General features: G+C 28.4%; 2 protein-coding genes and 1 non-coding gene across 3 annotated transcripts; 1 reads left to right on the plus strand and 2 right to left on the minus strand.

The window, feature by feature from the left end:
- Window positions 1-15,323: 15,323 nt before the first annotated feature.
- Window positions 15,324-32,591, minus strand: LOC107443565 (putative polypeptide N-acetylgalactosaminyltransferase 9). The gene is made up of 12 exons (XM_043041373.2): window positions 32,465-32,591; window positions 30,641-31,125; window positions 28,848-29,014; window positions 26,504-26,668; window positions 24,932-25,145; window positions 23,849-23,966; window positions 21,948-22,133; window positions 21,807-21,824; window positions 19,010-19,138; window positions 17,892-18,002; window positions 16,763-16,891; window positions 15,324-15,590 (listed from the first exon to the last, which is right to left on the minus strand). Exons 2-12 carry the CDS (start codon window positions 31,096-31,098, stop codon window positions 15,441-15,443), a joined length of 1,845 nt encoding a protein of 614 aa, XP_042897307.1. The 5' UTR covers window positions 31,099-31,125; window positions 32,465-32,591; the 3' UTR covers window positions 15,324-15,440.
- A 1,753-nt stretch (window positions 32,592-34,344) lies between these two features.
- LOC107440569 (putative polypeptide N-acetylgalactosaminyltransferase 9) lies at window positions 34,345-51,291 on the minus strand. Its single transcript, XM_043041372.2, has 12 exons — window positions 51,046-51,291; window positions 48,744-49,228; window positions 46,413-46,579; window positions 45,429-45,593; window positions 44,851-45,064; window positions 42,670-42,787; window positions 41,155-41,340; window positions 39,785-39,802; window positions 38,958-39,086; window positions 36,395-36,505; window positions 36,060-36,188; window positions 34,345-34,628 (listed from the first exon to the last, which is right to left on the minus strand). Exons 2-12 carry the CDS (start codon window positions 49,169-49,171, stop codon window positions 34,485-34,487), a joined length of 1,809 nt encoding a protein of 602 aa, XP_042897306.1. The 5' UTR covers window positions 49,172-49,228; window positions 51,046-51,291; the 3' UTR covers window positions 34,345-34,484.
- An 18,068-nt stretch (window positions 51,292-69,359) lies between these two features.
- Window positions 69,360-69,431, plus strand: TRNAP-UGG (transfer RNA proline (anticodon UGG)). Its single transcript has one exon. It is a non-coding gene; the product is annotated as a tRNA-Pro (tRNA).
- The last annotated feature ends 2,658 nt before the right edge of the window (window positions 69,432-72,089 follow it).

Below are 72,089 nucleotides of genomic sequence, written 5' to 3' on the forward strand. Positions count from 1 at the left end.
AGAATACAAATTTCCTCAAAAGTATCTGTTCCATAATATTATTTAGGCATCAATATTTTTAGTGAAACAGTTTCGGAAGAAACTCACAGAGTGACCATTTCGTAAAATTGAGGAATTAACTATATCTTTTTGTTTTAAAATACGACCCATCAAAAGTATAAGTCTTAATTTTATATACCGATTAAAGCAATTCAAAACAAATCGAATTGCAATTTAAATTACGAATACAAATTGCAATAGTAAACAAATTAGAACAAAGTGAAAATAGGCAAATGAATGCAAATTCACCATACAGAAAACTACTTGCCAAGCGAAGTAACTAAGCTCAGTGCCATTTTGTCACATTGAGCAAACGGTGTGAAAGTCAGATAAGTTAAAATGGAGAACAATCAAAATGCACTGCAATGACACGTGAATGAGAAAACAGTTTCGTCAAGCAATTGAAAGTTAGCTTGTTGTTAAAATTCTATGATTTTGAAGCAATATGTCTGACATAGTTAGCGAAATAAAATTCAGGGCTTCACGGAATTATGAGTTTTATTTCTGAAAGTGGGTAAGATTAATTGTTTTATAGGAAATTATTTATTTAAGAGAAAATGCAATTTGCTTTATTAAGTAATTTTTATCTAAAGCAGATAATATAGTTGACCTACTTTATGTGTAGAGCATTCCTTTTAATATTTGCAAAGGAAGCTTGAAATGTTTAAGGGTAAGGGAATAACTAATAAAAATATTTTGAAACAAATATTTTGGTTTATAAAAATAATGTAAGATTTAATTTTAAAAAAAAACTTTTCAAAATAATACCCAACATTGCTCCCAGTTTTGTTCTTTGTAAAAATTGCATTACCTATATCCTTCAATTAATCTGGATCCATTAATTTAATTTATTAAAAGACAGCAATAAGCTTAGATGTGAAAGACTTCCTACTAACACTTTTCTTAGAAAACACCAAGTGAAATATCTAACTTTACGACTAAAGCTTGGTTTTTATGACTCTTTTATGGTTTTATTTACTGTCATGCTATAGTTAGAACATACATTATTTGCAGATGTGAAAAAACTTTTTTTTAGTGACAAAAACTTAGTAGCTATAAAATTGATAACAACTGATTACGGCATAAAAAATAGGGGTGTTGTGCTATTGAAATTAATTATTAGATATATAATTAACTACAAAGAAAAGTATATATATATATAAAGATAAACAAAGAAGAAAGAAAATCAAAAAAAATTAATAAGTTTCATTTCGCGCGCGCAAAATATAGAGCTCATAAAATAAGTTTTTAATATATGAGAAAACATGGGAAATAATAAAGATGAAGAAAATAGTAGAAAAATTAGTGCAATGAAACATTTTCAGGAAATATAAATAAAAAAAAAGAATTTACTTAGAAAAATGTATTAAAAAACCAGAATTATTAAGCCTTAATTATTTGTTTATAGATTTAATAAATTGGAAAATACTTTAACATACAAATTTAATAAAAGCATTAAATTACATTTTTCAAGTATATACGCAAGATTCAAAGAATAATTAAACTAAAGGAAAAGAAATATTATCAGTCGAAAAATTTAACGGGAGTGCATTTTTATTTAATTTCGTTATAGTGAACGCTATATTCCAAACAACTAAACAAACTTTTCAAAGATAAGAACTAACTATATTTATGCAACGGCATGAATTAATTTTCTCAAACAGTTTATCTATTGAATGCAGAAAGTAGTTGTGTGTACTTAAAAGCACTTTTTAGGAGAAAAAAAATTATTCGTACAAATTTATGTTTTCTATGCATTATTAAAACGGTTTTACAGCACTGGAACTAATTTAAGAAAAGAAACTTTCGTCAACTTCAAACGCTTTTCTAGACCCTTAATTAAAACAAGTAATTTCACGAAGCTTTTAATTGCAGTATTTTTAACGAACGCAACCTTAAACAAATTTAATAACTTAAAATAACGCGTTTTCGGGAATGTTTTTCAGGGATAACGAGTTTATTTTTATTTTGAAGCATTGCTTTAAACAATTAATTTGACTGATGTCACGTCTTTTGTACAACATATGCTAAAAATGAAAGTACAAGCAAAAAAAATCTTTCTTTCTTTTACTTTCATGTTCAAAAGTCACTTCTTGTGTTAGTCTTAAAGACTAAAGATGAACAATAAAATATTTGCGTAGGTTTTTGCTGTGTACATCAGACATTTGATTTCATAACCAACACGGCATGAAAAATATTCTTTTTAAAAAATTTATATTTCTATGATTCATTTTAACACGAATTTAATAGTTTCATTTAAACTAATAGATGTTTCGTTTGATAAGTATATTTTTATTTATTTTGCATTAGATAATTATTTTCAATGTGCTAAATAAAAATAAAAATTCTTATTAATTTAATGGCGTATACATGACTGGTATGATAATTTAAAATAATTAATTAAGGAGCAGTAATAAAAGGTAAAGTGATTTATTAAAAATCTATAACAAAAGCAAAAATGGGGCTTAATGCATTATATGGAAACAAGAATATAATTTCACTAAATTTAAAAATTTGCTACAAAGTTCATCAAAAGATGACATGGCTAGTAGAGAAGACTCTAAAGAATCGTTTCTAAAGTAGTTGCCAGTTGTATTAACAATGAGACACTTTTTAGCAAATATAACAGGTGCTAAAAAATACATTTTAGTTTCTAGTCAAAATATATTATATTTCAAGTTAGCACTGACCTCTGCGGACGAAATTTATGAAAATTTTTTTTAATATATAACTAAGCTGAATTCCTAAGTGGATCGCTGCTGATAGCACATGTCTATTACCTGTCTTTTTTTTAAAAAATAGATGTCTCAAAACCTCCGTCAATTTTTCGGACAACCGGAAAAAATTAAGTATCGATCGTTTATTAAGGATAGTTACCTAATCTAGTTTTGCTAAGTATTATAGATATATTGCTTTTAAGCCTTTATTCATTAATATACAATTTAATTAAAATAATCATGTAAATAGCTTATCGTTAACAGCTCATTAAAGTCGTATAAGAGAGGTAACACTGCTGACAATAACTATCTGATTCGCTGTACAGAACACAGTAAACAGTATATATTTAGTTTCCTTTACCTTTATGCTTAATTGAATTCAAGTTATACACCGACGTACACGGAGAATAAAATTCTTACTGCATGGTAATGATATTTATGGCAAAAAAAGCATAGTTTTGTAATAAAAACCAATATATTCTCTATTTAAGAATTTCATTTGGTAATATTTCCGCTCTTATGGTTATGGTTTACCAGAAAAATTGGATTTTCAAAATTATAGTTCTTATTGCTACACATTTAATAAAAAATACAAAACTGTTCCCATAGAAACAAAAGCACAGTAAGTTTTACCATATCCTATCAGTTTATTTCTTTTTTCTGAGTGTAAGCATTTGTTTCAGAAAATCTTTAAGCTTTTGTTACACAATATAGGTTTAATTTGTAATTTAAAAACATTTTTATTTTAATAAATCTTATCGAAAAAAATATCTTTTTCTTAAACATATTTCATTTATTTTCCTAACTGTCGAAATTGTGCTTATCGTCTCTTAAATCGTCCTTTTATTCTTATAAATTAGACTTACTTACTGTGCGTGTTATCGTAAATTCAAATTTTATAACAATTAAATAAATTGTCCTAAAATGGTAAATCCTAAATCATTTTATTTATAAGTTTTTAATTTAATTTTTTTACGTCTTCTCAACGGAACAAACCTAGTGTAAGTTATCTATAAACTAAACAACTAAGCAATTTAATATAAAATTTTAACTGGTAGAATCATCACCTTGAATAAAAGTTGTTTTAGTCATTTATTTGGAAACGAATAAACTTGAATACTGTTTTTTTTAAAAAATATCTTTTATTATTTTTCAAGAAATAATAATACATGAAAGGATCAAAAACTACCAATAAGTTAGAATAAAAAGTATTGAAGGTATTTTTTTTATATTTGTTCTGAAACAAACAATTACAAAATCCGACTAATGAATCAACATAGGATAGGCAGTCTTTAAAAAGAATTAAATTCAAAACAATTACTATCCCTACATTCTGCGAATATAATTAGTTATATGCTTTCATGTAAACAAAAGGATTTGCTTAAAGTTTTTCCCAAGATTTCAAGTAATTTTTTATAAGGATAATTGTTTATATGTACGAATACTTCTGTTAGCTTAACATTTTATTTCGCCATAATTTACTCCTTTTTTTGCTTTTAAATGTATATGTAAAAGCTCAAAATAACATATTCCAATTTAATGTTAATATAAGTCTAGATATTATATGTAAAGAAGCAATTTTGTTGTGAATGCCACTTGCCAATCCAGTAATCCTGTTTCATGAAATCAAGCGTATATAAGGCATAGAGTGCGTTTATTGTGCGTGAGGCTATCTATGGCCAAGAATTTAGTTTAAACCACGCACACGTCACAACCCGTTTATAGAGTGGACCCATTCACGCAGCCACTCATTCATCCACAGATCGTAATTTTGACCTGAACCAGAGAATGGTCAATCTCCAATTCAGTACCCCCTTAGGTATGATTTGTCGTAGGTGCATGGTGAACTTTGTGACCCGACTGATTAAACGAGCACCAGACACCATTTCTTAGGAGGGTATCGAGCTCATGACCTTTTTGACTTGAGCCCATCGCCCTACGAACCAGGCTCTCCCCTGCTCTTTTTTTAATCCAAGTTAAGTATATGAGAATTTGCTTAATTTTCCTAAAAACGTATAATTAATATACTCATCAAAAGCAAAACACGTTAAAAATATAATTCAAAATGTTCATTTTGATTAATAAAAGAATGCACAGAACTCTTGCTTCACCACAATAATTTATTTTAAATACGTTTTAGTAAAATGAGCAACTGAATATTATATATAGGCTTAAAATTTTTACTGTGTTATACCGAGTAACTTGATTAAATTCTTATATTATGCTCTAACCATTTCAGTTATTAAAACATGTATAATGAGAACAAGCACATGAGTTTGGGAACATGTCCGAATAAACTCGACAAAGCTGAAAGAGATTGAAACGACGCTAAAAACTGAGTATACATAGCAGCGTTTCAAAATTCTATGCCGCTTCGGAACCCAAAATTATAGAGCATCTCTTGGTGCAACCCCAAGTTCATCAATGAAATTAGTAACTGTGACCAAAAATTAATGTTATTAAATTATAAAATGTTTTGATCATATTTAATGTAAGGAATGAAATTTATTCGGTCATCGTTTTACCAATAATAGACATAGAATTATGAGTTTTACGTCAAACAGTGAAATTTGCTGGCCTGGACTGACATTTAGAGTAGTTCTGAAATTTTTCTTGGTGTTTGCAGAAGCTGAAAACTAATGAAGCAAGTTGAGTTATAGTTTTCGAAAAATAACTGTTATAAACGTGGAGAAAGATAATGAAAGAATATAGTTCCTTATTCTAGAATTTGATATTTTAATTAAAAAAATTTATGAGAATTAATAATGCAATTTTTACAGATGCTTATGATTTTTATAATTTATTCAATATATTGGAAAAAATATTTTTTATGAAAAAAAATGCTAGTTCTTTTTAGTTGCTATTTTAGTATACATTCAAAAATCTCACTAAAATATCAAATAAATGATAGCTTGTCGCTTGGATATAAATGTAATGGCAGGTTTCAAAAATTATTATTGATTTAAAGAATCAAAACTCTCGGGACCCATGTGAGTCTTCTACATAACAACAGGGTCTTATTATACACAACACCAGGGATATAATTTTTATAATTTATTCAATATAGTGTGATTGGAAGAAATATTTTTTCTAAAAAAATGTTGCTAGTTCTTTTTAATCGTTATTTTTCTATTCATTCAAAAAACTTACTACAATATCAAATAAATGAAAGCTTGTTGTTTGGATATAAATATAATGACAGGTTTTAAAAATTATTACTGATTTAAAGAATTAAAACTCTCAGGTCCCATGTGAGTCTCCTACATAACACCGGGGTTATAATTCGTATAATTTATTCAATATAGTGTTATTGGAAGAAATATTTTTTATAAAGAAAAATTCTGCTGATCAAAAGAATGTACATATATGGTTTCAGATTAGCTTCAAAAAAGTTTTATTAAAATACAGAGAGAAAAAGACAAAATATTTATTTAATACCTTTTTCAGACAAGTAAGCAGGTTTCTAGTTATCAAATTTTCAGAAAATATATTTTCTTTCCTTGCGTTTCTCTTAAAGATACTTTCAGATTTTCAATGCATTGTACTTTTTTTCTGGTTAACTACACGGAGAACCCTTTTTTTCTGTTGCATGAAACATTTTAACGAAACTTAGACACTTTTTCATCCCTGATTTCAAATCTGAAATTGGTTTCTCTCTCAAAGCTGCAGTTTTTTAATTACATTTTAGTCGATTTTTGTCTAAATGTGCAAAGTTGAGAACGTCTTATATAACAGGGGTCGCATAAATGTGGAGACTATCTTTTAGGGGAGTTATTGCACATCATTAGAATTAAAATTGCATAGAAACTTTTCTTCAGAAAGGCCATCATATGTTTCTAGAAGAGCTCCCCTATTATTAACTGTTTGCAGTGTTTATGAACTGATTAATTCTGTAGAACTAGATCACAATAGTCGCTCTTATGAGTACTACCACGTAATCCATTAGGATTGGATTCGTTCAGCAAAAACCTGAATGTCTGATTGATTTGCAAATTTGTGATTATGATTTGGATTCTACTCTAATGTTATATTATAATGTTACAATAATGTTTTATTAATGATATAATATTTGGATTTTACTTAGCGGTTTCAGAGCTGAAAAAATCTTAATCTCTAAGTACCGGTAATGTAATTTATATCCAGGTTTTTCTTACTTTATTTCCAAAAAGTTACTGAGTTTCCAGAAGAGACTTTACAGAAACGTTTAATTTTCTGTAATTTTTTATCCGGGCTTTCTTACTTTATTTCCAAAAAAAATTACTGAGTTTCCAGAAGAGACTTTACAGAAACGTTTAATTTTCTGTAATTTTTTATGAAACTCTTGATAAGATTGTCTTTCAAAGATTCTCAAACAAAAATGTAGTATTTTTTTACAATTGAAGTGAAAAGCTTTATTTACAAGTAATGTTGTTTAAGTTTTCACCTATGTCAAATTTTGGTTCATTGAGTACAATTTACTGAAGTTGAAATAAAAAAAAGTTAATATTTTTGTCCTAACACTCACTATCTGTGTGATCTAAATTACCAAAATGTTAGTATTTACGGAATAAATTATTTGAATAATATTTTGCTTCAAAATTCATCATCATTGCATACTGAATCTAATGATAGTTTTTACACTAAAAACAAATAATATTTACAAATATATGCATATATAAGACATTTCCTAAGTCTCTAAACTAAGGATTTTCGTGCTAAATACTTTAGACGGATTCATTAATAAATTTAGAAAAACGCTGGAGTCATACAATTTCTAGATAATATGATATAAACAACGAGATTAACTTTGAGAAGCAAGAAAACAGACAATTTAAGAATATATCCTTAAGTCAAATTATATTTCTAATAACTCTATGAAAAGCATCGAAATTTCACATGCAAAGTCATTAAATAAACTGATCTTTCTTCGAAGCTAATTCAGTTTTAGTAATAAGCCCAAAGTAAATCGGCTAAAATATCAAAATGAAAAGTTGGGTAAACCTGTTGATTATTGGAAGTCAAATCTCTTATGGAATTCCCAAACCACAAACTTCCACAAGACAAAGTTTCTTATTATCTCAAACAAGGCTTGGTATATGAGAAGAAATCCCTTCTTTTTCCCTCGGGGCAAAAGGATAAGAAACAACTTTGAATTCAGTTAATCCTGTCTTGCACAAAAAAGCCATTCTTCTTATTGAAAGGAGGACTCGTTGAGTTGGAGAGGAAGCTCTAATGCTTTTCGCTTGCAATTACAGAAACAATTGAGTGCTATCGTAAAAAGATTCGGCTGGAAAATCCCTTTTTTTCCCCACCGAATCTCTTATTCTGCCCCAGTAGAAGAAACTAATGCTTAAAGCAAATTAAATTTCTAACCACGTTTCAGTGCTGCAATAGTCACGGTGTAGAGTTGTTAAAATTGTCCTTCTACATGGTCTTAGAAAGATACGATCGTGTATTTGAAAACAGACAAACTTGAGCAAAGTAATTTAAAATGTCGATACATCTGTTAGAAATTTTGGGTGGTATAATATCTTTTTTTTTTCAAATCTGCTACAATCTTAATCAAAAGCTAAAAACTGAACAGTATTATCATGGATAAGTGGATTTTCTTTCTTTTTATTATCTAGTTACTCTCTGGAATCCTTAAACTTAATCGATAGAAATATGTTATCTAAAATATGTTAAATTGTTAATCGTTAAATCGTTAGAAATATGCTAAATCGTTAATCTGAAACAATAGAAATAAGATACAATTTATTACCTTATTTACACTGTAAAAAATTCCGACTCAAAGTACGGTGAAAAGTACCGGCACTCATTTTGTACTGTAAAATATACTGTTACCGGAACATGTTGCGAAACAAAAATTCTAAAGTATCATTGTTTTTACGGTAAAAATTACCTTAAAATCATTTAATTACTCAAGTTAAATGAATATTACTGTAAAATTTACGTTAAACATAGATAGCAAGGTTCATAATAAAGCTCTCTATACCATAATTTGATCGGGAATCTTTCAGTGCAGGTTCAAATTAGGTAAACATTTTTCACTTCAATGATGAATCAATTTTTCTGAAAATATGTGATTTCTGAAGTATGTGTTAATAATTTATGATTTTTTATTAATAAGAATTTTCTTTCAATGAAAGTGTTTCAAAAAGTACCATGGTTTGACCTATTAATATGTACAGTTGCATCAGAGTTAGATTAGTAAATTTGTTTTCTGTTGAATTTGTTGTGCTTAATTTGTATTGTGTAAACAAATTATTTAAATAATTTGCGCAATGAGAGTTAAAATAAATTAAGCTTACAGAATATTTTTTCTATTTAAAAGGTATTAAGCACAAACTATAAACTTGAATTATAATTTTCAAAAACAATCATATAGCTGGACTTATGGAGAGTCTATTCGTAAAATCCTATATCTTTTTTTATATATAAATTCTATAGCTACCTATTTTATCTTTAAATAAAAATTTAAGCTTTAAAATTCATGAAAAATATGTTTTGCAAAATGTCAAATTATTCGGGTATTTTCTTTTAATATATATGAATATATTATAAAACATTAAAGCAATTACAACATTTAACATTATTCAATGAATGCTGTTGTAGTTGTAGTTCATTTACGTCAAACTAGAGCTGCACAATGGGCTATTGGCGACGGTCTGGGAAACATCCCTAAAAATAATCCGAAGACATGCTATCACAATTTTGATCCTCTGCAGAGGGGGTGGCACTCTCGCTTCGGTAGCCCGACGACCTGCACGCTAAGTCGACGACCTGCACTTTACGGTGGAACAGTTTAACGAGGACCAATACTGCACACCCTTGGTCCCAACGCAGACGGATCCAAGTGGTCACCCATCCGCATACTGACCGCACCCAGTGATGCTTGACTTCGGTGATCTGCTGGGAACCGTGTCCTAACGATCAGTAAACTGTGGGACAATCAATGAATGAACATCAATAATGAACTTATTAGGCTTAGCAAATTTTTTTTGTTATTAATTCTCAGTCTATAATTATGATTTTTGAAAAATATTAATACTTATTTCATTTATTTATGTGTCATGAATAAGGAAAATGAGCATGTAAAACAAGATTGCGACAAAATGAAATTTTTTAGAACGCACTCTTTCTAAATTGTTCAGTTTGCAATGAATATCACCTATCTACAAAGTATTATATTAAATTATTATGCTTGTTTCTTTTCAATTCGGAACAATTACCTAAATGCAAATGCTGTGTTAAAAAATTGTAATAATTCAGTAATTAAACGTGCAAAATGTTATATTAACAATAAGTTCTAATACTTTAAACTCAGTGGCGCGACAGCCCATAGAAGGTCAAGGCCTACTGTGCCTATCTCAGTTTTCTTGACTTTGGGGTGCAGGAGCAGACGTTCCGGTTGGTTAGGTGGTCAGCCGAAAGCGAAACCCCCAGTGTTTAGTTCCCAAGTATGTTTCGTACTCATTTATCGACCCACTGAAGGGATGAAAGGCTGAGTCAACCTTGCCTAGCCCGAGAATCAAACCCTGGACCTGTGGCACGGGAGCACGAAGCGCTACTACTCAATCACCGGACGTCATAAATTCTAATAACAATATTTAATTTTGTTCTAAATGTAACTATAGCCAAAGCTTCATTATATTCACATTACAATATTTTAAAACGAATTAATAAATGAACATATTATAAAAATAAGTTAGTATTTGGAACATTTAATTACAAATTTATAATTAATACAACTGCAGAAATAATTTCTGCTTCATTTGTCAAAACATGCCGTAAAAATAAGAAGAAAGAAAATAAAAGTAAATTAAATCAAAAGTCATATTTATTGCGCGTTAAGAACATTAAATACAGGCACTAATGAATAATATGTTTGAATGTATTATTACTTTATTTTCAGTATTTTTATTTGTATATCTATTCCAGAACAATTATCCTAAAGTAAATATTGTGGTGATAGAAACTGAATTAACGTTTTCAGGAAAAAGAAGTTAGATCAATAATATTTGGGACATAAATATTTTCCTTTCGCACGCATATAAGAAAATTTCATTATCTTCGTAAGAATACTAAACCTGCCGTGATTTGGAAATTAATCATAGAAAGTAAGATACGTGAGATATTTTATGTAAATAATGCATCTATAGAAAACTCAATTAGCCTAATGTTATTTTAGTAACTACCTGCATTGTTTTATTTTATTATAGTTGTAGAAATATGAAGATGGAAATTAAAATATTTCAGCAGATAAAAAGACAAAAGCACTATAAAAATGTATTAGAAAGCAGATGTTTCTGAAAGATTGAAATAAATAATTTGTAATTATTTATACATAATTTAAGATGTTTTCTGATTTGTAGAAAAATGCATAAAACCTCATTAACCGGTAAAAAAATGTTTTTTAAACTACCAGAATACGGCACAATTTACATTTTTTCTAAAAAGCCCAGTAATGATTCTGTAATGATTTTGGCAAAAGAATCAACAAAGTATGGTTTAATTATATGTGATACAATTTAGTAAATATGGGGATATTCGGTAGCCTTATCATGATACTTAGAGCTTGGCATGAAAACAATTTATTCGGTTAAATTTAATTTCAAATATTCCATTTTTTTGGTTATAAGATGTGGTTATAAGAATTATATTTTTGAAAACCTGATCGGTAAACCGTTAACATGTGATCAGAGAAAATTACTAATAAATGATTTAAATACCGTATATATTGCTTTTTAATATCCATTTTGTTCCTTAAAAAAAAAAAAGCAGGAATGTCATTTGCTTACAATGCGGTTATTCTACCGGAATTTTCCCCCATGTAACATATCACGAATGACAGTTCAATAATTAGTATTTTTAACTTTTTTTTTACCTGGTTTCTATAATTTATGTCTGGTTACGTAACTGTCAACCAAAGTAGAGAATATAAATAATTTAAAGCTTTAAAAATATTAATGCAGTTCTGTATTCTAAAAAATTAAAAGAAAAGGCACATTAAATTAATTTAAAACACTTTTAGACATAATTTATTTATTTATTATATCCTAAACTATATTATATACTAAATATTATGTCTCAATATTATAACTTAAACTATATTATATCTTAAATATCTTAAACTATTTTTTTTGCAAAATATATGCTAATCTCAACAAAGTATACAGCATAACTGCTAAAAAACAAATTAATATTCGTAAATTTAGAAATGTATGTATGAATAAATGCATGATTTCAAGATTTATTCATCATTGTTATTATAGAAAAGTAATTTATGCATGAAAAGGGATCTATAGATGCTACTTTGTAGTTAATAAAGTCATAATATAAGAACGTCTTTCTTGATACATTTTTATAAATTATTATTCTAGTAGAAAGAACGTGATTGTATTTCATTAGATTCAATAATAAGGATGAAATTTATATATTTTCCTTACATTATTATTGTGTTGTAAATGCAAAATTGTTTAAAGAAAAATGTAGTTATTAGTGTGCAAAATAGTCATAAAAATATCCATTTTCCTTTATAAATTTAAGAAATTTAGAAAATGGTGATAAGTAATTTAATATTACAAATATCAGCATTAAAATTTCAGAGACAAACTAACATTAAAGACATCCTAAACACTTAAGGATCCAAAATGAAGCTAAATAATTTACACAAACAGCAAGAAAAAAGAAGTATTTTGGATCTACTTTCGTTTCAATAATGTTTCTACAAGATTTGAAGAATTTAATGTTTACTTTAGTTACAGAGAATTTATTTACAGAAAATAAGTTATCTATGTTTACTCAAAAAGTAAATACTTTCATATTTTTTTCTTCTTTTAGAATCCTTAAGTACAAAATCAAAAAAAAAAAAAAAATTCATTGTTGACCATTTTAGTCTTTTCGCAAATATTGATAAAAGAGAAAACAAATAACCCTTGCTCACATTTTTTCATCTTAACCAAGTAGTTTTTTTTTATTTTGTTGGAGCTTCTTATTGATGAACTTCGGTTTAATGCAGAGCTTTAGAGAATAAATGTAATTCTTATTATTGAGTTATGGGTAATTGGGAAATGGTAATTAAAAACTCATAAACGTAATGTTTCTTAATTTTCTTATATCAAAATAACATAAATTTATCTATATCAATCTATCTATATACATTCAGGACAACAAAAATTTCATAAATTTGGAAACTTTTATACTTGAGTTAAGAATGAACTAAGAGAATTTCATAAATTTTATGTCTTTTATACTGTTGTATCTTTCTGAATTAAATAAATGCTCATAAATTTAAAGACTTTGTATTAGATCATCTTCTAAAATGAACAAGAATTTCTTTCATTTGGAGACTTTCACATTTTAGTATCTCGTAGAATTAAGAAGAATTTCATAAATTTGAAAATTTTCCTCCTGTGGTATCTTCTAGAATTAAGAAGAATTTCGTAAATTTGAAGCCTTGGAATATCTCCTGAAATTAAGAAGAATCTCATGTATTTGAAGATCTTCATTCTGGATTGTATACGTGTATAAATTTGAATATTCATAACTCCTCTTCTAAATTTCTGTCGAATGGAAGTGATATCGAACATTGGTGAACAGCACATACAATAGGGGATTTTTTGTAGAATCATGAAAGGTTACTTAATCATTTCTACAAAATGGTAAACTTTGTGCATCTTTTACTTAAAAGAGAAAGTGCATAAGTCTTTTAAAGGGCGAGATTACGCATTATCAGAGCAGTCAAAAGAGAGACTAACAAAAGTATAGAAGTTATTGAGAATAGGTTCACTAATCCATATCAGTTCAAAGATATGATCATAAAAACCTAAAGATATCCTATTAGTGGTCTATTTTTGCATTCCATTGCAGCAAGTACATGCATTTATTAAACATCAATTTTACANGCATGGTCTTACACAGTGTAAGTGTGGTGAGTCGTACAAGCTTGTCCGGGATATTGAATTCTCGCATAGCTTCAATGAGTCGCCTCCGGTTCCTATAGTGGATCCTATTAGTGGTCTATTTTTGCATTCCATTACAGCAAGTACATGCATTTATTAAACATCAATTTTACAAGCTGCTTCACTTACTAAAAGGAAAAAAAGCTTCGAAAATCTACAACGACAACTTTGGTGAGAGGACAAAAATAATGGGTTTCTCTTTGCCATTTTAGCTATTTTTTTAAACAAAAATTAGACGAATATAAAGTTAAATGAGCTATTAAATTGCTCGCCGCGATTTTCTCTCTCTGCTTGCTTATTATGATTATTTAATGCTAATTTTACTTTTAAAATTACAACATATTTCGGAATTTCATAAAACTGAACTATTACATCAAAATGCAAAATAATTTTTTTAAATAAATACAATTATGTCCTTTAATTGAAAACTTATTACTGATTATATTTAATTGTGTTCATTATTACTAACAATATCTCTTACTTATGAGACAACTATAGAGTCAGAGATTACGCATCATATGTTTTGTTATCTTTACCACTGATGAAGCTTTAAATTAAAGTATAACAGGATAATAATAAAAAAAGCAAATTTACATTTATTTAAGTATACATGGAAGTTATTAATAAATCATCATAATTTTAAATAAAAGCATAATTTTACTAAAACCAGCTGCTTTTATATGTAACATTTAAATAACATATGTTGTTTTTAATCATACGAAGTAAATTTCACACGAAACAGGAGTAGAAAATTCTGGAATTTTCTAATATTTAGTTAACATTTATTTTTAATCATACGAAATTAATTTAGGTTTAATCATGCGAAATTAATTTCATACGAAACAAGAGTAGAAAATTCTGGAATGTTTTTCAGAAGTAGGAAGGAGTGAAATGTTTATTTATTTATTTTTCAGGCAAAAAGCTGATTTTGCCCGCATGACTGGAGATGCCTTATTTACAAAATTAGTCAAAAATAAGTGAAGCGAAGGTGGAATGTAGTAAAGTCAACACCTATTTCACAGAAAAAATATTTAGGCAATAAAAACTTAGAATAAAAACTTAGACTCTAAAATAATTTGTATAAAGGAAAATATAATTTTGTGCTGAAGCATATATTATGTATTAACATATATTATATTTAATCAACAGAATTAATTTGCTTTTTAGACTTTTGAGTAAAAGCATGGTATAAAACTTAATACCTAATATAAAAATATTTAAGAATTCTAAATAAACTGTATTTGGAATTTTTGTCAAGATGAAATTCAATTTTCTCAATCAACATTATACCTAAATGATAAAACCACGTTCAGCCAATGTTGTTGATTTAAGATTTTTTACTTGGAGCATTTGTGTGCACAAATGCTGAAATTAAACGTTCAGGTACATTCAAGCATTTGCATATCATTTCAAAATTTATTGTTAAATATATTTTAAAAATTAAAGTTAATGCATGAGTTTAAATGCCATTGCTGCCAAACATAAATAAGCACAACGTTAACATAAATAACATAACGTTTGAATTAGATGCAACACTAGAAAGCATTTTTGTGACTTAAACATGTTTTTTACTTGATTGAAAGTTATTCTTATTGAAAACTATTTATGAAAAGGAGCACAGATATATCTCTAAGAGATTTTTTTTTATGGTGTGGATTACATAATTTCGGGGAAAATCTAGGTTTAAATGAAGTGCAGTAATAAAATTTAGTAGTAAAACTAATGCAGAAAAATGCTAATATCATAAATTCTGCCTTAGTTTTAATGGATCAAAATTTTGCAGATTCCACCTCTGCCTTTGACTCTCACTGCATATTTCCATTGTCACATTCTTTTTGTTCTCTGTCATTTCCAGACACTTTTCACTGGTTGCATGCTTGATATTTTGAGTCTGAAATTTAAAAAAGAAATAAAAAAATATTTAATTATTATAATTAATTATTATTATAGTTCATTATTATTACAATTAAAATAATTAATTATAATTAATTATTATTATAATTAATTATTTTAAAAATACTATGCACTCAAGAAAAATAAAACATTTAAACGACTTTTTAACTACTGTGAAAATATGCTTAAACTAAAAATATTAAATTGCTGGTTATTTTAAAAAGTCAATACCAGAACATATTTTAAACTTTAATTGCAACCGTTGTAAAATGAATTAATTAGATGTACAACGAATGATATAAATATATTTTTATATTTAATTAATTAATTTTTTAACGCTTTTAATGGCAATATTGTTTAGGTTTGATGCAAACTTTTGAAGGGTCCGAAGTTAAAACCTATAATAGTACAAGTGAACTTTATTAATTAATACTATTAAATATGAAAAAAGATTATCTTTCTTGAATTTTATTAATTTTTCTATAAAACGATATTATGATTCAGCTTCTGCTATAATACAAATAACATTTCATCAAAGTTATATCAACTTGTTTCACGGTATCGATAATATGGATCAACTGAAGTTTTTGAAAATTTCTTTGGCTAATTGGAAAATGCGACTCTTTACAAAATGCCGACGTCCCTGATTACGCTTTTCTTAATAATTCTCAGTAAGTGCATAATAAAGTGACTTTGGCAATTTGGGGAGAGCCTGCTGGGTTTTCCTATTTGCCTACGGCATGCATAAAATTGCAGCTTTGCGAGTATTTTTTTGTAATTTTGTTTCTTAACGTTTATTATTAAAAAAGGGGGCAATATGTTTTTGACAGATTTTTATTGCGCCGATAGTATATTTAACTATAGCATATGTGAGGATTAGAAACGTAAATATTAATTTATGAAAATGTTTACTTGTATCAATAGATCTGATATTTATTCTTATTCAATATCAAAAAATTTAGCTCACATTTTTTATAAGAAAATATGAGGAAGTAATATTTTGAGTTTTTATAAAGTGAAATTGCCATCTGAAACGATTAAGAAAATACAATTTAAAACAAATTCGGTAATATCGTTTAATAGATAAAAATATTTTAACAGTAAAATCCTTAGTTAATATTTTTATCAATCTTGACAAATGTATGCATAAAAATAATTTAATAGTCTTACATCTATATCATATAGCCAAAGTTGATTTCCTTTATCACCATGGCAGAAAAAGAAGCTTATGTCATCTCCAGCATAATCCAAGCATGCCTGATCTCTTCGTATTTCTCCAGAAGTGGTAAAAATAAAGTACTGAAAGTGGATTAATAATTCATTATTACAGAATATCGCATGTGGTCGCATCATTGTGAAAAATATATTTAAAATAAAATAAGTTCAGTTTTCGAACCGGATACGAATATGATAGAATATGATATTCTATTACAAACGTGAGAAGAAATAGAATATGATAATGTAACATGATATTTAATATTTTTTGTGATACTTAACGATTAAGTATGATGTAAAAGTTTAAAATCTTAATAAAGAGTTTTTTTTATGAAAAAGAAGATGGCTGATGTAAACAACTTATTACTAATACATTATTACTATTACATTATACTAATGCTCCAACCTAATTCAGAGAAAAGAAAATGGTTGAATTATAATTATTCTTAATAAATTCTTAAAATAATATTCTTAATGATAATATTCTTAAAAACGAAAAAATTTTAACTTTCAATGTAACGATGCTACAGGCTATCCTGAGCAGATCGAAATGAATACTTGATGGACAGTTCCAGTTAAACGGAAAAAAATCGACAATCGATAAGTCGATTTCATTAGCGAATGGTGGATGGTTAGGTACTTTATTATTTACGTCGCACTAGAGATGCACAATAGGCTATTGGCGACGGTCTGTGAAACATCCCTGAGGATGATTCAAAGACATGCAGTTTGGTTAATGCCAGTGAAATTTTACTTAGCAGAGCACGGTTTCGTATTGACGTACGAAGAGTATACAGATATTTTTTATATAAAAATTATTTTTAATGCAGCATTTTTCATAATAGTCTATTGCTAATGTAATTTGTAAAGAAAGGATGTGCTCACATTGAAGATTGGAACTTTTACAATAGGTATTTCACGAAAATGTTTTCCAAACATGCTTAACTGGTATTGCAATTGAGACTTTTAATAATTTAAAAGAAAATTTAATGAAAATTCTAACCACACAATAGGACTAAAAGTCAATACATTACAATATCTTTCAAGCCAATACAATATTGTTTAGGAAAAAACAATTCATTACCTGATTTTCACCCTCTGAGTGACATTCAGACATCTGTAAATGCTTGCCAAGATGTTCAACCTTGGATGGACCATCCAAGCAACTATCACCATCAAGACCCAAGTTTCTAATCTAGAAGAATTTTGACTACTAATAAGCTAATTAGTTCTAAACAAATTTATATATTAAATTATTTAATTTCCCAGTGTGTTATTCGACTTTTGAACATTTGAATTGCAATGACATTTGGGGGTAGAGGGTCGACTTATATGTTTGCACATGACACATTTAGACATTGAGGCTTTTACCAGCAAATTTTGGCGCTCAGCATAAAAATTAACCTAATTTATAAGTTAAACTTAAAGATAAGAAAAGCAACAAAATTGGTACTCACTTATGTTAGTTTTTAGTTTGAATTCTTCAAAACAATAGAAAATAAAAAACTTAGCAGGGTATAAGAAAATTGAACATCATTAAGTTGCGATAAAGAAAACATGTTTCCAATTCAAAGAGTTATGCCCATAATAACTTATATGTAATATAAAATATAGCTAATAAAAACAATTCTTTTCTTTACTTTATATATGAGTAAAACAAAGTTTTATATTTAGTAAGGAAATTTGTTTTTTAACAAACGTAAATTAAGCGGTCGAATAATGAACCAAATACATGCAGACCCACAATTATGAATTTAAAAATACGGAATCGACTTCACTTCGGATAGGGCTATACATCAGAAACTACAGTATATATTTTTAATAAAGTAACCTTTCACTGGTTAGAAATATTTTTTTTTATTTCTTTATAATGAAAAAAGTCGAATTAAAAATTTAGTTCTTTAACCATTTCCAATGCAATGTAGAGTGTCATAGTTTTGCTTACACGAAAACTCATGACATAATATAATAATTTAAAAGAATAAATTAAAAATTAAACCAACAAAATCATAATTTCAGTTCACGCAGGTGAAATATTTAAAAAAAGAAATGCTTTGAAATCATAACTTTAAATTAACATATCATTTTAATCAGGTAGAATGTTTTTTACTTAAATAATTACTTTCAGGTTTTAGCTCAAAGGAAGAACCTTTACCAATACTAAATTAAGATTACTTAACTTAAGATTAAAAAACTTGTTACCTCGCCTTCAGCGACTGTATTGTTTGGTATATATTGTTCAGGATAAATATTTTTCAGATACCAATCGAAAGATTTGCAATTTAACTTCTTTCTTAACTCTTTGCGAGATGTAACATCTCCATATCTTTCCTGAAATAAAAGTTTTCTTTTTAATTATAGAAAAAAAGACATACGTTTTTTCGTAAATGCCTAGTTTAATATATACAATCGTATCAAGTTTTAAATATAAAACAATAACAAAATATTTCTGTTGATCTTGAATTTTATGTGTTACTATTAACTATATGTTTTTTTTCTATTTTTTTTTCTAACTGATATACTTAGATTATATATTTAAAAAGTTTGAAGATGTTACGAAAAGATACATCATAAATTATTTTTGAAGCTGTAATGATGCTTTAGTTTTGCCCTGTTCAAAAATAAAGTAATAGACGCATATTAATTTAACCTAACCCAATCGTTTCTTATGTTGTTGTTGCCGTAGGCCATTAAGGCAAGGGGGTGCGATTCTTTGTTTCCCAGTGGTGAAATCTGTGGACAAGAATTCGACTTTTGTCACACCCGTTTATAGTGTGAACCCATTCATACATCCATTCATTTATTCACAGATCCTAATTTTGACCTGAAGCAGAAAACGATTAAATTTCCAATTCAGTATCCCCAGTAGTATAATTTGTTATGGGAACATTGAGAACTTTGTGACCTGACAGATTTTAACGTGCACCAGTCAACATTTACTACACGGAGAATCTTCGGCTGGCTGGATTCGAACTCCCGCTATCGAGAACGTGAAAAAAATTGAATTGTTTTTTGTAAAAATTGAATATGATACTTTATTTTCCTTCGTAAATTTTTAATAGTTAATCACTAAATTTAGGGCTGAAACATATATGTAGGATAATATCCTAATAACTATAAGCACAGCTATAATACAATATCTCTGAAATAAAAATGCTTCATAATATTTTCACATGAAGCCTCACCATTGTCTTAAAAGTACTTAATTTTTATCATAAAGTCAACCCAAATCTTTGAATCACAAATGGTATAGATATAAAATACAGAAAAATATTTTGGTACTTTGACTGACAAGTACCACATTAATAAATACACAAGTGGGCGACCTTTGTGCTAAAATACAAGCAAAGGTAAACAACGTTAAGGAGCACAAAAATATTATTAAAAGCAGACAGCTGCTTCGGATGCTCAAAGGGCAACCTTCATCTGTGCAACAGAAGGAAATTAGAGAAAATAGGGTAAATATATAGAGCAAGGTGACGTCACAAGGGGGTTAGAGCAACGACCAATAGAAGGGAAGGGTGAAAGGATGACGACGAATGGGAAGCAAGGAACAAAAAGATGGGGGGGGGGGTTATAACCCCTTTCATCCTTTCACCCTTCCCTTCTATTGGCCGTTGCTCTAACCTCCTTGGGACGTCACCTTTCTCTATATATTTACCCTATTTTCTCTCATTTCCTTCTGTTGCACTGATGAAGGTTGCCCTTTGATCATCCGAAACAGCTGTCTGCTTTTAATAATATTTTTGAGCTCCTTAACGTTGTTTACCTTTGCAAGTACCACATAGTTCATGCCAAAAATCTGAAGAGCCTTCAGACCTTTTTGGCCAAAATGTAATATTGGTAATTGGTGTAATATTGGCAATTATGTAATATTGTATGACAGCTTTATTCATAATCAAATGAAATATTCACAACCTTTCAACTTGTATTCTTACGCAGTCAGTTAATGAGGAGGAGTGCATGATGGCAACTTTTCAAAAAGGAGCTCGCTCTTTTGAGGCTCGGTGTGATCGCACTTTGAAGAGTACCTTTGAACCTCTGGAAAATTATCAGTCCGCAATGTCCTTATTTATTCATTAACGAATTAATCTTTTTAAACTATCTTAATTTCATTTTATTTATTAAAATGAGTTCTACAGAAATTAGTTACCGAATTTTAAGATTTGTTTTGTAAGCATGAGCTTTGAAAAATTGAAAGTATTGAAACATTTTAAAAATATATAGAAGTTCTATAGAGCATGTTTCAATGAATATGACGAAACAAAATATATTCTGAAATATGTATTAGTTACTGACTAAATAAATAAAAAAGTCCCGAATGTGTAACTCTCCATAGGATAAAGTAAAAACTGTTTTTTGAGTTCAAGTGGGGGGGGGGGATAATTTAACTGAAAAACATTAGTAACTACTTTGAAGTCAAGCAATTTTGAGTTTCTGTCTTTATCGTGCATCATAAGCCCTCTTATCTTAGTTCTAAGACGAACGCATAATTTTTAATAACATATTGATTATACTTCAATGTTTTCTTATTTTATTAATTTAGAGCACAGTTAAATCTGTTACTTATTTTTGTTATATCTTTACATTGAATGAAATATTTGCTTTTGTTGTTAGGAAAGATTTGGTAACCGAATTGAGCGTTTATTAAGATCACAAATGTTTTTACTCTTGCAATTTTTTCGTGCAAAAGTGTGAGAATTACTGTTTTTTTTTCATGATTAAGATGATTCCGTATTTGCAGTTTAATAATTAGCTATATATGCAGGTAAATTTAAAATATTTTTTCAAATTTCTTTATTTTCAAATATATGTAAAAAAAAGTAAATTAGTTTGGGATACGAAATCAAAGAAATAGTTATCACTTACAGTAAATCTCCTGTTCACAAATTTGAAATCGCAACTTAGAACTAAAAAAAGTTTCCTTTGAAAGGTAAAGTTATTAATTTAGGAAACTATAAATCGCATAATTTTTAAATTACAAGAAAAAATGTTTTACCTGTTTAATCAATGTTTCCTGAAAAACAAAACAAAGTAATGTTTAAATATGTCTTCAATTTCCTAGACATTAGAATTGGCTGTGGATTTCTTACTTTTATAACTGATAAAAAGTATTAAATAATCATGTTTTTAAACGTACGGTATCAACTCCTATTCTTCTATAGAAATAATGCTTATATTCATCCAGCCAAACTTCTGCTAAGCGAATGGTATTTCTTTCAAATACATTTTCACCAGGTTTCCATTCATAAGGACTTCTTGCTCGAAACACGTGACCAACACGAGAGCAAGGCAGAATTTCCAGAATTCCGCCGCACATCCAAGTCTGAAAATAATTAATAATTTAAAAACTAAATGTCTTATTTGATGTCAAAGACATAAAAATAGCTAACTAGTAACATCGATGACAATGAAAAACAAAAAATGCAAGTACAAAAGTGGGTCGATATTAGATGAGTTGTATCATCTCCATCATTGTATGGAATTCCTTAAATGAACCGGTAAAAGAATGTAATAACGAATGTTTTATCCAGTGCCTGGACATTCTATAAAAAGGTTAACAAACTGAAAATTATGAAACGATTAATAATTCTTACATTGTATTGGCATTCTCTAGAGTACCAAATAAAAAGTCTATTTACATTATATTCAATGAATTTATAACAATTCTCATAAGTCACATTTTGACTAAAAATACCAGCCATTCTATAGAATGTCTTGTGTTTATAGAATTCGTAAAATAGTATTATATAACATTCTATAACATATAGACCCCTTTAAATTTAGAATCACTAAATACATGTATTCTGGCGATAACATACAGATTTGTTCATGTTATATTTATTTATTAGTAATTATATTTAATAAGTGATTTTAATATAATACTTATAAGTACTTATATTTCAAAAGTGCTAACGAATGATTCTAAATGCAAATGGATCTATTTTTTCTCAAACATTTCTTTTAAAATTATTTTTATACTTCGAAGTATGAAAATTTAACTCCATATTTTTTAACTTGTAATTATTAGTTTCATTTTTAAGCTTCATTGCAAAAGATACGAATGAATTCGCAATGACAAATTTTTGATGTGAGGATTAGGCTTCATGAAAAGAATGCGTGTGCTATGTTTAAAAATATGTTAATATAATGAATACTCTCAAAGAAATGAGAGGTGACATTTTTATTACATAATTTTACATTTTAATTATGATTTTTAATTTCATTATAACTTTTAATATTTAAATCGGATTTTTTCCGTTTTTTACTTCTAAATAAATTGAATTGAGAAAAGAATCTATTCGAATTTTGTAAATAGAATGAAATATTTTTAAAAGGTAAAACCACTTTTAAAAGCTATTGAAATTTGCAAAAACTAAATAAAATTAAATTTCTTAACATATTTCATAAAGTATGCTTAATTAATTTTTCTTTATGAACTTTTATTGGTAAACTTGATAAATATGTAAAACATTATTTTCTTAATAAATTTGGAAAACAAATTGTTAAATCAGATAGCAGTAAAATATCTCATTAATATGATATGATAATTACTTGAATAAGGGTGCAAATTTAATTTAAAAACTTGAAAAAAACAGTTTTATGCAGAATGTACTTCATGTCAGTTCAAATTAAATAATTATATCACAGTAAAAATATTAAACAAAATACTATGAAAATGATAAATAATGTTTTTTTCCTTCTTCTTTAAAAATTTATTTTAAAATTTAATCGATTAGTTTGCATTCTTAAGTGTGGTATTTTTTCTTTAAATATTCTTTAGTCCTTATTTCTCTGAAGACAAGCAACATAGTCGAAAATATAAATTTTTTTTCCTTCCAGAACTTTTATCTGTCCTTTATTTATTTTTCTTGCTTACCTTTCTTGGGAATTTCTCTTCGGCAGAAATAGTTATAATGCCATTGATGATTTATTTATTTCATAAAACCATTCAGTAACTATACATTTCTATTTCTGATACAAGCTAACCAAATTTTAGATATTTATGAAAAAAATGCATCTTAAGAATATTAAACTTACCTTAAAAGATAGTTCTAAATTTTCAGCACCCCAAATTTCAAATCCTTCATCGTATTTTCCAAGCTTGTAGAAAAACTTTTTGCTGATAGAAAAGATTCCACCGGGCATTGTTGGTGACCTAAATATTCATTAAAAAAATAACCAACCTTATTTATTCGCTTAATTATACAATAATTTTTTTATAGTTTTATAAAGGACATATAATTCTTTTTAACTGTTGGCTAACATGCTGAAACACAAAATATTAGATATACAGTAACTTTTACAGTAATAATTATACTAAAATAGTTGAATCACTTTAATTAAGTAAATAATACTTTAAAAATTACGGCATAACATTATACGGTTAAAATGCCCCTTTTGTAATGTACAAAACCGTAAGTGCTTGCGTTAGACACACTGTCATTTAGTTGACATTAGTATATTGGTTATCCCATAAAGAATAGCAAGCTAAAATTTTTATAGGTAATAGAATTTATTTCATGGTGCTGAAAAATATTGAAATTTTTCTTGCATTTAGTATTTGATTTTAAGATTATGTACTTAATTTATTAATGAAAAGTCTAAAGGGCATATTTACTAAAGTAATTTACAAAATTTACTTTTGATCCTTCAGAAATATTAGACAAATATATAGCAAAGTTATGGCGAAAGAAGTGCTAAAGTGATGAATTTTAAATTTTCCAATTAACCCAACAATCATATCTATAGTTTTATTTAATTTTTACTTTCCTTTATCATTAATTCATATGAATCAAGCACAAGTCAAACAAATGCAGAATTGTGAATAAACATCACGAGTACCTTTTGATTTAATTAATAATAAGATTTATTTGGGTGAAATTTCATTGTGAATGTTTACCGACTTATTTATTTTTTAAAGTTTATTTAAAAACACTAGAATGCATGTTTTTTTTGTTTTATGAATATTCTTTTAAAATTCCACTTGAATAAGTGCACATTCACTCTGAGCTATGCTCGCTTTCTCTTTGATGGCCAAAGCAAAAAAAGTTAAAGAACTTCTGTCCTAAAGGTTCATGTGTTCGGCACTGATTAATGTACTTAAAATATAGTTGAACTCACCTAACTGGTTCCCAGTGATTATTTCTTCTTAGCATTTCCTCTTCAGGTACAGTTCTCCAATCAAAATCTAAATCCCAGTTGAAGCCACCGACACCGTATTCTTCTGATTCACGGAATTCGTACCTAAATGTTTCGTCATTAATGGTATCAATCACTGGACAGACAACAGTCATCCAATCGTCGTAAATTCGTTGTAGGAGTGGCTCTAACCATCCTGAAACATATCCTTATGTTTACTTATGTTTCAAAACGTTTTTATGTGTTTATGTTATGTTTATGTTTATGTTTACTTAAACGTGTTCAAATGTGTTTATGTTATGTTTATGTTTATGTTTACTTATGTTTATGTTACTTTCAGATTTCTTTAATTAAAAGCGTTTAAAAGTGCCGTTTTTATAAGTTTTAAGAATATTGCCACCAAATGTAAATGTTTATCTTAGAGTTAGTTAGTTTAAAACTGATGATTGCTATTAAAATGACAAACCAGAGATACTAACTTGGTTCACAGTGTGATCACATTTTTGAATCATAGAAAAATTAATGCTTTAATATATGATTCTTGGTATAAAAATATAATTGAAAGTTATTTTCCCCAACTATTGAGTACAAATCATTTAAAAGTTCAGATAAAACGTTTATTCAAAGCAAATTAGTTCAAATTAGTTGGCGGATAACTTTTGATAGTGATATAAAATAAACTAATTTTCTGATAGTTTTAGAAAATAATAGGGAAATTTCGCACTTCCTCGTTCGCTTCTGTGAGCTCCCGTACGTAAGATTTGAAGCAACTGCGCATGCTCGCGTTAATTGTAGATTATACGTATCTTTACGTTTTGTTGGCGTAATTAACGCTAGAAGACAAGGCAACAAGCATCTTGTTTATAGCTCTAAAATGTTGAAATATTATTTTCTGTTTAGGCTGACTTTCAAACAAAAAACATGGGCATGGAATGCTAATTTGAAGAAATGTATAGATGAAATTTAGAACTAAATCTTGCAATAATACTACTAACTTGATTGCGTATTTTAAAGCCAACTACTGTAAGTTCTGGTAATTTGTGGACCTCATGCACGATCTAAAATTTTTCATTTTCTGCCGCAAATCTGAATAATAAGCTTCTTTATTTATCACTGAATTCATTAAAAACTACTAAATTCTTCTGTTCTCAGAACCACAGTCTTGCGTAGATCAAAGTATCTTGAATCGTATGCGACAGCTTTGTTGATATTGTCTATGTCCATTGTAAATGTTTGCTTTGATCACTGAATTCATTAAAATCTACCAAATTCTTCGGTTCCCAGAACCACAGTTTTGCGTAGATCAGAGTATCTTGAGTCGTATGCGACAGCTTTGTTGAGATTGTCTACGTCCATAGTAAATGTTTGCTTTGATTTTGAGGTTTCTTATTTTCCCTTCAGTTAGTTTGATATTTTTCCACGGGCGCATGCGCATTACATCAGAACTGACTCGAAATCACCCTAATATCTTTTTCATAAAGCAAGACAGTTCACACTCCTAATAGACGAATAATTATTTTTAAATTACTAAATAAATAGGAATTAATATACTACCTGGAGCACACTCACAATGAGAATCTAGAAATGTAAGTATTGGAGCTTTAGCGACTGATACTCCCATTAGGCGAGAACGAATCAAACCTTCTCTTTTCTTGGCTCTCAAAATTTTCACTTTTTTCAAACTTGAAACATAATTTTCCAACTGTTGATCTAAATGAGCTGAAATAAAATTTACATCATTTTAGAAAGGTATATTACATCACATTACATATTGAAAAAAGGGTTAAAACTACCACAGTATGGTAAAATTTCTCATGTTTCAAAATATATGGGAACATCATAAGGCTCGGTAATTTTTACCGACGCTCTTTAGCAATGATTTTGGTAAACCTAACAATAAGCATAATTTTAATGTATTTGACGTAATAATTTAAACATTTCAAAATTATTAAATTTGGTAAAATGTGGTAAATTTCGTAAAATTTGAATTAATTTATTAATATATTAGAGTATAAAAATAAAAAGAAACATTTTTCGGTAAAATTTTTTTCCTCAGTTTTGAGTTTCTTACTAAATTTTGTATTTTTTACTACTAATTTTGAAAACCAGAATTTTCATTAATGTTTACCATATAAACGGAAATATCACCAAATAAATTCATTAAATACTGTATACTCAGGTTTTTAATACCTGAAATATAGTATTTTCAACAGAAATATTATTACCATACTGTCCGTACCATACTTTTACCATACTTTTTCCTCCGTGCGATTATGCAGTTCTATAAGACCAGTGTACAAAATTGATTACATAAACTTGACTTACCTTTAATTAGTTTAAAGTGATTATAAATTCTTAGATATTTCTAATAAGATGCAAAATAACCGTATATAGTTATAAGTACCTTATATAATAAATATAGCCTTATTAATTATTCGAGTATATTTTCGAAACTATGCGATAAATAAGCGGCAATATTTTAAAATTATGTGGACATGCTGCGAATGCCCTAAGTAATCAAGAATAATTTTCTAAAAGGTTTTTTAATATTGAAAAAAAAGTTAAAAATGCAAGATGAAAAAAAAACTGCTATCATTTTAGAAGCAAATTTAGATTCAAATTTAGTTTCTCTGAGTTGTTATGACTTCTTAAAGTAGGTTTAATGGAATTTATTTTAAGACAAATTATCTTATTAGAGATTATTTTAAATCAAACTTTTGATTTTTTTAGAGACGCAGAACAGAACGTATGATAATGTCCGCAAAAATGGAATATATCTGTTAAATCTGTATTAGTCTCGAAGTACTGTTTTGAGATATGAAATTTTATAACTTAAATTAAAAAAATTAAGTAAACTTCTTGAATAAACTAATTTATTTCTTTTTAAAATTACTTCATAGAAATATCACTATGGAAATTTCCATCCAAATATTAAAGACTACTCGTATTCACAGCAGGGACAATTAATGAAATATAACTCAACGAAGTTTGTAAATAATACGTATTTAATGCTTAGTTCTATGTAATTTATAGATCATGTATGATTTACATAAACATTTTTACATATGCTCGAGATTTTCAGAACATTCAATTCTCAATCCTTTTAGTTAAGTTGGAGAGAAGATTTAGGCTTAAGGGACCTTAACAATATACACACTAGGGTCATAAACGAGGATGAAATATAAAAGGCATCGATATATAATGAATACTCTTGAGGAAGGTGATACTAAATACATCAAAACCAGTTTAATTGTTGAGTAAAACAAATTAAATTCAGTCGATGCGCAAGATTCCCTCATCAGTCCCTCAAACTTGTTTTGATGTTACTCATCCCACTTTTCTCACTTGTAGTTTAGCTGAATTTTTCAGAGCCTTTGTTTCTTCCTTGTTCAGAAATTATTTAGAAACCCTAAAAGTGAATTTTTTTTAAATCGATTTTTTTTTAGTACCCAAATTTTTTTTCTTAAAGGTATTTTTTTACTTGTATTTTTAGAATCATAATCAAAAATGAAAAACAAAAACATACACATTAGTGGCAGCAAGTTAATATTTAACTGAAGAGGAAATAAAAAGAAAACGCTTTCTGCTTCGGAAACTGATATATTGCAGTAAAGGAAGTCAAATGAAATCGACATCAAGACCGATAAATCGGAGATTTAAATAATTTTTATCGGATATACTCTAATAATAGTCCGTTAACCACTCTCTGCAATAAGATTTGTAAGATTTCGATAATGTTTCTGTTCTTTCCTCTCTTAAATATTAATTAACACCCTTACATGCATACTTTTGTGCTTTCAGTTTTTATAAGGATTCTAAAAATATATATAAAGGGTGATCTTTACGAAACACCCAATATATTTTAGCAGGAATCTCAAAAATATTTAAACATTCTTACGGAGATTAGAGAAATCATCAATAAGTATAATTTCTTGAATGAGGTGCGACGGAGAACGATCAAGAACACTATGAATAGTTCTCAGAAGTACACTCCAAGCTTCGTTATGAAAGCAAATAATGACACTCGTCTTTGGAAGATTTGGACTGTATTTCTCATTTCTACACCTGCAAGAAACTGAAGCTGTAAAAAATAAAGCATCTTCATTCCTTAGTAACATCAATTAATTAAAACTTAATTTTATTGATATTTATAAATTTAAGATATGTATATATTTTTATTTATGTAGTTACATTTTTTTTAATACTTAAGTTCAAAACTTACTTCTTAAACACATGAAACTTGCTGTTTCTGGCATTATTGTATTATTGTAAATAACAAAGAAAGGAATAATAAAAAATGCTTAAAAACATAGCCTTCCAACATGCAGTCCCATTAAACCAACGTAAATGTTCACAAGCATTTCTTAAATACACTCTTACAAAACATTAATTTTAATAAATGTAAATAGTAATGCATACTGTAATTGGAAAACGGAAATTTTAAGAGAAGAAAAAATCTGAACATTATTTTAAGTAAAGGATAAATGAGGCCTAATTACTGAAACAATATATAATGACCAACTATATGTTAAATAAATTTCAAAATAAAATAATTTAAACTGTTATTTTTACTGAAGACTTATGTTATTAAAGTATAAAAATAAAAAAGGAGCAATATTTTTATATAAAATTGGATATAGCAGAGAGGAAGTTAGTTCTAAAGTAGTTTCATGGCAAAATTGCAATCAGTGTAAATGTATTTAAAGTGCACAAGAGATACAAATTTTGAGCATTGTCAAACATGTTTTTAAAAGAGACGAAAACTAAGTTAAACGGAGGCAGAGGTAAAAAAAATTTTTTCAGCGTTATTGAGCCTAAAGATACAAAAAGAACAGAATCCATATCTTATCTATCTCTCACTGATGTACTATAAAAAAACACCCCTTTTTTGAAATTTCTCCGTATTTTTAACGGTTTAAAACAGTTTTATTGACAAAACGGTTTGTCTCCGTTTTTCATCCAGTCACCGAAACGGATTCAAACCACTAAATAAAATTCTAACTTTTGCCATGCAGCTTTGAGTTCCGTAATATACCTTTACTTTGTTTCCTTTGTTTGTTTGTTGTAATTATTATCAATACTTGTTCTTACTTTTTATCAATTACTTTATGTTTTTAAATAACGTATAAATAAAACTGCGGTTTTATTTTATTGTCAAATTGATACAATATTGGAGTGAAATTCTCAGAATTACAATTTCTTCTTAATAAAATTATTGGGCCGCAGTGTCTCAAGAGACATAACGCACGCTACCCAATAAAGTGACCCAGGTTCGAATCCCAGTGATGACTGGTAGATTTCTGCCGGCATGAAATATTTACACAGTAAAATATTCACTTAGTTTGCGAGTAGAGAAACTTTTACAAAGAAAACGACTTCCCTTATGGCAGAAGACAATAGATTTATTTTTATTGCAAAAACTTGCTTTGTTATGGTAAAATAAAACAGCCTGATTACGGAATTTCTTCGTAATTTTAGGGGGGGGGAAACTTGTTCTTGCATGACAAACCATTAAGGCTACGAATTTAGTTTATAACTTCTATATGGTTCACAGCTGCGTCTATAAAAACTATAATTTTATTATTTTTTTAATTTTACGTACTTTTACAGTATGCGTGCTTACTAGAAAATTAAACAAAACATTAAAAAAAGATCCATTGATAAAAAATTTATAAATATATTTAGGTATACCCTCTAGGTCTAACATCGGGTAATCGACGATGCAAAGAAATTATGTTACTAACATGTTCGTTAAAAGCATGTTTTTCCCATCCATCAGCCTCAAGTTCTTTTTCTTTTGAACTGAGATTGACCAATGTAACTGGTTCTCCATACTCTCCAGGATCGCCGAAGCCTGGCAACTCCAGAGAACTTTGATTCATTTCTTTGTAATGAGGTACGTCTAAGAAAATCGACTTATAATTGTCCCGTGACTGAGCATCATCTCTATCGATAAAATCATAATCGAAGTTTATTAGGCTTTCGTCAATTTCTTGGTGGAAAAGTTTGATGAATCGAACGAAAGACGCGATGATCAACCATATGGAAGTGATAAAAAGAACGATTTTGAGGACAAAATACTTCTTTCTTCGATGGCAGATGGTGAGCCAAATCCTGTTTGGATAACTTGATGATCTTGTAATTTTCATGATGCCTTTATCACTATAAGTGGGCACCTAAAAATATAAACAGACTCGAAATTAATTACAGATCAATGCAAATTAAAGCGCTTAAGCGTAAATCTAAAAATTTTCTAAATTCGCCTATGATATTTTTTTCTAAATATACATTTCATGACTACACAAATTCATTTATTTAACTAGAAAGATTTAAGAAATAGTTGTAGTTATTATTATTTTTTTGGTTTAATTTTACATACATACATTTTACATACATACATGTATTTGAGATAAAAAGAATTATAGAATTAATTTAAATCCTACTAGCATGAATTTCCCGAAATGCTAGTATTTATCCAGAGCATGATCAGAAGCATCAGCACTATTTTTTTTTTCAAAAATATACTAAAGTGTAAAGAGGAAAATGTATTATTATCGTGCAATCAAACTATTGAATTGATAATAAAGAGACTAAAATTTAAATGTAGTTGGTTTTTGCATTTCATTTTTATTAAATATGTGAGTTATATTGATCACTTTGTTAGGTATGTCTGATTAATTTTGATAATAAATTTTCCTTTCATTCTATTACGTTTTAAAGAATAAAAACTTAAAACATCACTGAGCTGTCACATGACAAGTTCATTCTATTTACCAATGTTATAGTTAAAATGTAATTCATTTAGTTATAAATTTATATCCCATAGTAGCTTGAATTATATTCATCGCAACTATTCAACATACCAAGCTGAAATATAGCTTTTGTAATTCATTTTTATTAAATTTTATTATATAAGTTGTGTAGATCATTTAGTCAGACATGTCTGATTAATTTCGTTCATAAATTTTTACTTCATTCCATTACTTTTTAAACAATGAAAATTTAAAACGTCACTGAGAACTGTCACATGACAAGTTCACTTAATATACCAATGTTATAGTTAAAATGTAATTCACTTAGTTATAAATTTATGTCCCATAGTAGCTTGAATTGTATTTATCGCAACTATTCAACATACCAAGTTGAAATATAGCTTTTGTATTTCATTTTTATTCAATGTTATTATATAAGTTGCGTATATCACTTAGTCAGACATGTCTGATTAATTGGGTTTATAAATTTTACCTTCATTCCATTTCTTTTTAAACAATGAAAATTTAAAACGTCAATGAGAACTGTCACATGACAAGTTCACTATATTAACTAATGTTATAAATAAAATGTAATTCATTTAGTTATAAATTTATGTTCATAATAGCATACCAAACTGAAATATAGATAAAATATTCCAGCGAAAACGAAAAAATCTTGAAGCAGCTCATACAGATGCTTTTCAGATAGAAACTAAATAACTAAAATATAAGTTGACAAAAAAATTGCATTTTAAATTCTTACCTCAATTGATTAATTCAGGCATGGTTACAAATTAATTTTATGGTCACGTCATAAAATATTTCACACAATAAAAGCTACAGTATCTTTCCAAGGTAATCTATGATAAATCTAGAATTTCCTGATTCTAATCATTGAAACTTTTTTATTGAATACTCAGAGCAATGAAATTCGCAATAAATTGGGAATCATTATTTGAACAGCATTCTAAGAAGAAAATGATTGGTTTTGGATGTAAGGATAACTTTGCTTTATCAAAAACGATATGGCACAAATATATCACATGATTTTTAAATAAATATTGTTCATTTTATTTATGTGGAGTACTTAATGTAAAGAAACTTAAAAAATATGAAGTAATATATAATATAAAAAGGTTCGACTGTAGGAGTAACAATTTTAATTTTTTACTCTGCCGGTATTATATTACAACTGCAGTAAAAAGCTCTATGTAACAAGTACGGCATATTTCGAGAATTCCATTAGTTTGGTTTCCAGATCAACAAAATGCTGATATTAACGTTACAAAAATTATGTTATGTAAATTAGTATTCCACTAACGCTGCAATTTCTTTTAGAAAAATATTTTTCCTGATGTTTAAATGAATAATTTTTAACGAAAATAAGCATACTAGAAGACAATTCTATTTATTTTGTAGTATCAAAACAGAAAAGTAAAAAACGAAAGTAACTTCGTATTTTTTTTCCTTCTTGGAATCTTTACGTTAATAAAGAAAATGTGTGAGCTACCACTGTCGAACTTATCTATCTCCTTACAAAAACGGAATTCTTCTGGTATTATTAGGAGTTTTCCGGCTTAACACTTAGTTGGCCATATATCTGCCATGCCGCATATTTTCATTTTTAACAACTCTTCTAATAAAATAACGTTCAGTATTATAAATGACGTAAAAAGCTTATAAACAGAGCCAAAAAACAGTGAGAGCCCACCAATCCTGATCTCTGGGAATCATTCCATATTTTAAAAAATAATAATTTGTTTAATGAACTTTCTACTATTGCTCGTCTCTGAATGTTTGGAAATATATTCGGATTCAATTTTTTTCTTCTAAAGCCCTGAGGTTTCAGCTCAATCACACCGCACCAGTTTTTTTTATTTATCTCCTTACTTTTACAGTCATGTTCAAGCCTTTCCCTCTTTCTCTCAGGTTGAATTATTTTATACGTGCTTGTCGTGTTATTTGTCTATTGTACTATTGTGTTTAAACATCAAGGAACAATCTATGGTAGACATTTAGTAAGGTTCTTTTCTTTTTGTTTCCCCTTCTCTTTTTCCCCATTACTTTATTTACCTTTTATTGTGCTTTATTCACGCTATTTTACTTTATTCACTCATCGCACATATTTTAATCTACCCTCTTTGAAAAAGCTAATAAGTCCTTTTTATAGCTATTTTAACATGTACTATTTTACAACTAATTTACCACATGTACGACGAGTTCCATAAAGACTGTTCCCGCGATGTTGTAAATTGTTGTTACTCCACTTATTTTAAAGTGCTAATGACACTTTAATTGATTAAATCCATATAAAGATTATTCATGTAGGCATTTATTCATTCAAATGACACAAATATAAGTAATTTTCCAATGAAATTAAAGATTTCAAACTGTTGTATAGTAACCTGTTGTATAGTATTCCATGAAGCTATCGTCATCCCGTTAACTAAATTTAAGAAGAAATCTAACTACTGGAAGAATTCATGGACGTATTTTAATTCAGTCTTAGAAGGAAATAAAAATAATTGCCAAAGTCGTGAAAATGAAGAAAAAATTCAGATCAAACAAATCAAAAAGCAACACAATTGGGCTAAATAAATAATTACCACTTAGCATTTCGACAAAGTAATCTAACATTATACGTTTTTTAGAAAAAAGCATTTTATTTGGAAATATTTCAACATGTTATATACATGCTGTTCAATAAGTTTCATATGACAATATCTGATGGTAACTGACACACGAGTAGGAATAGAATAACTTAGAAGGCTAAGCCTTTCGTTTCATACAAGTAACTTCGAGCCATCAAAGTTCTGCATACCCCACATTTGTCGAGGGTTTCCATTACAAATTTCCATCGTTATTCTCATCTTGTCCTCTGCCATTTCCATGCATTTTCCACTTATACCATGCTTGATGAAATGTGTCTTGAAAATAAAGTAGAAATTGTTAGCATAAAAACTCATCATTATTAAAAGTTATGTTAAGTTAAATTATTCTTAGAATGGTTGGCCGATTAAAAAAAAGACAAAAAAATCGATCTCAAGTTAAAAATTTTAGAACTCGGATTTTTGGAATCAATAAACTTACGATGTTCATTTTTTTTCAAAATTATTATCAATTTAAAACCTTAGATATCAATGAACTACTAAAGATGATTTTTTCAACTGTGCAAAATATGTATTTTTGTAATTTTGAATTCTTACAAAATAGTGTTGAAAATGAGATTTTCTATAATCTAATGGAAACAAAATATTAATTTGATGATGAATTTCTGAGTTATCATCAAGGGAAGGAATAAAAAGCTATCTCCTTGTGGGGTAGCGATTAAAATTTAAAGAATCGTATGAGCTGCATGTATTGGAAGCAGTAATTTACTCAGAACTTCTAAATTTGAAAAATATTTTGAAGCAATTAAGTCTCACAAAGTGAATGTTTTGTGAATTTGTGAAGAAATAGTTTAAATACTATTCCACTATTCAAATATTTACTTTCAAAAAATAGCTGAATTTAGAATTAAATCAGCAATTATTAAATGTCGTGAGCAAGCATATTTAATTTTAATGCACAAGTTGTTCCGCCATTACTACATGCAATATAATATATTCTTTTAGAATCACTGGCAAAAATGAAGTAAAACAATTAAAATTTGGGATAACAAAAAAGTATTTAAACAAGTAAGAAACAAAAGGTATTGAACTCTTTTGTATCATTATGATGTTGGAGTACAAAATATTGAACCTGGCGAAACCTGAAGATATTTTTAAGAATCTTAATCTCCATTCAACTTTCTGTTTCTTTGGGCAATAAATTGTTTTGTTCTCTATCACCTTGCTTAGAAGAGACTCGTTCGATTGAAATATTTTCCTTATAGTGTTCCTCGCTTAAATATTAATTTACGATTTACGACACATAATGTGTTTTTACATTTTTTCTGCTAAAGATTTATATATATATATATATATAAATTTTAAAAAAATTTTTCGCTGTCTCTCCCACATCTTGCAATAAAGACATTGCGTCTCATAGAACTCCCTGGATGTCTTTACTGATAAAGTGATAAAAAATAATCAAACATCCTTAAAGAAGGATCTAAATATTGCCAACCTTAAATTATTCTACATCTTATATGAACTTAGTGAACTGTACGAAAAATCTTTAAGAATATAACTTGACTATAAATTTTACAGAAATGGATTTTATTAATCATCCCTCAATTTAGTACTTCAGATATTCTCCAGCGTCTACTGTGTATCCACGAAGAGCATTGGGATAGTTTTTGTCGATAATTATTACGAAAAGAAATGCAATTTCTATTTAAGAATTACTTTAATGATAAAATAAAAATCATTCCTTACATCCGGGTCATAGATCCACATCTGGTTCCCCATGCCACCATGGCATAGATACATAATGAGGTCTTGCCCTGCAAAATCTATGCACGCAATGTCTCTTCTTATTTCTCCAAATTGGGTATACATAAAATACTGCAATAAAAAATATATGAATATGTGTTATATTAGAATACTTTAGTGCATTATAAATTATTTACGTAATCAAATTAATATACAGATTTCAGTAAATTAAATAATGAATTAAGCGACAGAAGGAAATGAATATGTATTAAATAATATTTAAAAATCAGATTCATAAAATTCAAAAATCAGATTCATAATCTGGACATTAACATTACCTGATTGCCTCCTTCAAGATGACATGACCACATACCAACTGGTTTACCTAAATCCTCTCCTTTCGCTTGACTATCCATGCAAGAATCTGCACCAGCTCCGAGATTCCTTATCTAATTTATAAATAATTAATATTTTAGAATATTGTTTTTAAATATTTGTATAAATAACTGTTTTTTGTTCTAAATAACTAATTGTCAATAAAAAAATTTAAGCGCTCTTATCGAACCGAAATATATGATTAAACAAATTTACAAGGAGAAAATTAACAACTTTTCCAATTTTTAAATCTTGTGAAACCAATGATAACTAAACTAAACTCAGTGGCACTACTACCAACGAAGGGCAGTATGTTCATTCCTGATTGTCCTTGGGCTCTGAAGTGCATGACCAAATGCTCCGGTTAGGAGGTCAGCCGAACGGGAAAACCCCAGTGTTTAGCCTTCAAACATTATCGGTACTCATCATGCAAGAAGTTCTGCTTACTAATTTGTGCAAAAATTTGAAGAAAAAAATTTTTTTTTGCTTTTTCTGCCATAACGAAAAAATTAAGAAAGAAATTATCTTGTTAAGGTCATCATCAAAATGTCATCTTCATTGAAAATAGTAGTAAGGTCCTAGCTTCATTATAGGTACATTAAAAGACTGGGATAGCCTGGTTCGTAGGGCACTAAGCCCATATCGAAGAGACCATAGGTTCGATCCCAGCCAGCTGAAGACTCCCCATGTAGTAAATGGTGACTGATGCACGTTAAATTTGTCGCGTCACGCGCTCCATGTTCCCATAACAAATTAATACCTCTGGGGGTACTGATACAGGAGCTCCTTTGTCTTCAGGATTGGGATCAAAATTACGAGGATATAGAGTTGAACATGGTAATCATAAGCCCAGAATTGGGTCGACTGTTCAACGACGGTCATAAAATAAAATTATAGGTACATTAGTAATGTGTTCTCTAACACTTTACTAACATCGCAGGGCAAAAGAACATCGAGTTGCATATATATATACTATTTTATTTCAACATCCTGTAAAAGCACTTAGCTTGTCCAGTAATTTGAGACTTTATACTCATATAGACCCTTGTAATTTGAGACTTTTACCCAAATGGTATTTTTTAACCCAAAACTAAAACCCTTTTAACCTACAAAAAATTAGGGGCAATTTTAATGATTTTATTCGAAAATCTGATTTTCACAGAAGATGCTATTTGATTAGAAAATAAAATATTTATATCTGTAATATCCATGCAGATTAGCCACCTTTAAAGGGCATTACATTTTACTATGAAAAAAAGTTGAGCACGAGGTACCCTTGCTTAAATGAAAAATGAAAGAAACATATTAGCACAATTACTCCGTAGTCTAAAAATTGTGAAACTTTAGCCTCCTTTGAGTGCTAGCAAGCTATAGATAGATCGCTTAAATGAATTATTCTTGTATTATTTATGTTCCCTTCCTTAAAAATGTCTAGAATTTGTATATAACATGATGGAGGTTCACACATTAAACCACTTTTTTGATTAAGTTATATGATACTTTTTTTCAATCTCCAGACCCAATTCATATTTTCAAATTAAAAAAATACACGTATTGATAAATCCTTTGAAAAAAGTAATTATTTCATAGCTTGACACAGTTGCATAACAAACTAAGTAGAATACTTTTATTGCATTCGTTAAATGATTCACAATGCATTTCAGTACATTAAAAAGAGATTTTTAAATTAATAAATTGTTTAGAGTTATTCTTAATAAAGAATTTGTATTTTTAACAAGTTGTTATTTTTTATTCAGATACCATAATTTGCAACTGTTGTTTTATTTTTTATCACATTCCATTGCTTAAATTACATTCATATTTCTTAACTTGATTTCTTTTTTTTTTTAAATATATATAATAATTAATTTTGTAGATTTTAAGAAGCTGCTTTCATAAAATTTTTTCAAATATTATGAAATCGATTAAAATACACCGAAGAGCCATTACATTATGACCACCCTGCTAATAGCATGTAGGACCACCTTTAGTCCTCAAAACTGCTAGCACCCGCCGTGGTATTGATTCCACAAGGTGCTGATAGGTAGTCTGAGGTATCTGGTACCAAGCGCTCACCAACTGGTCCTGCAACTCGCTCACATTGCGAGGGGGTAGCGTGGCAGCACGAATTTGTGTTTTCCAAGTAGGACCACAAATGCTCTATTGGATTAAGGTCAGGTGAATTTGGGGGCCAATACATGACTTGAAAGTCACTGGAATGTTCCTCGACAATTCGACCCTTATGACATGGTGCATTATCCTGTTGGCAAACACCATCCCCCGCATTAAAAACTGTTGCCATGAAGGGTGAACCTGGTCTGCAACTATGTTCAAGTAGCTTACAGACGTCAGGGATTGTTCTATGAGGATTATGGGTCTTAATGTGCCCCATGAAAACATTGTTCCTGGGCGAGAAGCCATGAAAACCTGGGCGAGCCCATTGTTATAGATGGAAGGTGGTCATAATGTAATGGCTCTTCGGTGTATAAGGTGGCACAAATGATAAAGTAATATTCTCAACCTTACCTCACCTTCAGCAACAAGATCACCAGGAATATATTGCTCGGGATAAATGTTCTTTAAATACCAGTCGAACGATTTGCAATTAAGTTTCTTCCTTAATTCTATTCTAGATGACACATCTCCGTACTTTTTCTGAAAAAAAAACCCATAACTTTCCGCATTAATAAAACTTATTTCTTTGACATAATGTTATGTTATTAATACTGTTTACATTATTTTTAATAAAAGATTTTATAATTACTGCAAAAAGAAATTTATATTTTTTAAAAACTAATTGTTAAAATGTAAAATAGCAATTTCTAAAACAAGACTTTAGGCATTTTTGTAACTTATACACGCTCTAAATAGTGGAACGTTTTTAAAGCCCTTTCATTTTTTACCAAAAGTTTCTAAAATAGGTGTATGACATTATAATTTGAGGGAAATGTTTAAAATTTTAAAATGCAAAGAGTTTCATAAATTTGTTTGTGTACCTAATAATTTGATGTTTAGGAACAACGCTTCAATTTTTAAACAAAGCATTTTTCTCTTGTTTTCCTTTTAGACTATAACGAAATATATCAACTTGTAGGATATATGCCTTCATATATTTAGTGTACTTAAAGAAATTTGTTACTTTGATTTTAAAATTGAAACATTACACGTTTAAAAAAGCGTGTTAATCTTAGTTATAATAGCTTTTAGTCCAAGATATAGTACTCTTTAAATCAACAAGATTTATTTTTTAAATAAAACAATTTGTTTAATGTAATCCATTCAATTATGAATTATTTAACACATAACAGACTAAGGTGTACTTGTAATAAATTGTGGAAAAAAACATAAATTACCTGTTGAACAACTCTGTACTGCAAAAAAAGGACAAAAGTTAAATTCAATTAAATAATTTAAAAAAATCAGAATTTAAAAAGATTTAACAAGAATATTGATTTTATATTTTTAATTTAAAATTTATGAAATATTGAAATATATGTGAAAAATTTTACTTACTGACTAATGTATTACAAAATATAAGTAAAGAGCTTAACAAGTTATTATCCCTTTATTTAAAAACTTTTTTTTTTGCTGAAAACTAGGGATAAGAATTAAATGTGTGATTTTCTAATACATAGGATTTGTTTACATGGCGTAACATTTTGAATATTAAATTGAATATTGAAACTTAAAATGTTTAAAATAAAATTTATTTCAAAATAATGTATGGTAATTTCCCATGATGTATGTTATATTTTTTTAGCGTTGTATGTTTTTAATGTTAAATGTTTGTATAAAATAGTTTTTAATATAGTGTTCGATATTACTTAATTTAAAAATAAATATATTCCTATAAAATAGAACTCAATAACAATTCATTCGTCTGTAAAACGAATTTGTTATATTGTGATACTAGTTCAAGTATGTGATACTAGTTCAAACTTTAAAAAACAAGTTTCTCCTTCAGTAGTTTAAATTTAATTTTAAAATATTTTTGGTAAAAATGCACTGAAAAAAAAGTGCAAAAATACGATAAAAATTCTCAGAACATGGCAATATATACCGTATTTCTGGCTCTATGGGAATAACAAAAAGCATGGTCATTTTTACCTAAGAGCTTTGGTAATTACTTATAGTAAAATTAACAATAGAATATGGTTTTATTACCATGATGTATTATTGTAAATGTATAAAAACGTGCTAATTTATTCAATAACTTAGTCATGGCATTAGAATCATTAAATCGGTTAAACTTCCTTTTCAATTTTGTATTTTCACAAATGCGTTGTAATAAGGACAATATAATTGGATATTAGATTTTTCGGTTAGTTGTTACCACACGAACGATAAAAAACCCCAAATAAATGCTTTAAATACAATCTATTTTAGTTTTAGAAGCAGAAAAGTGCTTTTTTTTACCAGAAATAATATTACCATATTAGTACGGTATTTCTACCAGACATTTTCTCCGTGATGTTTAATGTTTCTGAAAATATTTTGAACACAATACCTCAAGCATTATGACTGATATTTTTAAAGCCTAATTTAAAGTTTCCTTCTATTTTAGCATAATTAAAAATATCATACTGTATATTACAAAGAACTTAGCATTCAGAAACATTGTGTTTACTAATAAAATGCATTTGTAATTTTTATGAATTTATCATGTTTTCTAATGTCTTTGAAAAAGTTGAGGTTTAGAAAGTTAAAAAAACAAATTTCTTACCGCATCTACCCCTATTCTTTTATGATATAACTGCTTGTAGTCATCCAACCAGACTTCAGCTAGACGAATGCAATTAGTTCGAAACACATTTTCCCCTGGTTTCCAAACGTACGGACTTCTTGATCGAAAAACATGCCCAACATGAGAACATGGTATGATTTCTAAAGTTCCACCACACATCCATGTCTAAAAGTTACAAGAAAAAAGTATGAATAAGCCATCGATTTAAAAATTCATTGTTTACGACGTGAAAATACTTAACAACCTTTACCAGTGAAGGCCACTCTTTATCAACTATGTGTATATGATGTCTCGCTTTACGTTTCCCTTTTCAAAAAATAGTTTGTTCTCTTCAATGAACGACTTCCTGGGGAACGACCTGAGTCATATAGGCATTTGAAGGGCAGATTTGTTGGCCACTCTTACAAGGGCACCATATTAGATGTGTCAAGTTTGCTCCCACAGTAAGGACTGATAGCACAGAGAAAGAAAGAACATCCATGTCTTGCCCGGCACTCGAACCCAGAACCCGTCTGAAGCAAGACCAATTACCTGACACCTAAACAGGCTGGTCAGCTTCAGATAATAGTTAAATTACAGTTTTTTTTAAATAAAATAAAATTAATGTAATTTATGTTTGATGATTTTAAATTTTTTTAAGTTGGAAAAATTTGACGATTCAATTCAGTTCAAATACCTCCTCAATCATTTTAACTTTTTCGCTTACAAAATGGTATCCACTTTGAAAGTTTCACTAAATACGTTTCTGACTTTATTTATTGTAATAAAGTATGAAATCAAATAACATTAAATAGAGTAACAGAATTAATGATGAAAAAAACTAGAAAAGTCGGACTAGAAAATGAATATTAAATTATACCTAATATTCTTTAAGTTACAAATCATATTTGATTTTAATTGTGCAATAATACGGAGTTAAGAATTTGCATATTCTCTCACAAGTTGATTTTTCATATATTTGATTACACGATAATATTATATACCGTGGAAATAAAGTGTCAATCAATTATAATTATTTTTAAACTTCATTACGGAATGTATTAGAAGTAGTTAAGATGTTAATTAGAACCAGATTTATCAACTAACTTCCATCTGTTTATCCTTAGTTTCGTAATAATGGATGAAGATTGATAAGATGTCAATTAGAACCAGTTTAACTTCCCAAGTCCCATTTCCTGTCTCTTGGTTGAGCAATAATATGACAGAAGTTCCAAATTTCTTTTGATTAAGTCGAATATGGTATTAAGTATAACTTTATAGTCATACCAGATTAGTTTTCTTACATTTTATGTGCTATAACATAGTAACTTGGACGGAAACCGAAAAAAAAGTTAACATCTTGTGAGGAAGAAAGCAAGTTTGATCTACATAACGGTTTTGAGTGCTTAAATATTTGAATATTTTTAAAATTTCTAAACTTTGCGTAATTAAAAATAAATAAAATAAATAAATGAATAAAAAGTTATAAAAAAGAAGAATTAAATTTTTGCTTACTTTAAAAGAAAGCTCTAAGTTTTCTCCACCCCATATATCAAAACCATCGTCATATCTTCCTATTCTGTCGAAATATTCTTTACTGACGGAAAAAAGACCTCCAGCAACTGTAGGAGTCCTGAAAAATATTATTTCACTTAAAATTTAGGAATAGATTAATGCTCTTTAAATATGTAATTTACCTTTGCATATTTAAAATTCAAACGATTGCGTTTTCAGCATCTTGTATTGTGTGATTTTAAAAGCATAAATCAGTGAATCGAGCAGTTCTATGTAGTGCCTATATTGACTGAATAATAGTTATGAAATATCGGATGAATCACACAATTTTATATAGAGCCTAAGTTGCCAAAATAGGGGCTAAAAATGAAGTCTAAATTTGTCAATTCTATATAACGCATATATTGGTTGAATTGTGACTATAAAATATCGGTTGAATCGAACAATTCTATACAGGACTGATATAGGTTGACAAATGGCTTTAAAATAGCGGGGGAATCAGAACATTTGATATCGAACCTACTTTGGCTAAAATGACTATAAAAATTCGTGAGAATTCTACAATTCTTAATAGGGTCGTCATTGGTTGAATAATGGCTATAACATATCAATTGAAACAGTCAATTTTATATAGGGCTGATATTGGCTAAATAATGGCTGTAACATGTTGGGAGAATCGGACTATTCTAGGACCGACATTGGTTAAATAGTGGCAATAAAATATTAGTTTAATCGAACTAATCTATATAAGATTGATATCGGTTGAATAATGGATATGAAATATCGAGTGAATATGACTACTCCATATAGGACCGGTATTGGCTGAATCATGCTATAAAATATCTATGAATCAGACAATTCTATATTGGACCAATATCGGAAAAATAACGGCTCTTTGAACTCTTATTGAGCTGAGATTCGTGAATAATGGTCCAATGAGGGCCCAAGTTATTTTGCTGATGTGTGTACTATTGAGTATTTCCAGGAAATGTTGATTTCGTAGCAATACCGCCTCGAATGGAGATATCTTGAAAATATTCGTTTATTATATTATGCTGATTGGTTCAATTTATATTTGACAAAAGTACCAATGTAACATAAAATTGCACATTTTTTCTCTAACTGGCTCGGTTCTAGCAAGGATAGCAAGATAGTAATAACATGAAGGTTTAAAATTGATAAACATTTATTTTATTTTTTTCTCTCTCTTTAAGACGTCCTTTAATAAAGGAATATTGCTCATTAAACTATTTTATGGTAACTCACCATTTCTAACTTTAAACAATGCAGCATTTAGCAATCTCACAGGAGCAACAAATCAGCTTTTGAATACCGTGCTGTATTTAGAAAACACGATTTATAGAAAATAAGGAAAAATTGGTGAATGAAATTTTCCATTGGATGACTAAATTGATGTGAAGCAGGTAAACAAGAAAAATTAGTCATTCAAGTGCCAAATTTAGTTTATTGAGAGTCCACATACTACACACGCTATGCGCTGTTAAACTGACAAGCACTGATAAATGTGCTACTGAAAGAACTGCAGATTTTAGTTGTGGAAGATCGTTAATTGAAACTATGAATGTAATAGAAACTGTAGCAAATCTGATAAAAAAATTTTTTTTACTCAAATTCAAGCTAGTATAACTTTACGAAAAATATTTTGTCTTCAATATTCGAGAAGACAGGTGAAAATATTTATACTCAAGATTAAAAATCCAACTGCTTGTTTAATATTCTCCTAAAGAAGAAGAATTTCTTAAAGTAATTTGTATGGAATTTTAACTGCACTTATTGGTGAATAATATTATCAGCTTACTGTACTAATGCATAGAAAATAGCTTTAGTATTGCACTATTAATTTCTAAAATGACAATCTTATTTTTAAAATGTTTTGATTGCACCATTTATACAATTTATATATAAATCTCATGGCCTGTTTTACAGTTTTCTAAAAAAAATTTGCAAAAAATAGTTTTTAGAGTCATTTTAAGGACTTATATTGATATAGAATATTATTAACATATCGGATCAATACACAGAAAATAATTTTGTATTGTACAATTGATCTTCAAAATATACAATTACAATCTTATTTTAAGAATGTCATGAAGACAAATATCACTTAACGTTATTATGTAAGTTATATTAATTACTTATATTGGTGTAGAATATTATCACCTTACTGGATCCCAAGGATGCTTTCTCCGTGCAACTTCTGTGTCAGGCATAACGTGCCAATCGAATTGTAAATCCCAGTTGAATCCTCCAACTCCGAAGTCATCTGTTTCTCGAAAGTTATATTGAAAAGTACTATCATCAATAATGTCAATTACCGGAGCAACGACAGCAGTGGGACTATCATAAATCCGTTGAAGAAGGGGCTCTAACCATCCTAATAAAAGAGAAATATATATATATATCGTAATTTTATTTAGATTACATTTCATTATGGAAATCACTTTTCTTAATTAGCTAATAATTATTATTTTAAGGATGTACATCTGTAATTCTACTGATGAATTTATCTGTAATAGAATAATTTAGCAGAAAACTACTGTAAAATAATTTAGTGGAAATATGATATAAATTACACAAATATCTACTATATGGAAGACCTTTATCTTGTATTAATTGGGTGACGTTGAAAATATGAAAATAAATAGAGAAAAAAGATAAATTAAGTAACACTTTTGGCTTAATTTTATAAAAAGAATTATTATATTAATTTTATAAAAGAGGAATGCGTAAAGTCTTACCATGTGCGCACTCGCAGTGTGAGTCTAAAAAGGTCAGCACTGGTCCTTTGGCAATATTTGCACCCATTAACCGAGCTCGTATGAGGCCTTCTCTTTTGGTCGCCCTTATAAGCTTCACTTTGACCAATGGCGATAAAGCGTCCTCTAATTCTCTTTTCAAATGAGCTGTAAAGTAAATAGATGCTATTAAATGCATGCTATAAACAATGAGTTTCAGAATATAATGTAACACAGCAAAATAGCATGTAATAAAATTTGACTTTCCAGATAGAGTTTGATATCGAAAGATGCATGCGTTGCTGAATTTATTTCTTTTAAATACCCCTGAAAAATTAATTTTTATTATTTATTGCATTGTAGTGAAAAATTTAGAAAATGAATTTAAGTACTTTTAAACTGTTATATTGGTGCAAGTTAAAATTAATCACATTAATCTTTCATCTGATTAATTAATGCAAATATTAATTTTCGAGAATTTTGACCATGTTTGATTTCTGCTTTCTAGAGAAATGACTCAGTACAATACTTTAATTAGAAACAATACAAAAAAGTTGTTTATTTATATTTAAGGTAATTATTATTTATTTTCAAACACTTTATGAAAAATTTTCCTAAAAATATTATTGAAAATTATTTTTTTCTACTCGAGAAAATTGGCGTAAATTATAAACCTAATGCAAAATTTCATTTAAATATTTATAAAAATGAAATTAAAAATAACAATCAAAGGATTTCAAAACTCCCAGAAATATCAAAACGGATCATTGCAAGTAAAACATCTAAACATTGTAAATTTAGAAACAAAATTAATAAAACTTATAGTATTTGGCTAATAAATTCTCTGGTAATCATATGTAAAATATTTTTAAACATAAACTCTGTCCTTTACTCCGATAGACCTTTTCTGAAATTTTTAAAGCAAACTCTCATAAATATATTAGCAAGTCAATTTAAATATGAAAAATATGAGAAAGAATGACTTACGTAAATCAGAAAAGTCATCTACGAGAATAATTTCTTCGAGAAGATTAGAGGGTGTTCGATCGAGAATGCTGTGCACTGTTCGCATTAGAACACTCCACGCTTCGTTGTGAAAGCAAACGATGACACTTGTTCTAGGCAGATTTCGATTGTAAAGTTCATTCGCGCATCTGCAAGATACACGCATACTTCATTAATATATAATACATAATACGTACTTCATTAATATATGATATATAATAAGTAACACAGTTGTAATCAGTAGAAGAGAGCTCTACCTCCGTTAATTACTGTTAGCCAATCCCAAAGTCGACTTTATCAATATATCAAACAAGGTTTAATAATTTTTATTTTATACTATTTAATCTTACATTAAACACATCGCAGCTCAAACGGCTGCCGATATGATATCCTACGTTATTATTTTTTAATGCGAATCTTTCAATGTGAGTTTCAATTGGGGATATCAGTTAATATAGGTTCGATTAACGGTTCCTGAAGTCCATTCAGTTAAAAGAGCGTAGCATGGTTTATTGATCCTATGACTAGAACCCTGAATGATATCGGTGAAAGTTTGAACTAATATTTTCGACTTCACTAACAACCAATTACATGGCTAGCTATGTACTACTGTAAGTGCACACATTACGTACATAGCTATTACGCTATATTCATTCTTTCAACGCTATTCACCTTTTGCTCTACTTGCTGCCTAATCTCTACTTGCCTTCTACATTGTTCGAAAACTCTCCCCATACACTGGACAATACCCCTAGAGAAATTCACTGTCCTAAGCGTCGAACATAAAGAAGTATAGAAAATGTAATATAAGTTACGTTGTAACTTATTTATGTGCACAAAATACCATTGTAGTAACTTAATCTATAGATAGTCTTGTGATTGTTTTTAATCGATTGTGTCAATAGCCATCATGAGATAAGTCCTGATTAGAAACTTTCGATCACTGAGGCTATTGAAATACTCTAGACTTGATTGAACTAGAAAATGCTAGTCTTCTAGCAATTTGGCAATTAAATATCCTAAGCATCAATAATCTACTATCGAAATGGATTCAAAGTAAAAAGAAAAGAACTATTCTTGCAATTGCGTTCATTAAATTAATTGTTGAAAACGAATGGATTAAAGAAAAATTAAATAAACTTATCTTATTTCTTCCAAATATTAAGAGAATCACCTTAAAGATACGTTTGGGAATAAGTGTGTTTATTATAAACAAAATAATTACCACACCCTGCCTTTCTTAAAATTTGAATGAAAAGAAAATAAACAAGTACTTTATGCAAAATTTATAAGAATCAAATTTGAAAAAAAAAAATATCCTGTTAGTGAATTTGAAGTTTGGAAATCCTAAGCCCATTTTGGACAGAGCTTGTGTGATTTACTTTTCAAAATAGTCTTACTGTATTATCCCAAACATATTACTTTAAAAATATTTGCATCACTTAAAATTCTAAACACAACTACTATAAGCTATTATATTTAATGCATAAATACATTTCTTACAAATATATAACACATGATAATACGAATTTTCGGCCACAACAAAATTATAAATTTAATACCTGTTAAGAACCAACAATTTTTAGTTCATTAAATCTTACATTAAAATAATTTGAAAGGCTTTACTATAATTAGATAGATTTAATTCAATTACACAATTTCAATAAAATGCTCTACTTATAATGACCAGAGTAACATAGATTATTTCAAACAAAGCTGGAGTTTCTTAAAAAAATTTTTAAGGAAATATCTATAAATAATGTTTGATAGTATTAAAATAAAAAATTGCTAACGTAATCAGTAATAAATATTNCTCACATTGCGAGGGGGTAGCGTGGCAGCACGAATTTGGTTTTCCAAGTAGGACCACAAATGCTCTATTAGATTAAAGTCAGGTGAATTTAGGGGCCAAGACACGACTTGAAAGTCACTGGAACGTTCCTCGAACCAATCCATGACGATTCGACCCTTATGACATGGCGCATTATCCTGTTGGTAAACACCATCCCCCGCAGGAAAAACTGTTGTCATGAATGAGTAAACCTGGTCTGCAACTATGTTCAAGTAGCTTACAGACGTCAGGGATTGTTCTATGAGGATTATGAGTCGTAATGTGCCCCATGGAAACATCTATCTTGAACGAGAAACCATGAAAATCTGGGCGAGCAGATTGTTATAGATGAAGGGTGGTCATAATGTAACGAAAACAATCATTGTGGCCACAAATAGTTTAATGCATGAAGAAAATGACCTCCTTAGTAACTTGATTCTTAGTAACTTGATAATTTTAAATTCATTGACAATATAACTTACCCTTCTGGTCTCACATCCGGTAAATGGCGATGTAAGGAAATTTTATCACTGGCAAACTGATTAAAAGCGTGTAAATCCCATCCAGCAGCTTTGGTAGCTTCTTCCTCTCTAGTAAGATTTTCAAAAACAACTGGTATTCCATATTCCCCTGCTAAGCCGAATCCAGGTAAGTTTATCATTTGTTGGGCCATAACTTTCCAATGTGGAGCATCGATATGAAGTGGTGCAAATTCCGGTTTCTTCTCGCCACCGAACATGTCTTTTATATTTGAATATGGATCAAAATAGCTGACAACTGGAACCTCATCCTTGCTATTTCCAAAAATGAATCTGGAGAGATGCAATAGAATCATAACAGTTAACCACACCAATGCGATGCATAATACAGATTTGATAAAAAATGCTTTCCTTCTTTGGTGGCAAATCATTTCGTTATTTTAGTTGAGTTTCGATAATTTCTGGTGTTTATGGTTTTCAAAGTACTTCTGAAAAAAATTTCAGAAAATATAAATATGTCTACGTATTATAATAAACATTATAAAAAATATTAAAATTCTTTTGTTACTAAGTAAGTATCATGTTTGTTTTATATTACAAATTTTTATGCAGTGAATGTTTAGAGGAATCGTTCAATGTTAAACCAGATTATTTCCTGGAGGCATGGGGAAAAGTGATATTAACACTGCTTTCTTAAATTCAGTGCCTTTCCTTTAGCTATTCTAAAATAGTTTAAGACCGCGGTCAAAGCTTTTTACCAAGAAATGGTGTTTTTACAAAAAAAAAAAATATTATAATAGCTACAATAACAGAAATAAATTTGCTTCGTTTTGAAATTCGGCATTTTATTTGCTATTGTAAAAAAGTCTTCATAATTTGACATGCAAGATGATATTTAGAGGGTATTTTTTCTACTAATTTCACGTGTATATTCATCGATAAATTTATCTTCGAAATTGAAAAATAATTAAAAAAACTTAAAAAAAACTCTATTATTTCAGATTATTATCATACAATGGGCTATTTCTTACTTTAGTTCGATGACTTGATTACACATAATAAGGTATGGTAGTTTTTCTTTTGCAATTCCGCTTTAAAAAATAAATCGCTTGACAGAAAGACACGGATAGCTTTATTAATGTCAATAACATTGCAATATATACCTTGTACAATTAAGTTTCTTTAGCCTTTTCTTCCATCCTAGATATACCTAGATATCTAGATGTACCAAAATATCTATCTGTGAAGCCTAAATATTTTATATGAATTATAAAATAATACTATAATTGAATATTTGATAATGTGTAGTGTATATTTCAAAAGTAAAGCTTTCAACGTTAGCGCATTCGAAACAAAAATTAGATAAATTTACATCAACAACGTTTTAAGAATAATTTATCTATGCCATAAAATTTATAACAAAGAAGTTCTAAAAAAATGAAGAAGTTTACTTGAAATAAAAATTGAAATTAAGCATGAAATTTGAATCATTGATAAAACTTTAAATTAAGAACCATAAACATAATTGTATAGGTCATATTCTCTGCACATCGGAAAAAAATTAAAAGAAACGTATTTTTAATGGAGCCCACAAGGCAAAAGGAAAAGAGGGAGGCCTGAGATAACTTACCAGATGAAGGTTATAAATAAACGAAACGCAATCGATGAGACTTGGAAGGAGGCAAAACATCTCTTCATAAATAGAGTAAGATGGAAAGCATATAATGCATATGATAAGCATATGGAAATACAGCATATAAGATAGAATTAAAACAAAACTTAAATAGTAGTGAAGATTTATGCGCTTTTTTCTTGTATATGAAACATAGTATGCAAAATGTAAATTTAATGTATTATGCTAACACAAGAATATTTTATAAACAATTTTAAAAATCCAATTACTAAAATGAACAAATTGTGTTTATTCTAGGTTGTTTTACTCTGCAGGTATGTATAATTGAAGTGCGTGTAGTGATATGCCACACGTTTCATTTTAACATTAGAATTTTACAGAAAAGTGTTCCTTAATATTATTTTGAGATAGGTATTTTGCAAGATTCCGCAATTTACACTAAATAACAGCACATAACGCAGCATATATTAGCACGTACACGCTAATTCAAAGTATCTTTTTTATCAAAAACACTCTCCCGATTATTTTGAATACGTGGCTTGTCATTATATTCTCCCAAGTTCTTCAATTATTATATCATAGTGAAGCATTTTTCAGGCATGCATTTAAGACAGAACACGAAATGCACAGACACTGAAATTAGAATAAAGAAATTAAAGAAACCAAACTTACCAGATTTACTTTAATTATAATCTAAAGTTTAAAATTTAATTATAGCTTTATTTTCATTTTAATTTACTTGCCAGTGTTTCCTCATTTTTAAGAGACCAAGAGCTAGAAAGTATACGCAAAGCAAAAATTTATGACACCGGTGTTGCTGTTTCTTCATATTATTGGCAATTAATCGAACTACATATTTGTTCAGTTGGCTATATAATCTTATTAATGTTTTTAGCTCAAAATAACCTTTATAAATGGATCAGACATTAGATAGATTCAAATCATATTTTTGGTCTGTGACGTCATCTGAGCCACGTCAATGAAACCGATAAGAGTTTTCTTGGAAAAAAGGAAAATTAGCGTAATTTATTTAAAAAGTGAGAATTTTCGTACTTTTCATTTCTTTATGAAAATAAGTCATTATTTTATACTAATAAGAAACAAAGAAACAACCGACATAAAATTTAATAAGTTACTTATTTTATATATTACTTATAAAGTATACCCGAGATAGCCTTCAAAACTGTTAATCGTGCAGCAAAGTCTGAAATAATTAAATACTTTATGAAAATAAGTCATTATTTTATACTAATAAGAAACAAAGAAACAACCAACATAAAATTTAATAAGTTACTTATTTTATATATTACTTATAAAGTATATCCGAGATAGCATTCAAAGCTGTTATTCGTGCAGCAAAGTCGGAAATAATTAAATACTACTCTGTAAAAAGCTCAAGATTAAACTACGGTATAAAATACCGGCACATTGGTGCATTATCCGTAAAATTCGTCATTCATTATGAGTTAAATTCCCTTTTACCGTAAAATATTATACCGTAAATCTTACAGTAACATTTGTTTAATTATTGTTATTCAGTGATTTTACGATGATATTACTATAGAAACTACGATATATCAGAAATTTTGTCCCGTAACATGCTCAGGAAAAATAGATTTTACGGTAAACGTACCGGCATTCGAAGTGCCGGTACTTTTTATCATAATTGCATCCGGAATTTTGTTTTACAGAGTAAGTATGATAGGCAATGTTAAACGACAAGGAATGAACAATGATTATTTCATTAAATGAATAAACCCAAGGAACTGAGCAGAAAAATATAACTAATAATGCGGAATTTATTTTCCATTTTTCGGTTGGCAGCTTTGCATTTCCTCTTTTAAATCTGTTTTGTAAAAAGAAACATAACCATTAACTGAGTCTAGTGAATCTGGACAATTGGAGCCTAATTTCGAGCACTTGAAGGAAAGAACTTTTGAAGTTAAATGAAGTTTTTATGTAATGAAATGATTAGTTTATGTTCTTAATTTGGTAAAAATACTTCAAATTACGGTAAAAATCACTAATACTAAGGATACCAGAACTTAGTACAGTAAAACCCATTTCTGAGGAAGAATCAATTTTTATTGGAATATCCATTATGATAGAATCCATTTTTACTTTGAAATCACTGAATTACTACAATTAAATACACATTACTTTAAAAATTGTGGGATAAAAGATAAAGGTAAAAATAGGTTTACTGATGTTGCATCCAGGGTACCAGTACTTTTTAACGTAATTTGATATGGATGTTTTTCTTTGCAATAATTTTAAACTGAAATTTAATTCATATACTTCATAGATATCAAAATGTTAGCTAAAATCTTGTTTACTTATGTGTTTGAAAAGTAAGTACTGTTAAACAATGAATTTCACTGGTAAAATATTTATTCCCCTTTTAATTAGATTACATTGTGCACTTTTGATCTTCAAAGATAATTTATGAAAAATATTTAAGTTTCGAAATACATATGTCTACTAAAAAAATTATTTATGAACTCTTTGCTAAACAAAATAATTTTATTCAAATTCAAAATTTTATGAAGAATGATGCTTTTTAAGAACATAAAGTAAACATTTACTGAAGTTATAATCAGTTTCAGAAAATAAATAATCAGCTTCTATAGCAGATATTTCTGAATTTATCAGATTCGAAAATTCTAACTTCATTTTTAATCATTTAATATATTTAAATTTGAAGGAAATANTTACTTATTTTTTATTTCCAATGAGCTGCACAATCGGTCTTGCCGATGAGCACACCTAGTGCGTTCTCCAGAGGTGGTATCCACTCTTTCAGGACCACCACAATGGATGAGATACCGTTGGTCATGTTAATTTGGACGTCTAGTTTCTGCCACACTAGATGGCAGCACCGAGACTCTATTTGGATGTTAAAGCTCACTAGGATACCAGAACTTTGTACAGTAAAACCCAATCACTGAATCGCTACAATTAAATACACATTACTTTAAAAATTGTAGGATAAAAGATTAAGGTAAAAATGGGTTTACTGATGCTGCATCCAGGGTACCAGTACTTGTTAACGTAATTTGATATGGATTTTTTTCTGTAGAAGAATTTTAAACTGAAATTTAATTCATATACTTCATAGATATAAAAATGTTAGCTAAAATCTTGTTTACTTATGTGCTTGAAAAGCAAGTACTATTAAACAATGAATTTCACTGGAAAAATATTTATTCCCTTCTTAATTAGATTATATTGTGCACTTTTGATCTTCAAAGATAATTTATGAAAAATATTTAAGTTCCGAAATACATATGTCTACTAAAAAAATTATTTATGAACTCTTCGTTAAACAAAATAATTTTATTCAAAGTCGAGATTTTATGAAGAATGATGCTTTTTAAGAATATAAAGTAAACATTTGCTGAAGTTATAATCAGTTTCAGAAAATAAATAATCAGTTTCAATAGCAGATATTTCTGAATTTATTAGATTCGAAAATTCTAACTTTATTTTTAATTATTTGATATATTTAAATTTGAAGGAAATATCCAGGTTATTTATTTTATCAAAATATACTTTTTTCAGAAAAATAAGCAAAGGAGTTAAATCGAAGACTTTCTTTTCGGTTGCTTAAACATGTTTTAATGGAACAAACCTATAGAATTCAGTTCGTTTTTTTTTTAGAATTTTTACATTTCGTTTTTAGTATAGCGGCATTGCTAAAATACTTCTATTTTATAAAATATATTATTTTGCACAAATGAAGGTGATTTTTTAAAAAAGATTGAGACCATTGTTTGACTTCAAGTACTTTGCACAAAATAAGTAACGGACATGTTCTGTAACTCAATCACGTTCTGTAACTCAATCACGTTCTATAACTCAATTTTAATAGTTCAAGGGGGGTGAATTCAAATATTCTAATTAAGTAGCGCAGAAGATAATTTAAGTTACGAAATCAGGAACAAAAACAAGTTTTCTCGCAATCAACATACCTTTCTATCTATGGATACGGATTTCTGACCCACAAAACATAGATGGTAGCCGCAATCTTGGAAATATGGTCCCAAAAGTTTGGTAAGGCGAGCTGTCCAAAGCTGGGACCCCTTAATGCTAATTTTACTTTTTGCGCATTTCACAATATTTTTGCACAGAATTGTGAACATTCATTTATCCAAAGATCATTTCAAGCAAAAAATAACTTTTAGTACATATTTATTGCTTTTTTTTAATTTCATTTGATAATCGTCGAAACAGATTTGAATTTTAAAGGTATACTATTTCTTATATTATATTAAAGAATATAATTTTGCATAGAGGAATACAACATTTCAGTGAAATCGGTTGAATCTGAAGAAATCAAATTTTCAAAAAATTCGTATTTCGAAAATTTTATTTCTCAGAAATAAATTAAAATATATTCTTCGTAATAATGTAAAAAAATTTATACTTAACATTTCAAAAATTTTTGACTAATATTAAATAAAATAATAAATATTTATTAAAAGTTATCTTTTGAAAAAGAATTACTTTGGACAAGCAAATTTTATAATTGTATTCAAAAAGTCTAGTCTAATACGCTTAAAATTTCTCGAGACACAGCGAAATGCGCAAAAAATTCAAAATAACATTAGGGATTCAAAATTTACGGCCTCTCTTCTGACCATACTATTGAAACCGTATTTCCTATATTACGCATACAAGGACATATAGCCTAATTTGGGGATTAGAAATCCAAACCCCTCGCTAAATAGGCTTGTTGATTTGGAGAAAATCCTTTTTGTGTCCAATTTCGTAACTTAAAATATCGTCTTCACTAATGAATTAGCATATCTGAAATTTCCCCTTCGACCATTAAAATTGCGTCCTAAAACGTGAAGATCCGATCATTACACCAAAAGGTATTAAAGGTGGTCCGTTTTTTACTTTCCGCAATGTACATAATGCATTATCTAATTATCTATTTTTCATCACAAGGGATTATTAGCTTTAGAAGAATGATTCTATACAAATCAGTATAACCATTTAAATTGTTCTATTTTTGGAGATCATAACAAAAAAAAAATATAAGTCTCGCTAAAAAGAAAGATTTAATTTAAATTTACTTTTGAGTTGTTTTTATTTAATACTAATTGTTTTTATTTTTTATTTTATCAGATTGTCCGTTATTCAAATGCTAAAATGGAAAGATTTAATTTAGATTTACTTTTGAGTTGTTTTTATTTAATACTAATTGTTTTTTTTTATCAGATTTTCCGTTATTCAAATGCATAATCTGTTACATTGTCGTAAAATAAACCTTCAGTTTAAACCAGGGGTGAGCAACACGCGGACCGCGGGCCACTTGCGACCCGTTAAACATGTTTATGCGGCCCGCCAAGCATTTCTAAAATTGAATTTATTTTATCGACTTTCGCCCATCGTATTGTTATAAAATTAATTATAATAAAATGGTAGTACATTCTAAACCGAAACAATTTTTTGTGACGATTTTGGGCTTCTTATCGACATGACTCAGCATCTCAATAATCTTAATGTGGAACTTCAAGGCAAAGGACAGTTTATTCACAATTTGTATGATAAAATTCAGGGCTNTATAATAAAATGGTAGTACATACTAAACCGAAACAATTTTTTGTGACGATTTTGGGTTTCTTATCGACATGACTGAGCATCTCAATGATCTTAATGTGGAACATCAAGGCAAAGGACAGTTTATTCACGATTTGTATGATAAAATTCAGGGCTTTGAGCGCGAATTGAAATTGTGGAAACAGCATCTTTTGCAGAATAATGTGTCTCACTTTCCACATTTAGAAAAAGAAAACGTTACTACTTCTCAAAAATACGCGCAATATATAGACATTTTAATCAACGAATTTCAATTAAGATTCCAAATGTTCAAAGCTGAGAAGACAGTGGTTTCCATGAAATTGTTTTCCTCGCCATTTAATATCGATATGGATACTTGCAAATGGAATGAGACTTTCAAATGAAAGTGATTGACATGCAGAATAATACCGATTTTTAAAAAAAATTTTCTCAGTAAACATAGAAAATTTTTATAAATCGTATGTGAGCCCTGAGAAATTTCCGCTTTTGACGCAAATGCAAAGCAAATGATGTCTCTGTTCGGAAGTACGTATGTTTGGGAAGAATTATTTTCAACCGTGAAATTAATAAAAAATGACTACTGATCAAGACAAAGGGATGCACTATTAGAAAACTGCGTACGTGTAGCTACCTCATTAATTCCGGCTGATATTGATCAGCTTGTATCGAAAAAACAGTGCCAAATTTCTCATTAAAAATTTCAAGTAAATTCGTTTTATTATTCTTTTCTTGTTTGTTTTTATTTTGCCTTAAAATTTGTATATGAAGTCTTAACTTTTTTTAAATTATATATTTTTTTATTCTAATGCTTATTATAAATAAAGTTTTGTAAATTATTAATAAGTGTTACTTTATGTTCGGCCCGCCGAAAAATTTTAAAATTTTAATTGGCTTGTTGATTAAAAAGGTTGCTCACCCCTGGTTTAGACAATCAGTCATTTCGAAAATCATTAATGTAGTTAAAAAAATATTCTCCGTTTTCATTTGTTTTAACAATTTTTCTCCTAAATACTGTATATCCAAAATCTCAATTCAGTATCTTCACGTAGAATCGTTATTCCATAATCGTCATATCGACATAATCGATATAATCGACATAAAAATTACAAACTCCATAAAACCCTCATTGAAATAAATGCTTGTGATGCTGTGTTGGCTTATCTATTACGAAAGATTTTTCCTAGCAAAATGAAGAGTTTTTTTTTCTTTTGTATTACAAAACTAACTTTAAATTAACTGAGATACAATCGATTAAACTTGAAATATGGCATGATTTTTTTTAAATATAAGATATACGAATTTAATAAAAAATTGAGAGGTTGAATAATGATTTGTGAAAAGATTGTTATTGCAAGAATTCAAGAGAAAATAAGAAAATTTTTAATGGTCTTTCTTTGAAAATCCTCAGATATACTTTTAGATGGGAGACAATCGGACGCTTCATAGATTGCAGCCATTTCCTTTTCCTCGTCACTCGTCATAAAATACCTGGCAGCCAGTAAATATATAGATTCCTATTTTTCTAAAAGTTCTTAAACTTCTTTCTTTTCATTTCTTTCTAGCTAGTTTTCTTTTCTCCGGAAATCTCTGGGGTGTGACGAAGCTAATGCATGGACCGAAAAAAAGAGCAAGTTTATTCATCGAAAATCGATGATGGATGTATGTAAGCTTCCCTAGCACATACCCTGCATTTCTCCTTTTCAGATTTATTTGTATAAATTCTATTAAAAACTTTATCAATGGCAATATGTGATACCTTCTTGCTTATAAAATCAATACATATGCTAACTTTAAATATAGTGTGAATATTGTTATCGTCAAAGGGTGCAATCCCAGATAGCATTGATTTTAATGTAGCAGCAACCTCTACCACAAAAAATGAGGTTTATAAATGATTAGCAATTAAACCATGCAAGCTTGAAACAATGTTAAATTAACCTATGCTAGTTTACTCTCTATGTTGTTACATATGGCTTTATTGGAAATTTACCTATGCTAGTTTACCCTCTATGTTGTTACATATGGCTTTATTGGAAATATTAATCCATATACAATGTTCAACTTTAAGTGGACATAAGCAAGGAGTAAAATGGAACAAAATTGCAATAACAAACAAAGAAAACACATGACAAACGCATATTAGCACAAAAAGAACACATAGATAAAATTAAAGTAAGAAAAATATATATATATATACAGTGAAGAATGAGGAGTAGTCTTTACAGAGAGTTCATGTAATCTCTGGCATCCCAGTAAAGTTTACAGAGATCACCCCGCTCTTGAGATTGTTCGTCCAGTAAAGGGCATACAAGCAAGTGGTCTGAGTTCATGGTTCCCGAATTGCAGATTTGGCACTCACTAGATGGAAGGATACCTATTCTGTTGAGGTGCTCTGCCAAGCAGTCATGGCATGTTGAGAGTCTGAAGTTTGCCACAGCCTTCTTACGAGGAAAGTTTACGCTCTATGATTCGCATTAAGCTTGCATAAACAATCCTTTTTATATCGAGATTGAATCTGACTTTCCAAAACAAGGCTGGAAAATCCTTCCAAAATTGAAAATGAATCATCATATACAAATCGAGAGCAGAAAACATTCTCAAACCGAGAATAAATTCACCATAAATGGTTCATTTTTTCATGTTCCTCATTTTTCACACACTTTTATGCCGAAGCATATTAGTCTCATATAGGGTGTCATATGTCATGAGAAAGGGAAGTTACAGTAAATAAAAATGTTCAAACGGATAAACGCGAAATTTAGTCAATAATTATGTTTAGCTGCCTCAAGATTATCAGATTGATTATCGTATGTAGTGAGTAGAAAATGAATTTTCAACTGATGACAATCCACGTTCGGGACGACCTGATGATAGGCAGCAGGTGTCACATATTCTGGTGAAGATCGCCCATATGGAAAATATTTACAGTCTCCACTGTCCACAGGGCGACTGTTCAGCCGTAGTTGAACCTTCTAACAATAACTTATTAGGAGGAATCTTTTCATATTTGTTATTTGTTGATTTGCTACGCATGCGCTCTGAAACTCTTGCAAACTAGAATATTTTTGCCTGCTTCAGTTGTATTAGCGATTTCGCGACAGCATGTTTTTCTCTGGCTTTAAACGAGTTTCAGGGCACAGAGCCTTTTTTCCCAACTACTCTGGAAGTTTGAAGTATGTTTTAATTCAGTTTTTCCTTTTAAAGTTTTCAATAAATAGTTTATTTTGGTAGTTTAGTTTTATTTTCTTATTCGATGGCTCATATTAGTTTAATTGATGTTAGTATTCCCCACAGCGACTAAATATAAGGAGTGATTGAAAAATCTGTCTGCCGGTCGCCACCTACTCACCCCTTTTTTCGTCGGAAGAGTGCATTTCAGTATTTTTTTTTCTTTAAGAAAAATATGAAATTAATGCAAATATTTTTTAATGTTATAAAAATTGCTTTATTTCACGCTTGTTTCTTCTTCTTGTCATGTTTCTTATAAGATTGCGTCAACCATTGGTCAGCAGGTAAATTTCCTAATTTTGCCCTATGCCATGGCCAGTGGAGCACGTTTTCTAACAGAACCTGCTGCTAAGATTTAAATGAATCGCGCCAATAGTTATGGTATATCAAACATTTAACTTTGGTCCATGTTCTGAATGCATTTTAATAATGATTTCGACAGTTTTTTTTAAAAAAAGAATTGATCTCAACTGACGTACAGTCTCTGGACAAACTATTAGACTCACTATAAGATTCTATGTAAAATCCTAATTAACAGGTGATACTATACAACTTAAATGTTCTTACATGACTGAAACCGATTTGTTTACGTTCGTGTATCAATTGGTTAAATTAGACTATACATAAAATAAATTCGGTGATAGGATAAATTAGACCATATGTTATATAAATATAGAATATTTATTATTTAAGGTATTATATTAGTATATTATAATAATTAGACCAAATTGACCAAATTATTAGACGCACTGTAGTGTTTCAATAATTACATGCCTTGCATGAATATATATGCAATACTTTTACATCGAAACACACATGTAATAGGCCTTTATTCAGAAGATTTTTATATATACTTCCTATTTGTATTTATTTTTAACGTACTGCATTGCAATGTTAACCAATTGAAGTACGAACATAACACGTGTAAACCGGTCGCAGCAGCGTAAAAACAATGATGCTGTATAGTATCCCTTGGTAATTGTGATTTTCCGAATCCTATAGTGCGTCTAATAATTTGACCTGTAACTGTAGCTGCATTCAATAATTAATATTATTTTTATGATTGATGACTTTCATTATTTTTTACACTATGAATACCTTCTTTAAAATTCTTCATTTTATATAACTGTTAACTGTTTTAGTAAAAAAATGATGCTGTATAGTATCCCTTGGTAATTGTGATTTTCCATAAAATCCTATAGTGCGTCTAATAATTTGACCTGTGACTGTAGTTGCATTTAATAATTAATATTATTTTTATGATTGATGATTTTCCTTATTTCTTACACTGTAAATACGTTCTTTAAAATTCTATATTATATATAACTGTTTTATTATATATAACTGTTTTTGTTCAAAAAATACTCGTATAAACTTCTATTAACTGTTTTAGTAAAAACAATGATACTGTATAGTATCCCTTGGTAATTGTGATTTTCCATAGAATCCTATAGTGCGTCTAATAATTTGACCTGTGACGGTAGCTGCATTCAATAATTAATATTATCTTTATGATTGATGATTTTCATAATTTTTTACACTGTGAATAAGTTCTTTGACCTGTTTTACACTGTGGATAAGTTCTTTGACTCTGCATATATATATATATANGGTATATATATATATATATATATATATATATGTTTTATCAAAAGCTGTTTTATTCAAAAAATACTCGTATAAACTTCTATTAACTGTTTTAGTTATGTCCAAAAAAGGTACTTGAAAATTGAAAGCAGACTATATTTTATTATTTTTAGTTTTTAGAAACATTCCTTTTTTTTAAATCCTTTTGCTTTAGCGTTTTTTGTTTCTAAATGTTAGTAAACACTTTAAAAATCAAACAGAGTTCTCTCAACAATTTGTTAAAGTGTAAACAAAGCAAAAAATGTTCTTTTTCCACTTTACTTCTAACAGTGCATCTCTTAAATGTGTTATCTCTAACAAACTGTCTAAGAAGAGTTAAAGTAATTTCTAGAAAGTGAGTGTTTTATAGAAGCACGGAACTACTTTATTTTAACTCTAGAATTATTTTTTAAGGATTTTATTTTTTATCTAATGGTGCAATTTTCTATTAAAATCATTAAAAGAAAACTCATTTACTTTTCAAAAAATTATTTACATTACTTATGAATAACTTTCATTCAAATAATATAAAAGAGAAAAACACGTATCTCTTTCTAATCAATACACATATTTCTAAAACTAAAAAAAAAGAATATTTATACTATTTACTTTAATTAATACGTTCTCTATAAAACATTAAAATATGCTGAAATCTCCGCACAGGCGATATTTTAAGTAACGAAAGCAGACTCACTGTAAAAAAATGGATGTACTCAAATTTCACGAAACTCTTTGTTTTTGACGATGCCGTTTCCTGGTACTATATTCTCTGAGTGAATATTTCGTCAAAGTGACGAAATAACCATCGTTATTTCTTTGAGGAAATAATTTCATCTATAGTAAAGAAATCTTTTTGTCATTCTATTTTTTTTTTCAAAAGAAAACCTAGCAGTGCCTTATTTATCTAACTTTTCTAATCGCTTTATCGTGGACACCATACATCAGAGTCAATATGCTCTTAATAACATAAGAATGACAAATAGAACAAAGAGATAACTTACACCTATGCCCGAAGCAGGACCTGAATCCCAGATATTGCTGTTGCAAGGCCAACTCCTTGACCACCATAGAATCCGGTCTGTTTATTTCGTCACTAAATTTTCTATCGTTTAATCTTCAACCTAGTTTCGTCATCCCAGTTGATCTCCTACAAAGCGCTACAAAAAAGTTCTGAGTTGAGGAAACATTTTCGTCATACATTTAAGAATTTCCGTTTCTACACAATTCATGAAACACACGAAACATATGATTTCATGAGATATACAGATCACGTGGCGAAGCAATTCTCAAAATTAACGAAATACAGCTCAAGGATTGCTGAATCATTAAAAAAGAAAGTTTTATTTCTGATTTATTTATTTCTATGGACAAAAATACATTAACTCCAAAGGATAGCAAAATAAAGAATAATGCATCACCCTCAATAACCTGCATTCTAATGAATAAATTTTCAGGAATTAACTGCCAATCTTAAAGTTTTGAATGGAAAACCACAAACATTCTAATTATTCAGTGCCTGCTATTAATTGATTTTCGGATTCAAAATCAAAGAGTTACTTTTACTGAATAAACGGATTAGAAATTTTGACCAACAAAATGAAGGGAGTAAAAGTAATCTGGATCATATGGTCCCAATAGCTTAGTCAGGAGTGCGATAGAAAGCTTGGGCTTCTTTATGCTAACTTTGCCAATTCTCTGGAATTAGTCAAATAATTTAGATTAGATAGTCGTATAAATTAGATAGTCGAATAATTTTTTCTTGCAATTATAATTAGGCATAATAAATACTTTTTTTCTAATTATTTATTATTTTATTATTTGCTAAAATAATTTTCAGTTGAACTACAGGTAAAACAATTTTTTACATAATTTCACTTAAGCAATTTTAAATTACAACTTTGAAAAATTATGTAAAATTGGTTAAATAGCAAAAGAAAAACGATTTTAAAATCTCCGTACAATTACTTACATTTAAAAATCTAAGTGAACATAAATTAAATTGAATTTTCTGTTCTTATGGGATATTAATTTTTCCAAAACCTCAGAAGATATATTTATTTGCTTCATTTTGTACATACTTAGCCAGAGCCTAATCTTTTTATTTTCTTTCGACTTCTTACACAAATCCATAAGACAAAAACAAACATTTATTTTGTACTTTAGATCGGATTTTTTCCTGCAGGAATTCAAGGATTTAGATAAAGCTATTTACAGTGAAGATACTTAATGTTATTTGTCTAACAAATACTTTAGATAAAACTAATAATTCTCTTCAACACCATTCCTGTGAGATATGCTTGTATGCCTACTACTGAGAAGAATAAATATTGAAGAATCCAATTCTCTAATATTATTTCCAGACAAATTTGGAAATAAATCTGTTGGGTGTTTTAAAGCCCTTTTATTATGAAAGTTTAGAGTTGTATATTTTATGCTTTTGAAAATGGGGAAGAATTGGGAAATATTATATTTTAGGGAAATATTATAGATTGAGGAACATAGTATCTTGATCCGCATTTGCCATACACCAGTGAAATTAACAGCCCTACTCAGAACAGAGATTTTGCATTCATTATATTTAGTTGATGCAACAACAAATACTATCGGTAGTGTTGGCGATTGTTTCAGCTTTTCCATTCATGCGGTAGAAAACTTCTTGTTTATGGTTTCAATTGCAGTTTAATTTTTAAAACAAATTAAATGATAAATAAAACTCTATAGTACTTATATTAGATTGTACTGTAGTACTTACCACTGGACAGTGGTGGCCTAGTGGTTAGAGAATCGGACTCCGGTCGCGAACGACTGGGGTTCGATTCTCAACTCCACTGAGACCCACCGAGTATGTGCGATATACGTACTCGTAAAATATGTGGTTGATGAAAGTCCTGGAATATATGGAAGTCCTGAGTACAGTGATTTGGAGAAAATTCTCTTTCTTTTCAAATGTATGTTGAGGAAGTGACCACACGAATAACTGGTGCTGCCATCTATCCGCGGGGCTCTGAGCAAAGACGTACTTTCATCCTTGCTGTGTTCTCTTATCAAAAGATCCATCTTTCTGACTTAATTCGCAAAATCAATGGCTGGCCAGCTTGGATTATCCAAGTGTCAATAGAATCAACAACATTTGAAATCAGAACTAAAGTAGATAAGTACCAAAATATCATTTCTTAAAAAAATAATATTCGATCTTTTATTAGGTGAAATAGTTTATTTTTGTATATCTTTAAAAATCTAAATCACTTTATTTTTGACAGGTCTCTGTATTGACTGTTAAATTTGCTTAAGGCATGGATAAGTATAGCCCAATTAACGGAAATATACTTTTTCTTAACCTGCAAAACACAATATGCAATTTCTTTATGTTCCTTATAAAATTGAACATTTTTTAAATATTCTGATGAAATAATCCTTGATATTACATTTATGATTGATTTCATCTTTGCAAGCTACTTGAAAAAAGTTATAGTTGCATAAATATCAAATTTCAAGTAACTGAATTTAAGAGAATTTATCTCAAATTATTATCTGAGGGGTTACATCCGAGGATCCAAGGCACCCATAAGAGGATGCAAGGAACGTTATATTGTCTCCATCACCAATTTTTCCTTCTTAATATTTTTGAAGTATTTTCTGAATAAAATTTATGAAGTTCTAACGGTACTACACTAAATGCATCATAAATTATATATCTTGCTATAGTGAAGCTGTCATAAATTACAGTTCATGATTATTAAAGTTGTCAATCAAATTTAAATATTTTTTTTATTTGATACATATAATTGCATGATTTCTAAGAAAAATTTGATTTCTAGCCTAATATGTATATATATTAGTTTATGACCCTTAATTTATAACCCTAATATAAAAGGAATAGTATTATTTTAACTATGTGATCATAAGAATTAAAATGTTAAAGGAATCAAAGCATATTCCATAAATGGATATAGAAATACTAATGGAATAAGCACATACAAAGGAAAATACAGTTCATTCTAATAAAGGTTACACATATCCAACTGTCCAGAAGAATATCATCCAGACCATTTCACGGTGTGTGCTTAAACGTGTAACGAGTACAAAGAAAAATGATAGCTATATTTTCTTGATTTTATTTTGCCTTTCTTTTTACTTTCAATATTTACTTTCTTTTTCATTAATAAGACTTTGAGAATCAAGAGAACTACATGCTGGGGTGATCTCTAACATTATACTATTACTATTTCAGTCTTTAATATGAATAAAGTCTACAGTACTTGGCTGCATTCTAAATTTTTTTTTTAATTTTAAAGTAATAAAACAGTGATTTTGTGACTTGTGTTCAACGTAACATAATTCACATTGGCACAATAAAATGTGATCTTGTGCTTTTAATGTATAGTCAAAGTAAATAGTTTGTTTAATTAAGTGTCTCCATGAAAAATATGAAATTGAATAGCTTACAATCTTCTTTTAAAAAAATTCAGCGTTTATTTTAATAAATATGTAAAATATATGCAAGCACTAAACATTTATTTTACATTAAACATGTTTTTATATCAGCTAAATTAAGAAATTTAATAGAAAACACTTAAAAATTGTACAGTGAGAAAAACTGTAATCTATATAGAAATTTAAAGAACTTTCCTTTTCATTTTATAATGTTTTGTTTAATATTCCTCACATTAGTTATGTTAAGGTGTAAAATAATATTTAGTTTCACATATCTTTAGTTTTTTGACGAAAAAGAATTAAAAAAATTTTGCATCATTTTAATTAAAGCTTATCAGGTCTTCGTTTTACTCGGAAAGATTCATTTATACTTTAAAAAAGAAGAAATGGATATCCATTGAGCTACGCAACGCAAAAAGAACTTATATTCCCAAATTAATCACTTTTTCTTTAAGAAAAAGGAGAGTAGTTAATTAAATATATTCTAAAGAAAACAGTTGGAAATAACAGTTTTAAGGTAAAAAAAAAACTGCTTGTGAGAAAGAATTTCTATATCTAATTATGAGATTCACAGTAAAAAATTAAGTCTAAGCTAATTAAGCTCTCTTTACAATTTGCCATCCCATCAGAGGAGTAACGACGAAAATTGCACTGGAAATTGCGCGATACTGTCATACATCTGTATACTAGCTAGTTCCATTGCGATAATAAAAATTATTTTAAAAGATCGTGATCAAAGAAGACTGTAGAAAAACGATAAATATTTCTGTAATCATGCTTATTTTTACTATATTTGAAAACTGTATCAATATTTTTCATCCTCAGGAAAATTATTTTAAGGTTATAATAATCTACATTCAGTAATAGGTTAAGAAAATTATACATCAAAGCAGAACGTAATAGTAATTATTCTGTTAACCAGTGAACTCCCGTACGAATTACTGATAAGGTGAAACCTTGAAAACCAGATTGATATTCGTATTGAATTTGAAGATGACTTTAAGAATGTTCTTTCAACTCCTCTCTGTATAATGTGTCATAACCCTTTTAATCGCTAGAGTTGAATAATTTTTTTTTCTTGCTTAAATATTAACTTCAGTACCCTAGAATACATTTTTTTACTTCCTTTTGAATCGGAGTGAGAAATACTGTTTGTAAAGTTTCTGAGATCTTTTTTCGTAGTTTTTGAATGCTCTGCGGCTTTTACAGCAATACGTACAAGTTATACAACATTACATGAAATTCATAAAGTGTTTCTAATGCATGGTTGCCGCTTCCTTGCCGTTATCCCTTCCATAGATAGAACAACACTTTAAAAATGAAAATCGAAAAACAAAATTCTGATTAAGGCACAGAAGAATTAATAAATAAAGGGAAGGAAATGGAACACCCTGTATTATCAAAACATACTAAAACTCAATTTAAATGGCTTTGACAAACCACATCTTCTTTTCAATAAAAACAATGCCTTTTAATCAACCAATTTGGACTTCTAGCCTTCAAATAATAAGAGGTAGGATAGTCTCAAACTGAGAAGTATGGTCCCAATAATTTTGTCAGGAGAGCGGTTGAAATTTTCGACCCGTTAATGTTAATTTTACATTTTGCGTATTTCGTCATATCTCGAGAACTTTTTAAACAAATAAAAAAAATTGCTCTCTTCCATAAAATTTGTTTATCCGGAGATCTGTGCAAATAAAATAAACAGATTCCATAATAGCGTACAAAAACTTTTAGATTAGCTTAAAATGTTCCGGAAATATGGCGAAATGGGCAAAAGGTGATATTAAAATCACAAAAATTTCAACCACTCCACCGATTAAACCACTGCAACCATATTCGCCAGACTGCAACTACCCTTACATTATGATGGTCAGAATTCCAAATCTGATTTTTTTTAAAAATGCAAGCATTCAAAGAATTATATTTTTGTGTCTGATTATGTAGTTTGAAAAATCGTCTGCTCTAAGACGATATTGATACAAAAGCATATATGAGAGTACCCCTTTAAACAATTAAAATTCAATCTCCTAGTACATGAAGATCCGATCACTAGTTCAAACATTATGTGGGTGTTAAGTTTTTTTTAATACTAAACTATTATTTAATTGCATTGTGTTTTATGTTTGTGTTCCCTATGAGAAAATAATTTAATGCAATAATGCTTAAAATAATAATACAATACCAAAGATTACATGGTTCTGGATTTCATTATTATTCAATATTGATTTTGAAATCTATAAGCCAATGAAACGTGCTCATTTTTTATTTGTCTTTACATTTACATGAAATTAGTTATCACTTTAAAACGTATAAATTATAAATCATTAGAGTTGTTTTTTTTCTCTTTTTTACATTTTTAAATCTAGTTTGGCTTATCTTCAAGAAGAATTTGAAACATTAGCTTCAAACTCCATGTAAAAAAATCGGTAAATTTACCGTATTGCATGGTAATGACATTAAAGCTCAAAAGAAACATAATTAAGGAAAATGAATCCAAAATATAGGATATTTATAAAATTTATTTCGTAATTTTTCCAATCATATGCTATCAGTTTGCCCGAAAAAATTCAAGTTTACTAAATTATAGTTCTTATTACGACGCATTTAGTATAGAACACAAAGCGGAGAAGTATATTTAACCAAATGAATGGTTTTTATCTCATGTTCTTAAGGAAAATTATTAAACTTTCCCAAATATTTTGTAACTTATGATTTATTATGAAACCATATTTCATTGTTAATTTTACCATGATCATTACCGAAGAGCCTGGGCAAAAGATTATGAGCTTTTCGATGTTTCAACTGAGCCAGGAGCACCAAAGTTTAATACTTCATCCATACTTTTTTTTCTCAATGTAAACAGCAAATTTTTTTTCTTCATTTTTTTAAATTAAATAAATAATTATGTTTAACCTATGCACTGTAAAAATATTTCTACCAAATTACGCAAAAAGTAACAATAATTTAGCACGACTTTGTTTCTTCTAGTTATCTCAAAAATCAGTTCTTATGCATATTGATTACGATAATATATCTAAATATGTTATTAATAAATATAGTGATAATAAAGTATACACAATAGCTTCTTTCTACACTGTTTAAAAAACAATGAAATACTTAAATTAATTCCTTGGTGGAACATACTAATTATTAATATTTTCTTAATATTGAAAATACATTTTATTACATTATTTATAATTAATCCTATACCCTTTAAAATAAAATATTAAAAACACTATTCCTTTTTAAAGAGGTAGCTTATTAATCTTTTCAATTGTTTTATCTACTGTTAACAATACTGTTACTGAGAAAAGAATTTTGAAGAAATTTTATCAAAGCAATTTTTTTTAATTATAATCGCTTCGCAAAACAGGAAAACATTAAATATTTTTATAATAATTAACACTGCACTTAATTTAATTTCAATAAAAATATTCCCTAAAGAATTTTTTTCTCATCAGGATTTACTTTTTTACAAATATTTTAAAACTGATATTGAAAATTATACAATTAGCAGTAAGGTCATGGTGTCGTAAAAATTATATAAGAAATTAAAATTGAGGAAAAAATTAAAATTTGCTCCAATACTTTCAAAAGGAATACATTGAAAAATAACAGCATCAAAAAAATTACTTTTTTAATAATATTTTTAAGTAAACGATGTTAAAAAAGGTTGTTTTTTTAGTTACTGATTATCCAACATGATCAAACCCCTTATTCTACCTTATTTGATCTTATATTTGGATAAATGATTAGTAAGAAATAAATTTTTCTAATAAGAACTTATATCATAAAATTTTCAGATATTTCAATGATTCACCTTTTTTGTATATGTAATTAACTTTCTGGCATGATTGAACTGATTTAAATTCTTTATATTAATTTTAAATAATTATAGCCTTAATTGTATTAAAAAATCAGCACACGGAATGATTAGGATAAAAATAATGAGAGTAAAAATTTAGCACACACAAAATGTGATCTTTAGATTGCTTTCATTCTGCTTCGATTGTAAAACTAGTTTGTTGAATCAGGTGACCTAAAAATTATTTTTTTGAAAGCTTTTCCGTTATCTGCCTTGTTTGTGTTTATTCGAATACAGCTGTGGCTCGGTGGTCTAGGGGTATGATTCTCGCTTTGGGTGCGAGAGGTCCCGGGTTCAAATCCCGGCCGGGCCCACAGAAATTAATTTTGTCAGAATTTGATTCCACTAATAAACAGAAAATAATTAGAAATAAGTTTAAAAATGAAATATTAGATTTAAATATTTTTTCCCACAAATAAATGTAATAAAAATAATTGAAATATTTAAATGTTTGATAACATATTATTAATCAAATTTAAAATAATAATTGCAACGACAGTTTAGGCATTGCATATTTACTAGCTTTAAAAATTTCTTTAAATTATATAACTTATTTTTTTAATCATTCTTAAGAGAATTTGAATAAAATTGAAAGAAATATTTAATTTTTATTACAATATATAAGAAGCGAATATAAATTATTTTATTCTTTTCTTAACAATCAATGTAACGGTTAATTTTTTTATTTCATTACTAATGTAAGACTCATTAATTCACTGTCGCGACTAAATCGAAAACAAAAACCTATTGCATAAAATTTTTTTTTGTAACACGGAGAAGATCCATAAATTTAATTAAAATAAAATATTACATATTTCTTTTGTGTGTCCAGCCGTGGTATATGTGGTGTCACAATAGGCATTACACATATATCTCCCAGCTTTTAAAATTTCTTTAATTTTTTAAACTAATTTTTTTAATCATTCTTAACCGAATTTTAATTAAATTAAACCAATTATTTAATTTTTATTACAATTTACAAAAAGATTGTATAAAATATATATTTCANTGCCACAATAGGCGTTAGATATATCTCCTAGCTTTTAAAATTTCTTTAATTTCTTAAACTAATTTTTTTAATCATTCTTAACCGAATTTTAATTAAATTAAACCAGTTATTTAATTTTTATTACAATTTACAAAAAGATTATATAAAATATATATTTCATTATTTTCTTAACAATCAATGTAACGGTTAACTTTTTATTTTAATACTAATGTAAGACTCATTAATTCACTGCCGCGACTAAATCGAAAACAAAAATCTATTTATAACTGTTTATTACTTATTTCTTACCGCAGAAATGTTTCAGTTACATGGTTATTATACTAATTCTCACAGTCTTTTTTGGTGATTCAAATTATATTCAAATTTATTATTGATTATGGGGGCTTGGCTTCATTTTTGGCTACAATATCTTTCGATAAATCGCTAAAACATGGATCTCTTTGCATGTTCCTGACTGTCCGTTGAGAATCATTCATTTACTATTGGTGCCTTAGGCTTTTAAGTCACAATCGTTGAATATCGATCTCTCTTTCTTAACAGAAATTCTCGATGAAAAGAGAATGATTATCTTGATCCCTTAAAGGGACTTCTTTTCCTAATTTTTATATTTTTGAAAGTGACCATATTCTATTTAATATTTACTTCAAAAATAAATTTCATCTAAACAGAATTTGATTCTCCTTTCTGGGATAATATCCTTACATCACATCCAAATTAAAATGTATCTGCAATGGCCAAAAGTAAGCTATAATGATGCTACCCGAACAAAATACTAAAATTAAACTGATCACTGCCTCCTCAATAATGCTCAAAATATTTAGCCGAGTTTTAAATATTTAGTCAAATAAATATTAAAGGAGGCAATTTAAAAGGTTTACTATTTAGCAACTTAATTTTGGTGCTTTTTTCTTTGAATCAGAAAAATAAATCAGATCCTTAAGAGTTTCTTATTTTCACGAGAAGGAACTTAAGTAAATTGAATAAAAGAATGTGTTGATACCATGATTATTTTTTGAACTGGGAAACTCACATTCAAAGACAGTAAAGTTTCCTACATTACCTGTGCATTAGCGATATTTCTTGCTTGGTAAAAACAATCTTAAGTTTTAGATATTCATGACACAATATTGCATAAAATTCGATTAGGATTAAATCGGAAAATTTGGTATATCTGTAATTGAGGTCGTTAATTATGCAATAAGTCAATAATTAATGGGATTAATTTATAAAAAAAGTAAACAAAGCTTCATGTAACATTTATTTTAGTGTAGATACATGTTATTAAGAGACAAACACTATACTAATAAAAACAAACTTCCATATAAGTGGCAAATCTATTTTTCACATAATTATCCAGCTATGCAAACTTATTATTTTAATGCCAATTTTAACGTTTTTTGCTTCTAAGAAGTATTACAAGACAAAATTGTTTATCATGTTAATATAATGCTCATATATTTGAATGATAAGAGGAAACAACACAATAGAAGACTTTAAAAAGAAGGATTACGATTGTAATCAATACATTTTTTATATATACTACATTGGTTGTGATTAATTCCTTTATTACATTTTTTCATCGCATTGTACATTTTTTAATAATTATTTTATCATATTCCAAATATAAAATTTTTTAAAAAAATGCTTATATAGCGCAATGTTTACAACTTATTTTTGTTTTAAAAAATTTCTGTCACTTGTATTCATAAATTTTTTTAAAAAAATCATCCGAATTGATTCCGTTTGTATTTTTTCAAACTACATGAATGTGATTTTTGTGGTATGTAGGATTTTCAAAAAACATTTTTTTTCATAAAATGGTAGTGTTTTGAAAAAAAGTTTTAAAAATGACATGAAATAAGTTATAATTTCGTAGATTATCTATAACTAGCCAACCCACTTAAAAAAAATTTTACATGTAATGAAAAACTGTATTTATTGTGAACATGGAGAGAAAATTTT

Source organism: Parasteatoda tepidariorum, chromosome 1, assembly GCF_043381705.1.
Source record: "Parasteatoda tepidariorum isolate YZ-2023 chromosome 1, CAS_Ptep_4.0, whole genome shotgun sequence".
NCBI classification, from domain to species: Eukaryota; Metazoa; Arthropoda; class Arachnida; order Araneae; family Theridiidae; genus Parasteatoda; species Parasteatoda tepidariorum.

Bases quoted from the DNA above. Each gene is read 5' to 3' on its own strand.
- LOC107443565 (XM_043041373.2), bottom strand. From the start codon at position 31,098: ATGAAAATTACAAGATCATCAAGTTATCCAAACAGGATTTGGCTCACC. The intron at 22,134-23,848 runs GTAAGTTTAATA...AATTATTTTCAG, and splicing joins ATTTAGAACTATCTTTTAAG to ACTTGGATGTGCGGCGGAAT. The intron at 18,003-19,009 runs GTAACAAGTTTT...AAATTCTTCTAG, and splicing joins ATACAGTCGCTGAAGGCGAG to ATTAGAAACTTGGGTCTTGA.
- LOC107440569 (XM_043041372.2), bottom strand. From the start codon at position 49,171: ATGATTTGCCACCAAAGAAGGAAAGCATTTTTTATCAAATCTGTATTA. The intron at 46,580-48,743 runs GTAAGTTATATT...TGTATCTTGCAG, and splicing joins CCGGATGTGAGACCAGAAGG to ATGCGCGAATGAACTTTACA. The intron at 42,788-44,850 runs GTGATAATATTC...AATATTTTTCAG, and splicing joins CATCCTTGGGATCCAGTAAG to GACTCCTACAGTTGCTGGAG.